The sequence below is a fragment of the Indicator indicator genome, chromosome 3 (genome assembly GCF_027791375.1).
Source record: "Indicator indicator isolate 239-I01 chromosome 3, UM_Iind_1.1, whole genome shotgun sequence".
NCBI lineage: Eukaryota > Metazoa > Chordata > Aves > Piciformes > Indicatoridae > Indicator > Indicator indicator.
Window position 1 is genome coordinate 4313965 of NC_072012.1, and position 61455 is coordinate 4375419.

The 61455-nt window shown below is 47.2% G+C and overlaps 1 protein-coding gene across 1 annotated transcript; it reads left to right on the top strand.

Annotated features, from left to right (window-relative positions):
- Positions 1-44901: 44901 nt before the first annotated feature.
- Positions 44902-50571, top strand: KRR1 (KRR1 small subunit processome component homolog). Its single transcript, XM_054399663.1, has 10 exons — positions 44902-44980; positions 45542-45717; positions 46752-46886; positions 47070-47195; positions 47286-47369; positions 47899-47955; positions 48437-48607; positions 48775-48852; positions 49472-49565; positions 49974-50571. Exons 1-10 carry the CDS (start codon positions 44902-44904, stop codon positions 50114-50116), a joined length of 1143 nt encoding a protein of 380 aa, XP_054255638.1. The 3' UTR covers positions 50117-50571.
- Positions 50572-61455: the final 10884 nt, after the last annotated feature.

Sequence of the window (61455 nt, forward strand, 5' to 3'; positions counted from 1 at the left end):
CATGCACACATGCAGAATTGCTTGTGGGGGTCCCCACGAGGCCATGTCTCTGTTTGCTCAGTGCTGTGGTCAGTGAGCAGGAGATGGGTATTCCACTCCTGGGCTGAGAAGGACCCTTGGAAGCCAGCTGGGAAAGAAAAAACTCATCCAAGCTACTTTATCCTGCCCTCATTTTAGCTTTGTGGTTGATGTGGGTGAGGCTGGCTTTCTGGAGCCTGGCAGTAGCATTGTAGGGGTTGTGACAAACACTTCTGGTAAATGACCAGTAGCTCCTTTTCTCTTTGAATGCCTTGTTAGACAGATCCTGGTCTAAAACCAGCCCTCCACAATGCTCTCAGAGGGCCAGGGACCTGGGAGGGCTGGGACAGGACCTAGGGGTCACAGCCCACCCACCTGCCACAAGCATGGCTGCAATCCAGAGCTAGGAGGTAGTATTTGTGCTTATGGCTGAGCCAGCTCCACTTGGCTAACCAGGCTACAAGCATCAGGGCAGTGTCAAGTCCCTTTGTGTTTTGCAGAAAAGGGAGAGTTGTGGGGTTTAGCCCTTCCTAGCCAGGGAGAAAAAAAATGAAGAGGCAAGAGGAGCCTGAGAAATGAGCTCTTTAGCTGTACCAGAGAGACTGAAAGCTTTTACATCCTCCTGATCCAAAGGATCTGTGAAACTGGAGACTCCCAGGCATGGAAACCAAGCAGCAATGGCCCAGTATAGCTGCTTGACTCCTAGGGAATCTGTATTTCTTGTCAGGGGACTGAAAGGTAGGAGAGTTCAACTGCTTTCTAGCTTCAGTTTATGTTCGTCCTATGTGTCATGGTGGGCTCTCTCCTCTGCATCAAGTTAAGGAGAGCCAAGATCCCAACTAAACCAGCCAGAACAGAGCACCTGCCTGCAAAACAGTGTGTCTCAGGTTTCTTCCACCTCACTTTCCCTCATCTCCTGCATTCCAGCACCATACTTTCAAGGCCCCATCCAGTGAGGGTCATCAGCATGGGCACACTGAGGGTCAACATGGTTCCATCCAAGAGTGAGCTCACCTAGATTTCCTCAGGAGCAAAGGTGGTCCTCAAAGACCTTTTGCCAACCTATTTTCTTTCCATTATAGATCGCCTGAGCTGCTAGTATAGGCCCTGGTTATTTCCATCCCATTTGAGATTCTCTTCCTCTGGCTTGTGGGGTCTGTGGCACCATCTCGCAGTATCACAGTCTCACAGTATATCAGAGGCTGGAAGAGAGCTCAAGAGATCATCCAGTCCAACCCCCCTGCCAGAGCAGGATCACTAAGAGGAGTCTGCACAGGAATGCATCCAGGTGGGGTTTGGAAAGTCTCCAGAGAAGGAGACTCCACAACCTCTCTGGGCAGCCTCTTCCAGGGCTTCCTCACCCTCACTGTAAAGAAGTTTCTCCTCATGTTGAGTTGAAATCTTCTATGCTCAAATTTGAACCTGCTGTTCCTTGGCTTATCACTGTGAACCACAAAAAGAGCCTGGCCCCCTCCACTTGACACCCACCCCTCAGCTACTGATAAACATTGATCAGATCCTCTCTCAGCCTTCTCTTCTCCAGAGTAAACAGCCCCAGGGCTCTCAGGCTCTCTTCACAGGGGAGATGCTCAAGTCCCCTAAGCATCCTCCTGGCTCTCTGTTGCACTCTCTCCAGCAGGTCTCTGTCTCTCTTGCCCTGGGGAGCCCCAAACTGGACACAGGATTGCAGCTGTGGTCTGAGCAGGGCAGAGTAGAGAGGTAGAAGAACTTCCCTAGCCCTGCTGGACACACCTTTCTTGATGCACTCCAGGATCCCATTGGCTCTCTTGGCCACAAGGGCACATTGCTGTCCCATGCAGAACTTGCTGTCCACCAGCACTCCAAGGTCCTTCTCTGTGGAGCTGTTTTTGCCGCAGGGCAGCTCCTAACCTGCACTGGTGCCTGTGTATCACTGCTGTTGTGCCCTGACCAGAACTTCTGCAATTGTGCAGTTATGAGCAGAGTGTGTTCTGCTCATGTAAACACTTAATTAGCTTGGTCTCTGCACTGGGACCTCCAAAGATATTCCAGATGTGAGGGAAAGTGGGCAAGAGGCAGGAGGTGAAGTCAGGTTTGGGAAGAAGGGATGAGGGCACAGCCGTGGGAGTTTGGCAGTGCCAGGGAAGGGTGGAGAGGAGTTAAGGAGTGCAGGATAACGAGGCTTTCCCTCTGCTTTGGTGTCTGAACCAAGCATGCTACAGTTTATGCTGGTGGGGTAATGTCAGTTCATTAACAAGGTCTGATGATTGGACCATTCTGCCTGCAGGTAGACTTACAGATGCCTTCTGGGGTGTTCTTCCCACATAGCTGAAGAGACAGAAAAGCCCTAACAATAAAGGAGTATTTACACAGTCAGATGTGCCTGCTGATGGTTCCCTAATCAGGTTCTGGCACTCTGAACATTGGTGTGATAGTGATATTTCTGGACAGGAATCAGTTTCATTTTGGGGAAAGAGTGCTGCCAGAGGAGGAAGAATAGCTACAAAAAGGGAAAATATGACAGAGGGGCGGGGAAAAGAGAAGGAAAATGTGAAGTGTATTACCACAGTAGCTAACGGCTTTATCACATATGCTGGTAAAAAGAGTTTAAAAAGCAAAGCAGTCCCACTACTGGTGTGATCCAGTCCCACTACTGGTGTGATCCAGTCCCCTGGTTAAGCTAGGATGAGGCTGAAGACTGAAAACAGCACGAAGCTGTTTTGTCCCAGACCTCTGTTTTGTCTTTGCACCCCATGTCAGGTCACACCACATAACCCAGCAGAAGCATCATGCCCATGCCATGTCCTTCCTCTCTGACTGTCCCTTCTTACTCTTTCATTTGCATTACCTTCTCCAATCACAGAATGTTAGGGGTTGAAAGGGACCTCCAGAGATCATCAGGTCCAACCCCCCTGCCAAACCTGGATCACTTAGGGCAGGTCACACAGGAACACATCCAGGATGGCTTTGAAAGTCTCCAGAGAAGGAGACTCCACAACCTCCCTGGGCAGCCTGTTCCAGTGCTCTCTCACCCTCACTGGAAAGAAGTTTTTCCTCATGTTGAGGTGGAATTTCTTGTGTTCTAGCTTATAGCCATTATTCCTTGTCCTATTGCTGGATGCCACTGAAAAGAGTCTGTCCCCTTCCTCTTGACACCCACCCCTGAGATATTGATAGGCATTGATCAGATCCCCTCTCAGCCTTCTCTTCTCCAGACTAAACAGCCCCAGGGCTCTCAGGCTTTCTTCATAGGAGAGATGTTCACACCCCTTAATCATCCTCGTAGCTCTTGGTCTTCTCAACCCCCAAGAACCCTTTTCATCCCAACTCAGGAATAGAAACCTACATTCATAAACAAAGACACAATGTACTTAAATAAATAATATTGGTACATTTTAAAAGAAAATTCCAGATGTTGGTCTTGCTCCTCCTGTCCATATGTTACCTAAACCCTGTGTGAATCACATGCAGCACAAAAGGAACCCCTGTCTGGTTTTCCTTCATAATAGAAGATTTATGAGAGGGAAAAACATAAGCCTAAAAATCCTTCTAGATAATGTCATGTAAGTATTTAGCTCAGAAAACCAGCAAAGGTACCTTTCCAAGCAAATGCAAATGGGCTTGGGGGAGAAATCCTGCAGGAGGCTGGCACGTTGGCTCAGGCCAATGAAATGCAAAGTATTGCCATAATACCTGCCTTATAAAAATGCATGCACTTCCTCAGCTGTGTGTATTTAAACCTTTTAGCAGTTCTAAATGAGCTTTCAGAAGGGAGCTGCTGGAGCAATCAGCTTCTGTGCGGCAGGCAACATTTAAATATTAAAAAACGTAAATTAGCTAAGCTGCTTAATTACGATTCTCCAAATATTGCAAAAGTGCAAGGAGGGCTATTAGCTGCTTTGAAATTCAGATATCAGTGCCTCCCACTCAGAGAACATCTAGTTCAATAGCAGAGATGAAGTTACAGAACAGTCTCCTGAGCCAGCCAAAACAATATCTGCTTACCAGAATTAAAAGCCCTAAATTTCAGATGCCATTCAGATGTGTTAAAACTACACAAAAGGCTTTCAGAAAGCCTTCTTTGGGGGGGGGGATTTGTTTTTTTTTTTCCCCCAGATCAGAGCATACCACTTAGTGGAAATAAAGATGTTTTCCAGGAAACATAATTTCTGTTGAAACACAGGCAGATTTCTACCAGGAAAATAATCTACGTGGTTTCTTCTTAGCTCCCTATGCCCATGTCTAAGGATGGTCTGATGTGGGGAGCTGTGGTTGGCCATGCCAGGAGCTGGGCATGCTGGATCCTACCTCCACAACCTCCTGTGCCCATGAAGAACTTCACTGAGCACACAGACAAGTAGTTGTATCAGGTTTATCCACAGCTAAAAACATGCAGCAGGGAGCATAGGAGTTGCTTCTGCAGTTGCTTCTGTCCCAGCTTCTTCATAAAACATCTCATAACATCCTCATAGAAAAGCTCAGGAGATGTGGCACAGCTGGCTGGTCAGTGAGGGGGATTGCAAACTGGCTCCACAACAGAGTTCAGAGGGTTGTCATCAGTGGCACAGAGTCAACTTGGAGGCCTGTGGCCAGTGGTGTCCCCCAGGGATCAGTACTGGGTCCAGTTTTGTTCAATATCTTTATCAATGACCTGGCTGAGGGCATTGAGAGGACCCTCAGCAAGTTCTGATGATACAAAACTGGGGGGTGGCTGACACCTGTCAGGCTGTGCTGCCATCCAGTGTGACCTGGACAGGCTGAGAGCTGGCTGCAGGCAAACCTCAGGAAGGTCAAGAAGGACAAGGGCAGGGTCCTGCATCTGGGGAGGAATAACAACAGGCACCAGGACAGGTTAGAGGCTGCCCTGCTGGAAAGCAGCTCCACAGAGAAAGACCTTGGAGTGCTGGTGGACAGCAAGTTCTGCATGGGACAGCAATGTGCCCTTGTGGCCAAGAGAGCCAATGGGATCCTGGGGTGCATCAGGAAAGGTGTCCAGCAGGGCTAGGGAAGTTCTTCTGCCTCTCTACTCTGCCCTGCTCAGACCACAGCTGCAATCCTGTGTCCAGTTTGGGGCTCCCCAGGTCAAGAGAGACAGAGACCTGCTGGAGAGAGTGCAACAGAGAGCCAGGAGGATGCTTAGGGGACTTGAGCATCTCCCCTGTGAAGAGAGCCTGAGAGCCCTGGGGCTGTTTAGTCTGGAGAAGAGAAGGCTGAGAGGGGATCTGATCAATGTCTCTCAAGAGCTGAGGGGTGGGTGTCAAGGGGAGGGGGCCAGGCTCTTTTGGGTGGTGCACAGTGATAAGACAAGGAACAATGGAGACAAACTTGAACAGAGAAGATTTCAACTCAACATGAGGAGAAACTTCTTTCCAGTGAGGGTGACAGAGCCCTGGAACAGGCTGCCCAGGGGGGTTGTGGAGTCTCCTTCTCTGGAGACTTTCCAAACCCACCTGGATGCATTCCTGTGCAGACTCCCCTGGGTGATCCTGCTCTGGCAGGGGGTTGGACCTGATCTCTTGAGCTCTCTTCCAGTCTCTGATATACTGCGAGACTGTGATATCCAGGGGGGACCTTAGAGCTGCCTTCCAATAGCTGAAGGGATCCTACAGGAAGGCTGCAGAGGAACTATTCTTAAGGGTGTTTAGTGATAGGACAAGAGGAAAGGTTTTAAGCAGAAGGAGAGTAGGTTTAGACTGGATCTTAGGAAGTTCTTCAGTATGAGGGTGGTGAGACTCTGGAACAGGCTGCCCAGGGAGGCTATGGATGCTTTCTCCCTAGAGATGTTCAAGGTCAGGCTGGATGAGGCCTTGAGCAGCTGAGTCTAGCTGAGAGGTGTCCCTGCCCATGGCAGGGAGGTTGGAGGCGATGATCTCTAAGATCCCTTCCAACCTGAGCCATTCTACAATCCTCTGACATTGTGTATTAGAAGCCCTCAAGGCTTCATGGTATCTTTTAACTTGTAAAGCCCTTGTTGGTTTAATCTGGAATGAACTGAGGGCAAACATCTCTCAAAAGTAAGTGAGAAAAGGAAAAGGTTTGCTCTGCTGGCTTTCAACTGCTTAGTAAGAACTGAACTCTATAAGACTTGTGTCACTCAAGCACACCAGGACAATGCTACCGTTAACATCTGAAAAGCCATGTAATACTTCAGAACAGCCAATGGAACAGCAGCTTTATTCAAGCCTGAGTAACCTTTCAGCTGAATTAATAACAAGCTAGTCACTCCAATTATCTCTTATTTATACTAGCTTGGTGGGGTGGGTTCCCAGTCTTGGAAGAACCCCTGGTCCTTGACATTGCACATAGTGGTGGAGTCACCATCCCTGGAAGTGTTAAAATAAGCCTGGATGAGGCACTTAGTGCCATGGTTTAGTTGATTAGATGGTGTTGGGTGATAGCTTGGACTTGATGATCTCAAAGGTGTTTTCCATCCTGGTTAATTCTGTGAAATACACTACTGTGAAATATTTATATAACTGAATTGGACTTTTCTCTTCTCTTGACAATCTCCACATCTTAACATCAGTTAAATAACTTCTGCTTTTCATCCCTCCATTCAGACTTCTACCTATTCCCCAGTTACATTTTCGTTTTCTGTCAGCCCTTCCCCATTTCAAGCACATGTGTCTATAGCCCGTCTGTGAAGGAACACAAAAGTTGTAAACTCTTTTGGACTGGGAGAAGCAAAGGAATCAGTATTGTCCCCTTTTCACAGACAGGGAAAGGGCAGTTATGGTATGAGACCGTTTTAATCAGAAAGTCTGTACCAGACCTAGAGGCAGATCAGTTTGCTTGAATCTTACTGTCTTAAACATCCCTCACCTCCACCTGTCTCCTAGACTGTACCTTGCTAATACATGGAAACAATGAACATACCTGAAAAATTCCATAGCAGTTTTGGTTTGCCTTAACAATGCTTTTCTCATGATATGTTTTTTATTGCTGTTCTAGGGCACTATAGAAAATGTTGGTTGCAAAATATCAGTTCTGAGACACTGATTTTCCTTCTTCTTTTTTTTTGTTTTTTTTTGTTTTTCAGATGCACCAGCTTTAATTTCACAGCATTTAGAATCAGGTTACTTAGTCACTAGAAGTGAGTTTAGTGCCTTTCAGATGCGTAGAAGTCATTTTAAAAGGCAAGGTATCATAGAATTGTTAGGGTTGGAAGGGACCTCAAAGATCATCCAGTTCCAACCCCCCTGCCATGGGCAGGGACACCTCATACTGGATCAGGTTGCCCGGAGCCACATCCAGATGGCCTTCAAAACCTCCAGGGGTGAGGCTTCCACCACCTCCCTGGGCAACCTCTTCCAGTGTCTCACCACCCTCATGGGGAAGAATTTCTTCCTAACATCCAATCTGAATCTACCCATTTCTAGTTTTGCTCCATTCCCCCTAGTCCTATCACTCCCTCACACCCTAAAAAGTCCCTCCCCAGCTTTCCTGTAGCTCCCTTCAGATGCTGCAAGGCCACAGTAAGGTCTCCTGGGAGCCTTCTCCTCTCCAGACTGAACAACCCCAACTCTCTCAGTCTGCCCTCATAGGAGAGGAGCTCCAGCTCTCTGCTCATCCTCATGGCCCTTCTCTGGACACCTTCCAGCGCTGCAGTAAAGTTCTAAAGGAATAGATTTAAAACGAAAGTAATCAGGCTCCATAAAAGCAAGGGCTGCAACAATCATGTCGATTTCTTTGCAGAAGAGATTTTATCCAGTCTTCTCCATCAGTTCCTTTTAAAGGATAAAGATGTTCTCTGCACTGACAGTTCTTCAGTGCCAAACTGCAGCAAGGAGGAGATACCAACAAGTTCTCGATATGCAGGAGCAGAATTAGTATGAAAGCATCCTCCACCCAGTGTCCAGTGAAGTCCTTAAGAAAAACTCATCACTTTATTTCTCCTCAAATGTGAGCATCCTAATGGTGCTCTTTGTGCCTTAAGATTCATCAGCAGGCATAAAAACTACAGACCCTTAACTGAGCCCATCAGTGGGAGGGAGAAATGCAGAGCTGGACACTCGATAGCTCTTTGAAGCAATCTGTGAGCACACAATCCTGCCAAACAGTGCTGGTTAACATTCTTATGGTTCTTCTTCCTTTCTCTCAACCAGTTTCTTTCACTGACTTGATTATCATTTATTTTTCTAGGACAGACAACTGAGCAGCTCCACAACTACTTGCCATATAATTCAAGTTTGTGATTCTTGGACAAGGATCTACTGGAGAGAGTCCAATGGAGAGCTACCACAATGATAAGGGACTGGAGCACTGCCCTATGAGGAGAGGCTGAGAGCCCTGGGGCTTTCTAGTCTGCAGAAGACTAAGAGGGGATTTAATAAATATTTATAAATATCTGAGGCCTGGGTGTCAAGAGGGAGGGTACAGGCTCTGCTCACTTGCACCCTGGGATAGGACAAGGGGCAATGGATATAAACTCCAGCACAGGAGGTTCCACCTCAACATGAGGAGGAACTTCTTCTTTGTGAGGGTCACAGAGCACTGGAACAGGCTGCCCAGAGAGGTTGTGGAGTCTTCTTCTCTGGAGATTTCCAAGACCCATCTGGATGTGTTCCTGTGCAACCTCTGCTAGATTCTATGATCCTGCTCTGGCAGGGGAGTTGGACTTGATGATCTTTGAAGGTCCCTTCCAACCCCTGACATCTTATGATCCTATGACCCCTGCAAGCTGGCTGCCTTATCTTGTTTGAGAGGAAGCCTGGAGGTTCCTATATTGAAACAAGAATGGAGCGGGAGTGCTGGGGGACTTCATCCTCACCAGCACTCTAGGGACTGAGGATCCCATGCCAGGCAGTGTAGCTGTGCAGTGCAGGTGAGCCAAAGTTTGCAGGTCTGGCATCATGGTGCAGACATGGATCAGCCCTACAGTGTGCAGAAGCTCTCTTCTCTCTCTGTTGGGACCTCATTGTCGTAAAAAATGGCCTCAATAAGGGATTAACTACTTCCAAATCATGTCAGCCCACTGCATGGACTGTGCAATAGGAGGGCTGGGCAGGGCCATAGAATCATAGAATCAGTCAGGGTTGGAAGGAACCACAAGGATCATCTAGTTCCAACCCCCCCTGCCATGGGCAGGGACACCTCACACTAGATCAGGCTGGCCAGAGTCAGGCTGCCATGTCAGGCAGTATGTCAGGTGTAGGCTGATATCAGGCTGACTGGGGGATCTCCAGTGGGATTTGGCAGGTTACTGTAGTTTAATGCCAGCGTGGAGATGCTTTGCAGGTTTGCAGCGAGGAGTCATACCTAAGAGCAATTACAGCACCTAGAGGCAATTTACAAGTTTTAAACTGCTCCTTGCAGTTTGGGAAGCCACAATTACAAAGCTCCTACGAGAGCTTTGTAATTCTTCTCCTTCTTCTCCAGAAGGAGAAGAAATCACCAGAAGGAAGTAATTTTTAATGAGCGTATGTTTTCAGTCCCATTTGCTGGGGGCACTGTTGAACAATGCTTTCTCATGAAATGTCAATAAGTGGTCAACATCCCTTGAGGAGCCAAGCCATGCAGTGTTATTGTGCTTTAACTTCCCAGCAGTGATTGCTAGACACTTCTTTGTGATGAAGCATTCTCCTTACCTATGAGCAGAAACTTCTTTCCAGTGATGGTGACGGAGCCCTGGAGCAGGCTGCCCAGAGAGGTTGTGGAGTCTCCTTCTCCAGAGACTTTCAAAACCCACCTGGATGCATTCCTGTGCAGACTCCCCTGGGTGATCCTGCTCTGGCAAGAAAGATCCCCTCAGTTCAAGAAAGACCTCTGGGAACTGCTTGAGAGAGTCCAGTTTCCTTGTGAGGCCAGGCTGAGGGAGCTGGGGCTCTGCAGCTTGGAGCAGAGCAGCCTGAGGGGTGCCCTCATTCCTGGGGATAAAGATGTGCAGGGCAGTGTGGGGAGGATGGAGCCAGGCTCTGCTCAGGGATGTCCAAGGACAGGACAAGGGGCAATGGGGGCAAGCTGGAGCAGAGGAGGTGCCACAGGAACAGAAGGGAAAAGTTTTTCCCTGTGAGTGTGCCAGAACCCTGGAGCAGGCTGCCCAGAGAGGTTGTGGAGTCTCCTCCTCTGGAGACATTCCCAACCCTCCTGGATGTGTTCCTGTGTGACCTGCTCTAGGTGATCCTGCTCTGGCAGGGGGTTTTGACTGGATGATCTCTGGAGGTCCCTTCCAATCTCTAACATTGCATGATTCTATGAATATATCCAAAGCTTCCTGGGAGCACTCCATAACAAAGGCAGCAATTATGAAAATAAATTACTAGATTATTAATCTGCTGCTGTGTCCTGAGGGAATTTCAGCCAGAATTCCACCCTTTTAAAAAAGAACAGCCAGGGCTTGTAGCAAGGCCTTGCAAAGTGAAGACTGAAAAAACAAGTGGTTGACTGTTACACATCACCTATAACCATATTTTATTGTACTTCACAGAATCATTGGATGGTTTAGGTTGGAAGGGATCTTAGAGATCATTTAGTCCAACTTCCCTGCCATGGGCAGGGATAGCTCTCAACTAGATTTGGTTGCTCAAGACTTCATCCAACCTGGCATTGATCACCTCCAGAGAGGAGGCAGATCACAACCTCCCTGGGCAACGTATTCCAGAGTCTTACCATCCTCGTACTGAAGAACTTCTTCCTAAGATCCAGTCTAACCCTGCTCCCCTTCAGCTTCAAACCATTCCCCCTTGTCCTACTACTAGATACCCTTATGAAAAGCCCCTCTCCAGCCTTCAGGTATTGGAAGGCAGTTCTAAGGTCCCCCAGAGTCTTCTCTTCTCCAGGCTGAAGAAGAGCTCCTGCAGCCTATCCTCATAACAGAGGTATTCCATCCCTTAGACCTTTATGGTCCTCCTCTGGACTCACTCCAACAGCTCTGTGTCTTTCTCTAGGATGGGGACCCCAGAACTGGATGCAGTACTTGGTTGTTGCAAATGCTCATTCAAGAGTAAAAAATAAAGTTTTCATTGACAGTTTGTGTGAGATTTAAATTTTTCAAAGCCTTTCACTTGTTTCTTCCACATAGTTGTGGTGCTGGGAGGTCAACAGAGCTTCCAGAAACCAGCAGGATCCAGACTGGTACATGGTACTGGGATGAGCTGAAAGAAGGGTGACATTAGGAAAGAGAGGAGCTGAAAAGAACACAAGGGGATGATGACAGCAACAGCAGTGCTGGATACTGCTTTGCCCACTGGAGCACCAGTCCTGAGGGCACTGCAATGGGAGTGCTGTGCTGGCCCTGACAGCTGTGGAAGAGCTGCAGGCACGCAGCAGCTCGCAGAGGTTCACAGCACCCTACAGCAGAAGTACCTCACGATAAAGCTCTGCTTGTTCACATGGCAACAGGGCCTGGTAGCATTTTTTTTTTTTTTTGACCTTATGTGACACCTTGTTTAAATGTAGTGCTTGCTGAAAAGTACCTCTCTACCTGGGCTTTGCCTGGCTTTGCATGCTGTAAAGCCCACGTCAGGTGGATGTGAAAAGCTACTAGCTACACCACCAGTAGTCTACACTTTCTGAAGGAGGAAGAGCAGGCTGAGTACCTGACCTCATTCATCCTCCTGCTTGCCAGACCTTGCCTGTGCCTTGTGTCCAAGCAAATCAAAATTTCCTTTTCTGAGGGATTTCTGGGTTAGAACGTTTGTTGATTTCAGTATCTCATTGGCATTGTTGTATTACAGTGATGTTTTAATAATCATTGTTGATATTACCCAAAGAGTTTACAAGGCCTTTGGACACAATAATATGCAGCATTTGTATCACCATTCATTGATTAATTGACCACATGCATACACTAAAGAAATAATAAAAAAGCAGCTGTGTTTAAGGAGGTAATTTGCCAAATGCTGCATGTAAAATGCGAGGAAACAAATTTTTTGTTAGGGTTAGTTCAAGGCTGTTGGTTGGTTTAAGCTATCTGCTTGAATCCTGTATGCAGCTCACTTTTCTGTTCTGATGCACAACAGTCAGAAGCTCCTCTAGCTTCCATTTTTAAATAGTCTGGTATGGGCAGACACAGACTGATACCCCAGATCAGGCTGATGAACTCGAATGAACACATTTTCTCCATGAATGGGGATGGGGCAGGCACATTTGTTTCACCATGATGGGATTAAAAGGAGGTAGTGGCTTTACAAAGGAAGAATTGTCTAAGAGGGAGTTGTAATAGAAAGGGAGGAACCAGACAGTTCACCTTGCTAGTAAACTTTTTCTAACCACTTAAACATTTCTGAATTTTTGAGGCTAAAATACTGCTAAGCTTTGGACGAGCAAAGGTACCCCACATAATTAGCAAGGGTAAGGTAAACAGCTGCCTGCATTCATTCTGTAATTTATCAGCTTTTAAATCCCAAGCTCAGCATTGGGAAGCTGTTCACATTTCTGAATATGAAACTTAGGGAGGTGTAATTTCATTCTCAGCCTGCTTTCCAGCTGGCCTCCCTACTTCTGGGGCTGGGCAGTCAAGCAGCCCTTTCAGTGTCCCTGTTATTGCTGGTGGCTTTATGCCAACCACTTTTATAATCTTCATAATGCCATGATAAGACCTGCTTCAAGTTTGACTGTCTATGAGTCATTAGTCAAAAGCAAACATGCATTTGGCCCCTTGTGTTCAGAGGAAGAAGGAAATGCCAGGACAGTTGTTTTCTTTTTTTTTTTTCTTTTTTTTTTTTTTGTATGCTCCAACCACTGAAATGTGGAAGCAGGAAAAAATACCATGAACAAAGGAAAAAATCCATCCCAAGAAATTCCATCCTGAGAAACCCTTACAGAGTATTAAGGAATGCATTTTTCAGCTGGGACTTTGCCTTGCACAAGTGCAATGATTAAAGTTGCTCTCCAAGTTCTTCCCATTGGAGATGCTGTGAGGGTACCCACAGGAAACGTTTCATCCCCTTATATTTTCCTAAGACTTGTTAATATTTAATTTGGTGTTAGATGCATACATGGCAAAGCAGGGATTATTTCATCAGGACTGTCACTCACTAAAAGGTCCTCTGTAAATCATGGGAAGTCCATTTAATGCACCTTGGTGCTTCACAAATCAGTACAGCAGTGTGTGAGCCTAAAACAAGTTGTGGTTGAGCACCTGTGTCTGCTAAGACATGGCTAAGCTGTTACTAAAAACACAGAATTCAGAAACATGGCTTTGTCTCATGTTTGCATTCATGTTGAAGGAGGCTGAGGTAGTTCACAAGGAGGCTTTTATCTATCCAGTAATGGCTGAAGACAAAAAAAAAAAAAAACCACCACCAAAAAAATCTTTTAATTACATCCCAGTTACAGAAAACTATGAAAGCACCATTCATGATGCCCTGGAGACCACATATCTTCATGGTAGTTGTTCTGTCCAAACAAAATCATATAAAGGAAACTATTTACACTTTGTCTAAATATGCTCCCCTGAGGACTAACATTTACAGAGGATTTGGGAAAACTGGTTTCATATCAACACAGATTATTTAAATGAGAAACTGGACATTAGAGTACGGGGAAAAGGATCCCAGAAAAAAATAAGTCCAGTGGCTCTGTTTGCTAGGAGAGAGAAATACAGAATCAGGGATTCAGCCTGGAAACCTGACACTCAAAGCTGTGTTGCAACCACTGCTGGCCCTGGTGAAGATGCAGATGTGGCATAAACAAAGCTGGCTGGACCTGGGCAGAAAAAGGTGCATGGCTACCCTCTGAAGGTGGACAACTCTGGGCTTTTTGCAGTTTCTACTTTGATGGAATTTCCTCATTCCTTTGTCCAGAAGAAACAAAGACATTTTGAAGGGATATACCTGAAATGCCACTGCTCAGTATTACTTGACTGGCTGGCAGGAAGCTGCAGCAGCCTGCAGAGATGGGCATTTCTTTCATCACAGACAGTTTTAGTAACACACAAAGCTGTTTTTCAGAAGAGAGGGGGGAAAACTGATCGGTGTTACCTTTTATATTCTGTATTAGGTTTTTGCCTCCTGCCCTCTGGAGGGTTTTGTACCTTTTTTTTTTCAGTGGGAGGAGCTGCTGCAGGCAGGGCTCTGCTCTATAGGGGGGGAGCTTTTCCCATCATTTTCCATATTTAAAATATGTAGCTTTGCTGATGTGATTTTTTTGCTAAAGCTGGGGGAGGAGGGGGAGAGAGACAACCTCAACCTTTCAAGGAAAGAAGGCCAAGGGGAATTTTCTGGTGTGCTCCCAAGTCACTAATTAATGTCAGTTGATGGATCAGAAAAACGTGGCTGTCTGCTGACTCGTAAAGTGCCTTTGTAATAAAGCAGGCTCCTGTAGCTACAATTCACCATTACTAATGCATTACCAAGCCCTCTGTCAGTCCCACATCCAAATATAGGGCTGCCTTCTGCTTCCCCTTTGCTTGTCTGATCTCTTGGTCCCCCTGCTGACCTCTGTGGGCAGCCTTATGAAAACTGTTTCTACAAGATTCTGCTGCATCCTGTATGTAAATATCTACACATTCAAAGTGAATCATTAAGGACACTAGATTGCACTACATTCAGTCTATTTAACAAAATACTAGTCTCCATTTTTAAGATTGTATTATCCTGAGCATTGAAAACTGCAGGGGTTTTGCAAAGCAGTTTCAGGTCATGCTCGTGGCAAAGCACTCAGAGGCAGATGCTGAAGGCAGCCCTTGCCCCCTGCATGACTTCTTTCTGCCCAGAGAAGAAAGCAGTGGCACCGGTGGGGATATGCTGCTGCAAGGATCTGGCTGTGCCTGCTGTGAGACAATCTGCTCCTTAGGGTTATCTGTGAGGGAGCAGAACTAGAGAAAGGCAAAGCCAGATGGTAAATGGGTTGATGCTGTGCTGAGAGGGAGGCTGGGATACAGTGACCACCTGCTGAGGTCCCTTCCTTACCTGAATTAACCTATCATCCTCTAAGCCACACCAGGACCACTCAGGATCAGAAGCTCACACACCCACTTGGTTGAGTTGAGTATTTGGCTTTCTGGCTGTTTTCCAGCCTTGGCTTTTGGCCATACATTTACATCCATATAATCGTTTTGTGAGAGAAAATCTGCCCCCCTCTGCTGCAGCCACTCTTCTGAGGGCAGCTGCTGGATCCACACAGAGGCCAGGATTCCTTAGCTGAACAATTCCTTATCAGGCTGCCTAGAGCAAAAGAATAACATTCCATGGGTGCTAAGAACAACAGCCTCACATTGGCACCCTTGGATTGGAACATACACAGAATCACACACGCAGAATCAGCCAGGTTGGAAGAAACCTCTGAGATCATCAGACCCAACCCTATCTAATCAACCAGACCTTGGCACTAAGTGCCTCATTCAAACTTTTCTTAAACACCTCCAGGGACGTCGACCCCCCCACCTCCCTGGGCAGCACATTCCAATGGCCAATCTCTCTTTCTGGGAAGAACTTCTTTCTAAGATCAAGCCCAAACTTCCCCCTGCACAGCTTGAGACTGTGTCCTCTTGTTCTGTTGCTGGTTGCCAGGGTGAAGAGACCAACCTCTCCCTGGCTACAACCACCTCCTTGACACACTGGCATCTCTTACTGGGAAAAGATTTTAGCTTATCTGTGTGATTGGGTTCTACTGGTTAAGGGACTGATAACAGAGAGTATAAAAACAGCCACTCTGAGCAATGGTTACTTGGGTTAGGGACTTAGGTTAGGAACAGCTTGGGGGGTTAGGAACAGCTTGGGGGGTTGGGAACAGCTTGGGGGGTTGGGAACATCTTGGGGGGTCAGGGTTGCTAGGAACTTCTGCTTCTGTTAGTGAGCTACTTCTGGATAGGGCTTCAGTGTAGCGATGCTGCTAGGGATATGCTCAAGACTGCTGTTAGCTGTTTTGTCTGATAAGGGCTTCCAGGACTTCAGCTGTAAGTGGGATTCTGAGACTGTAATGCTGGGAATTCTACAACACCACAATAAAGGACTGCTGGGAGGACTTCTGATATTCTCTGCTCCCTGCATTTGTGGAATCTTGTTGCTATATGGCAATGGGGTTTGTGCCTTCCTTCATCACCCAATGGCTCCTCGTTATAAGGGGTCTACAGCTATATTCAGCTCCCCTGGACCAGGGGGGTGACACCCCTCCTCTATATCTTCTGGATGGGCACAAAAAAAGAAAAGGACACAGAATTTTACATTAGGGAAATTATCCAAGCCAGTGTTTTGTGGTGGATTTCTATACCTTGAGATCCAGACTTGCTATGTGCTACCAAAGCCAAGAGATAGGATTGTCCTAAGAAACTTTAAGAACCAGGGACAGAGACATTCAGGGAGCCTGAGCTGGAAGCCACTGGGATATTTGTCCTCTATGCTGCTGTGTGGCACACTTTGCTGCCTAAGACACAAACCATTGTGGCTATCCTCTCCTGACCAGGATGATAAGGTATATAGGTCCTCAGGATCACAGCAGAGCTCCTGGGCAGGCTGCAGTCTGGTAGAATTGCACACTTCCCTCTGCAGTGGCTGGGAAGCTGCACTGCCTGTTTTGGTAAGATCTTTCTGATCCAAGCCCTTGCTGCCTGTCCTGCATGGTTGTTTCACTTGTCTTCATTCTTCCCTATGTGTGTTGCAGTTGGAGTGGCTGGAGAGCAGCCAGGCAGAAAGGGACCTGGGGGTGCTGGTTGACAGCAGCTGAACAGGAGCCAGCAGTGTGCCCAGGTGGCCAAGAAGGCCAATGGCATCCTGGCCTGCATCAGGAATAGTGTGGCCAGCAGGAGCAGGGAAGTCATTCTGCCCTGTGCTCAGTATTGGACAGACCACACCTTGAGGACTGTGTCCAGTTCTGGGCCCCTCAGTTTAAGAAGGACATTGAGATACTTGAACATGTCCAGAGAAGGGCAACAAAGCTGGGGAGGGGTCTGGAGCACAGCCCTGTGAGGAGAGGCTGAGGGAGCTGGGGGTGTTTAGCCTGGAGAAGAGGAGGCTCAGGGCAGACCTTATTGATCTCTACAACTCCCTGAAGGGAGGTTGTAGCCAGGTGGGGGTTGGGCTCTTCTCCCAGGCAACCAGCAAAGGAACAAGAGATGCTGTGCAGGGGAAATCTAGGCTCAAGGTAAGGAGAAAGTTCTTCGCAGAAAGAGTAATTTGCCATTGGAATGTGCTGCCCAGGGAGGTGGTGGAGTCCCCATCCGTAGAGCTTGGCTGTGGCACTTGGAGCCATGGGTTAGTTGTCAGGAGGTGTTAGGTATGAGATAATAGGTTGGACTTGATGATCTCTGAGATCTTTTCCAACCTGGTTGATTCTGTGATTCTGTGAAAGCAGCACATCAAATAAGGAAGGCAAAACCAGAGAAGATCACACATGCAAGATGTTGAAGGATCTCAGAACTGACAAGAAGGAAAGCAAAGGAGAGGTCAGCCTCTTCCCTCTCATGGGCTGGAATCAGGGGGGCACCTAGCAGGACACCCACTTCAGATCAAATGCAAATTTACCACTCATTCAAGTAAACCAAGCCAATGGTCACACCTTTGGTACTGGTCAGAGCTGTCAGAGTTCAAAAGCACACCAACCTTTGTTTGGTTTTTGTTTCTAGTGAATGGGACTGAAGGGGCTTGGGAAGGTGCATACAGACACACAGCTTTGTTGCAGCTGCTGGTTCACCTTCTGTGCTCCTCCCCCAGAAGAACTAGGGTAGATCTCATTGCACAGATGGGCTAGGGCACCACGTGAGCCGTTCCCCCAACCCCAAAGTTTTCTAGAGGCTGATGCATCTCAGAGGCTGAGAGCCCTGACTGCCCATTTCCAGACCGATGTAGTTATTCCTTCTCCCGAGATCTCGTGAGATTTCAATGTAGAAGTCAGTTCTAATTAATCAAATCTTCTGAGAGGTTCATCTGTATGCTTGTTCCTTCTGCCCTTGGCTGCAGGCTCTGTACTGATCACCGGCTGCTGTGAGAAGGGGAATCACCACCTGCCACCACCACCCATGCCAGGATGCCTCTGAGCTGTGCCTTCCATAGTCCTCCTGACTCAGACACATCCCCCCCAGTGACATGGGCTGCAGGCAGCTCCCTGCCCATTACCCCATGCATGCTCACTGTGCTTCCTCCCACCCATCAGCCTGCAGCCACCCAGTGTGCTTGTGTCAGGGGAAGAGGGTTTCAGCCACCTGCTCATTCCTCTTCACCCAACCTGAATCATCTCTTTGTGGAACCTGTGCTACGAAAGAAAATTACTTTGGCCACAGTTTGACCGGGAGAAAGGGAAAAAAAAAAAAAAAAAAAGCATTTCTCAATGTTTACATCCATTGTATGACCAGTAGGCTACAATATCTGTAGCTTACACTGGGATTCTGAACTGCACTGTCCCCAGCCAGACAAGGTAGTGTAAATCCATTCACCCCTTCATATAGATAGCAGCTGTACAGGTGAATTATCTAAATTAGTTAATAGCTCTGATCAAACACATTTATCTGCTCATATAGTTAAATAATCACTGGGCCACAGCACCATATAAGTGATTGCTTAGTAAAGGTAGCTGCTTTCTAGGCACCTGCCAGTCATTGCTAACAGTGTTTTGAGACCTAATTGAATTTGTTTTATAATGGGAACTGCTTATGGTTTTTTAGCTTGTCTGCTTAGTCTGCTTTTTATTCCTGGTGAAGTTCTTGCTAGATGAAAAACAGTTAAGGTAAAGGCTTCTCAGAATACGTATAGCATCATGGTGTCCGCACTGTTTCCCATAAATATGAAGTAAACTATGGGAGAGGGTAGAAGGGACACAAATGTTTTGGCACAAAGAGACAGAAAAAGAATTATTTTTTTTCCTAGTAGTTCAAAATAGACATCTTGTGAGGTTTCAAAGTAAAAATCAATTCTAAGCAATTCAGTCTATTGAGAGGTTCATCTGAATGCTTGTCCTTGCTTGTTGGGCTGGTGGTTTGCTGTCCATGATTAAGCACAGATGGTCACTCCTGCAGGTCCCCAGTGAATTGATGGTACAGTCAGCAGATCCTCACGTGTTCATGGCAGACAGCTTCAAGCCACCATGCACCTTGGAGGGGAAGGGCATTCAAGACGACTCGCTAAAACAATGAGAGAAATCAGCATCTCCCCCAAGGGTGAGATTTTCAGAGATAAGTCCAGAGATAAGTGTTGCACCCAGGCTTTCAGCCTGAAAATACATTATCTGGATGCAAAGAAAATTGAATAATGAGATATTATGGAGATTTATCCTCCTCTCTGCATCGATTCAGGGTAGGAGAAAAAAAAACGTGCCTGCAGACACAAGTAGTACTCTGCAGTAAAAATAACAGGGGAGCCTTTGAGCAGACTGCTTTCCTATGTGTGTGTCTCCTCTTTATGTTTCTGCTGTTAGCCTCCGTGGATTTCTCTGCACAGCAAAGAACAATGGTCTGCTCTCTTTTGGATAGCCTCCCTGTTTAAGACCTCAGCTGCCAGTATCATGGGTATAAAAGATCCCAAATGCACCATACCTGAGCCTGCAGAAGCAATGCAGATTCCCCTAAGGTGAGCAAGTCAGCATCAGGGTGATGTGGGGAGCTGTTTGCTCCTATGGTCAGGGTGCTCACTGGCAGGCAGCTCTCATCCCCTGTGAGAAGGAATGAAAGTGAGGTGCCTACGAAGGAGTGGCATCAACACAGGAGAACCCTACACAGCCAGCTTCCCAAGTGCCCCAGAAAACATGTCCCACGCACGTGGAGATAGATCAGTGTTTGCAGGGAGGTTGGGGAGAAGGGAAGCAGCTCCCTTGCCCATAAGAGTCTCCTTAATGAGCCTCAAACACAGGGCAAGCTGAGCTGCCACCACCATAAAGGTGGTGGCTTTATGTGTACAAAGATACATAGAGAGCTTCCTAGCGTGCTGGGCATTGGATCTTTCCAGTCAGAGGAAAGTCCAGATGCCACCAAGGCCCTGATCTGTGCAGGTGCTGTGGGGCTGTCAAGCATCAACCAACCACAGTGCTGGAAAGCTCATGGAGGCTTTCCACCACAAGGGTGACCTGCAACGGTCCCAGCACACCTAAGCAACCCTCCCCAGGGTGAGAGCACCTGTGCCAGCATGCCTACTGCCCTCATCAACAGCACCATGTGCCAGCATGCCTACTGCCCTCATCAACAGCACCATGTGCCAGCTCTGCCTACTGCCCTCATCAACAGCACCATGTGCCAGCATGCCTACTGCCCTCATGGACAGCACCATGTGCCAGCATGCCTACTGCCCTCATGGACAGCACCATGTGCCAGCATGCCTACTGCCCTCGTCAACAGCACCATGTGCCAGCTCTGCCTACTGCTCTCATCAACAGCACCATGTGCCAGCATGCCTACTGCCCTCATCAACAGCACCATGTGCCAGCTCTGCCTACTGCCCTCATCAACAGCACCATGTGCCAGCATGCCTACTGCCCTCATGGACAGCACCATGTGCCAGCATGCCTACTGCCCTCATGGACAGCACCATGTGCCAGCATGCCTACTGCCCTCGTCAACAGCACCATGTGCCAGCTCTGCCTACTGCTCTCATCAACAGCACCATGTGCCAGCATGCCTACTGCCCTCATCAACAGCACCATGTGCCAGCTCTGCCTACTGCCCTCATCAACAGCACCATGTGCCAGCTCTGCCTACTGCCCTCATGGACAGCACCATGTGCCAGCTCTGCCTATTACCCACATCAACAGCACCATGTGCCAGCTCTGCCTACTGCCCTCGTCAACAGCACCATGTGCCAGCTCTGCCTACTGCCCTCATCAACAGCACCATGTGCCAGCTCTGCCTACTACCCTCATCAACAGCACCATGTGCCAGCATGCCTACTGCCCACATCAACAGCACCATGTGCCAACTCTGCCTATTACCCACATCAACAGCACCATGTGCCAGCATGCCTACTGCCCTCATCAACAGCACCATGTGCCAGCTCTGCCTACTACCCTCATCAACAGCACCATGTGCCAGCTCTGCCTATTACCCACATCAACATCACCATGTGCCAGCTCTGCCTACTGCCCTCATCAACAGCACCATGTGCCAGCTCTGCCTACTGCCCACATCAACAGCACCATGTGCCAGCATGCCTACTGCCCTCATCAACAGCACCATGTGCCAGCTCTGCCTACTGCCCTCATCAACAGCACCATGTGCCAGCATGCCTACTGCCCTCATCAACAGCACCATGTGCCAGCTCTGCCTACTGCCCTCATCAACAGCACCATGTGCCAGCTCTGCCTATTACCCACATCAACAGCACCATGTGCCAGCATGCCTACTGCCCACATCAACAGCACCATGTGCCAGCTCTGCCTACTGCCCTCATCAACAGCACCATGTGCCAGCATGCCTACTGCCCACATCAACAGCACCATGTGCCAGCTCTGCCTATTACCCACATCAACAGCACCATGTGCCAGCTCTGCCTACTGCCCTCATCAACAGCACCATGTGCCAGCTCTGCCTACTGCCCTCATCGACAGCACCATGTGCCAGCATGCCTACTGCCCTCATCAACAGCACCATGTGCCAGCTCTGCCTACTGCCCTCATCGACAGCACCATGTGCCAGCATGCCTACTGCCCTCATCAACAGCACCATGTGCCAGCTCTGCCTACTGCCCTCATCAACAGCACCATGTGCCAGCTCTGCCTGCTGCCCTCATCAACAGCACCATGTGCCAGCTCTGCCTACTGCCCTCATGGACAGCACCATGTGCCAGCATGCCTACTGCCCTCATCAACAGCACCATGTGCCAACTCTGCCTACTGCCCTCATGGACAGCACCATGTGCCAGCTCTGCCTACTGCCCTCATCAACAGCACCATGTGCCAGCTCTGCCTACTGCCCTCATGGACAGCACCATGTGCCAGCATGCCTACTGCCCTCATCAACAGCACCATGTGCCAGCTCTGCCTACTGCCCTCATCAACAGCACCATGTGCCAGCTCTGCCTACTACCCTCATCAACAGCACCATGTGCCAGCATGCCTACTGCCCTCATCAACAGCACCATGTGCCAGCTCTGCCTACTGCCCTCATCAACAGCACCATGTGCCAGCTCTGCCTATTACCCACATCAACAGCACCATGTGCCAGCTCTGCCTACTGCCCTCATCAACAGCACCATGTGCCAGCTCTGCCTATTACCCACATCAACAGCACCATGTGCCAGCTCTGCCTACTGCCCTCATCAACAGCACCATGTGCCAGCTCTGCCTATTACCCACATCAACAGCACCATGTGCCAGCATGCCTACTGCCCTCATCAACAGCACCATGTGCCATCATGCCTACTGCCCTCATCAACAGCACCATGTGCCAGCTCTGCCTACTGCCCTCATCAACAGCACCATGTGCCAGCTCTGCCTATTACCCACATCAACAGCACCATGTGCCAACTCTGCTTATTACCCACATCAACAGCACCATGTGCCAGCATGCCTACTGCCCACATCAACAGCACCATGTGCCAGCTCTGCCTATTACCCACATCGCAGCACCATGTGCCAGCTCTGCCTACTGCCCACATCAACAGCACCATGTGCCAGCTCTGCCTACTGCCCTCATCAACAGCACCATGTGCCAGCTCTGCCTACTGCCCACACCAACAGCACCATGTGCCAGCTCTGCCTACTGCCCTCGTCAACAGCACCATGTGCCAGCTCTGCCTATTACCCACATCAACATCACCATGTGCCAGCATGCCTACTGCCCTCATCAACAGCACCATGTGCCAGCTCTGCCTACTGCCCACATCAACAGCACCATGTGCCAGCATGCCTACTGCCCACATCAACAGCACCATGTGCCAGCTCTGCCTACTGCCCTCATCAACAGCACCATGTGCCAGCTCTGCCTATTACCCACATCAACAGCACCATGTGCCAGCTCTGCCTACTGCCCTCATCAACAGCACCATGTGCCAGCATGCCTACTGCCCACATCAACAGCACCATGTGCCAGCTCTGCCTACTGCCCTCATCAACAGCACCATGTGCCATCATGCCTACTGCCCTCATCAACAGCACCATGTGCCAGCATGCCTACTGCCCACATCAACAGCACCATGTGCCAGCTCTGCCTACTGCCCTCATCAACAGCACCATGTGCCATCATGCCTACTGCCCTCATCAACAGCACCATGTGCCAGCTCTGCCTACTGCCCTCATCAACAGCACCACGTGCCAGCATGCCTACTGCCCTTATCAACAGCACCATGTGCCAACTCTGCCTATTACCCACATCAACAGCACCATGTGCCAACTCTGCTTATTACCCACATCAACAGCACCATGTGCCAGCATGCCTACTGCCCTCATCAACAGCACCATGTGCCAGCTCTGCCTACTGCCCACATCAACAGCACCATGTGCCAGCATGCCTACTGCCCACATCAACAGCACCATGTGCCAGCTCTGCCTACTGCCCTCATGGACAGGAAGGAGCTGCCCAAGCACTGGAGCAGAGCTGATTTTCACTGATGTGTTTACATGCTGCAGGAGCTCAGCTATAACAGATGGCAGCATTTATTGCCTTGCAATGGAGTTCCCTGCCAGCTTTGCATTGATCTGAGCCCAGCAGCACAGGACATTCCCTCCCATTCATAAAACCCTGGGATTTTGGTTGTTTCCTTTGATGGCTGGTTTTTGAATGATGCTGATTTATGCTCATGAAGATCTTACTGATCTTGTGAAAAATATCATGGGGCACAGGCTCAGGGGCAGGGAGGCAAAAACCATTTTTCTTTCTTCTCCAGTTCTCTCCCAGGCTGGATGTGAACTATGTTCTCCACTTAATGATGAAGTGCCAAGGCTGCTGGGACATTCTGCTTACCTAATGAAAGGAACAGAGGACATCCTTTAGCCAAAAAAAAAAAAAGGCAATATTTTTATATCTGAAAGACTGATGGTGCCTGCAAAGCACTGAGACTTTGCAGCTGGTGCTTGGGGGAAGGTTAAGTGCATGCAGCAGTAAAGCTAACTGATAGCTGTGGAAGTAAAGGGCAGCTAAAAATCCTCCTCAACTAGAAGAGTGATGCATCTAAACTGAAAATGGGGCTTTCATCTCTTCATGTGCTATTATTTGACTCATATTTGGATTTGAGGCTTGCAAGGAAGCAAATTACTTCTGTTGCCATTGTTTTTTAAGCAGAAATAAAAGATTCTGTTAATCTGTAATGTGTACAAAGTGCAAAGGCTCAATTCATGTGCTTCCTCAGAAACTGGTTGAAAGAAAAAATATCCTCTTCCACAGTGTGTAGGTCTGACTCCTGCTTGTGGCTGTGGTTACAGCTCAAAGCTAATGACTGTCAGAATAAACTGCTGTTATGGCATGGTGCTTTACATGATTCCTTACACAGCTACAGCACAGTGATAACCTAATGTCCTGGAGGAGGGAGGCTGCAAATGTCAAGTCCAAAAGGATAACAAGACAATATCATATGGTTCCTCAGTACTAAAGCTGTGAGGCTGCCTTGGGTTTCATAAACATAGGAATTGGTATCTGGCATGACAATTCAGGCTTCTCAGTGGGTAGTAGTAGCCTTGGATGTGACTAGAAATTCCTGAAGTGCCCCAGCAGCTTGCAGGAATGGGAGCTAACTGCCCTGAAGCACCTCACTCGCCTTCCAGAAGTGCCCAGCTCCAGAGGTGGGACAGTTGGGAAAGCTGCTACCTCCCACAACATGCTAAATACCTGAGCCCTCCTCATTTAGCATCCTGCATGTGGTCCCTGACATTACTGTGAGTGCCAAGCCCTGTCCTCCTCTGTTCCCCAAGCATGCTGGGTCTTGAACATCACGAGGTTCAATGAGAGCAAGTGCAGGGTTCTGCACCTGGGCAGGAATGATCCTCACTGTCAATACAGACTGGGGGAGGAGGTGGTAGAAAGCAGCCCTGAGGGAAAGGGCTTGGGGGGGGGCTGGTGAACAAGAAGTTGGGCATAAGTAGACAGTGTGAGCTTGCAGCCCAGAAGGCAAATTGCATCCTGGGATGCATCAAAAGAAACATGGCTAGCAGATCCAGAGAGGTGATTCTGATACTTTGCTCTGCTCTGCTGAGACCTCACCTGGAGTAATCCATCCAGGTCTGGAGCCCTCAACACAGAAAGGACATAGACCTGATGAAGCAGGTCCAGAGGAGGGCCATGAGAATGATCAGGGGTTTGGAGCACCTCTGCTACAAGGACAGGCTGAGGGAGCTGGGGGTGTTCAGCCTGCAGAAGAGGAGGCTCCAGGGAGACCTAATAGCAGCCTGCCAGTACCTGAAGGAGGCTACATGAAGGATGGAGAGAGACTGTTTGCAAAGGCCTGCAGGGACAGGACACAGCCAATGGCTTCAAACTAGAGCAGAGCAGATTTAGATTGGATGTTAGGAACAAGTTCTTTACCATGAGGGTGGTGGAACACTGCAACAGATTGCCCAGGGAGGTGGTTGTGGCCCCATCCCTCGAGATATTCAAGGTGAGTCTTGACAGGGCTCTGGGCAACCTGATCTAGTTGAGGATGTCCGTGCTGACTGAAGAGGAGGCTGGACTGGATGAGCTTTGGAGGTCCCTTCCAACCCAGACCATTCTATGAATCTATGAATTTCATTGCATGACCTCCATCCGAGATGCACTGAAGGCACACAGCACTATAATGCCTTCCAGGGAGAGATAGTAAGTAAAATTAAATATGATTTAGTATTTAAATAAATAAGATATATGAATGGTGAAGTATCATTAAATATCATTTTCAATTAACATATTGATAGACTCACGTTACCTTTTTTTTTTTTCTTACAGTAAGCATAGATTTGAAATTTTATTCACAGTCATTAAAGCCAACATTATGCTGGGCTGCATCAAAAGAAGTGTGACCAGTACATCAAGAGAGGTGATTCTCCATCTCCACCTGCTGAAGATGAGGTCATCTGACCCGTGAGATTGGCAATGTCCTTTGGCCCCAGTGAGCTTGCTGAGCGCCCACAGCCCTAATAATCCTAATGCATACTGTTGCTGTTGGTACCTCTTGTCTTTCCTGCTGACTCCCTTTGTTTTCACTCTCCTGAAAATGGTCTCAAATCCCAAATAAGAAATGATGCTTCAACCTGGTGATTTGTAACAATATTTTCTACTCATTGTGTAATTCCACCACTACTTAAGAAGCTACTGAAAAATCATTCCCTTCTCAGCCAGCTCTTTTTGGATACTTGGGATACACAAGGTGAATGCTCATGTCACAGAGCCCAGCATCCTGAGTCTTCCAAGAGTAGAGAAAAGCACTTTATTGACTGTTTCTGCCCCTTTTTGTCTCATTTGAAATATTCTTCTATCTCAGCTACCAGAAGTCCTCGCTCATTTTGAGTTCTTGTTTTGAATATATTCACGTATGATGGTTTGAAACTGTCTTTTTAATTTTTCCTTGCAAAGTTCAGAACAGAGAAAGTGAAAGAATGTAAATAAGTCACTATTGGGTGTAAGAAAGCAAAATAACGATTGTTCTAAACACTTCCATTGGATAGATAGAAATGTTTAAGAACTATTACCCAAAACAAAGTAGGCACTCTGCACATTCTGCGTTCTGCAGTGGGGGCAGTTGCTGGGCTGTCTGGCTGCTGTTTCTTCTTCTCTTCTGGCTGAAGATAACACACTGACCTTGGCAGCTAAATTAACAACTTTCTGCTTAACTAACTCTGCTTCTCTGTCCAGGGGGGTCTGGGGGGGAAGCTCCTGGGAGAGGGAGGCCCCTTTGGGAGGATCCCCTTGGGGGGAAGCAAAGGGAGATCGGTTGTGCTTTTCTGTTGATTGTGTATATTTGTGAATGTTGTGAATTTTGTATATTTGTACATATTCATTGCATTTCATTGTAGATTTTAGACTCTGCTTGTAAATACAGCTTTTCATTTGCTTCCAGACTGAGCTAGCCTGGTTATTGTTGGTGGGGGGGGGAATTTCAGCTCACACCTACACAACATGCAGTAATTTTCCTTGAACAAATGATAGATTCCCACACCAAGAAGAGGCATCTACCCAGCAGTGGCCACGAGATGTACTAGAGTTACCAGGACAGGCTGTCCCTCCCTAAGTATCTGGAAAATCCCAGCATACCACTTATGCATCTATGAAGTGATAGAACTAAGATACTGCTTTTGGGTGGGTACAGCTGTGGTGCTCTGTATGGGAAGCTGTGTGAGGTGCTCCCTTTCCCTCTAACCTAGTGATTCTGCTAAAGGAAGGCTGAAGCCTTGCACCCACTGCCTTCTTGCTTGCTCTGCTTCTCCCTTTTCGTTGGAAGCTGCAACAGCAACTTTGTATTTTACAAGTGTGAGTTCATTTGAGAGATTTCCAAAGCACCCCACAGCTTTTTAAACCTTCTCAGACTTGGAGTCTCCTCGTATGACAGCCTTTTTGAAACGGCCACAAATATGTTTTCTTGCTATCCACTCATGTATTAAATACTCATCTCAATGATGAAATGCTTGCCTGGGTCACTCTTAATGAGCAAGTGTCAGATGTCTAGCACCACTAGACTATACTGCCCAAAAGCACAGGCTTCTTGGAGCTGCTCTCAGTCACTTCCAGCTCTGTCTGACTGAAAGTAATGAGGGAAAGGAAGAGGCTGTTCCTGACAATGGGATTCCAGCTGGTTTGTGTATGAAATCTTTCCCGAACACCCAAAATGCTTCATTCACCAGTTGGACATCCCGTTCTAAATAAACCCAATTATTTGGTTGACATCTACAACCCTGCAGAGGTATGTGATAATAGTGCCCCTTGTCTGCTAAGACAAACACACACATTCTCCCCAGAGTGAGCAGCCAAGCAGCCCTTGCCAGCCTTGGTGGTGGAAGAATGCAGCCCTACTCCCCGCCGCTTCCTTGCTCTGCCTGCCTGGCCTGGCGAGCCAAGACCATGAGAATACCCTGGCACAATTTCCTGGCAAGAATCATCTTTTTTTTTTCTTTTTTTTTTTTTTATGTTGCTTTTGAGTAATCTTCAATGACTCATCTTGCATTCGTGCTCATTTGTGGTTGGTTTTTTTTGGTTTTTTTTTTCTTTTTTTCCCCCCCTTCTTCTTCTCCCAGTGTTCTGATCTGCCAAGCTGCGAGCGGTTTGCTTAACAATGTGCAACACTTGGGGAACAGATGGGCTCTTTTCTTCCTCCTGGTGGCATGCAAAACTGAAATTCTACCAATCACATTTCAGTCTGTGACAGGTTATTTGAAATGGTGGTTGTAACAGCTCCTTTGCCACCCACCAGCTTCACTGTACTTCCTTCCACCTCGGATACAACTTTACAATAAACTTCGCGTGCAGCAGTCTGTGTTTTAGCTGTACCTTGCACTACACAGAACCATAGGATGCAGGAGGTTGGAAGGGACCTCCAGAGGTCACCTAGTCTAAAACCCTGCAGTAAGCAGGGACATCCCCAACTAGGTCAGGTTTCTCAGAGCCCCATCAAGCCTGACCTTGAATGTCTCCAGCGATGGGGCCCCTACCAACCTCCTCAGGCATCCTGTTGCTGTGTTCCACCATTCTCATAGTAGAGAATATCTTCCTAATGTCCAGTCTAAATCTGATCTTCTCTATTTTAAAACCATTGCCCCTTGTCCAATTGCTGTTTGTAAACAGTGCCTCCCCAGCTTTCTTGTAGGTCCCCTTCAGATACTGGAAGGCTGCTATAAGGTCTCCACAGAACCTCCTCTTCTTCAGGGTGAGCAACTTCAACTCTCTCAGCCTGTCTTCACAGGAGAAGTGCTCCAGCCCTCTGATTATTTTTGTGGCTCTCTTCTCAACCTGCTCTATCAGGTCCATATCCTTCTTGTGTTGAGAGCCCCGGAGCTGGACACAGTACTACAGGTAAGATCTCACCCAAAGAGAGTGGCAGAATCACAGAATGAGAAGGGTTGGAAGAGACCTCTGGAGAGCATCTAGTCCAACCACCTTGCCAGAGCAGGCTGACCTAGAGCAGGTTGCATGGGATGGCATCCAGGAGGCTTTTGAATGACTCCAGAGACGGAGACTCCACCACCTCTCTGGGCAACCTGCTACAGGGCTCTACCACCCTCAGAGTAAAGAATTTCCTCAGGTTTATATGAAAATTCCTATGTTCAAGTTTGGGTCCATTACCTCTTGTCCTGTCACTGGGCACCACTGAAAAAACACTGGACCCAGCCTCCTGACCACCACCCTGTTTTTGTAAGCATTGATGAATGTGCCCTCCGTCTTCTCTTCTCTAGGCTAAAAAGCTCCAAGTCCCTCAGCATTTCGTCATAAGACAGATGTTCTAGTCCCCTAATCATCTCTGTAACTCTTTGCTGTACCTTCTTAAGCAGTTCCATGTTCTTCTTAAACCAGGGAGCCCAGAACTGGACCCAATACTCCAGATGAAGCCTCACCAGGTCAGAGCAGAGGTGGAGGACAACCTGCCTCAACCTGCTGGCCACACTCTTCTTGATGCACCCCAGGATGCCATTGGCCTTTTTGGACACAGGGGCACATTGCTGGCTCATGGTCATCCTGTTGCCCACCAGCCCTTTTCCCACACGGCTGCTTTCCACCAGGTCAGCCCCTAACTTGTAGTGATACCTGGGGTTAATTCCTCCCCAGATGAAGTACCCTACACTTGCCCTTGCTGAATTTCATTAGGTCACTCTCTGCCCAACTCTCCAGCCTGTCCAGGTCACACTGGATGGCAGCACAGCATTCTGGTGTGTCAGCCACCCTCCCAGTTTTGTCATCAGCAAACTTGCTGAGGGTACAGTCTATCCCTTCATCCAGGCTGTTGATGAATATACTGAACAGGACTGGACCCAGTACTGACCTCTGAGGAACACCACTTGTTACAGACCTCCAAATAGTTGTTGTGCTGCTGACCACAACCCTCCCGAGCTCCAGCTTTCTGATAGTTTTCAATCCATCTCACTGTCCATTCATCTAGCCTAGCTTGCCTATGAGGATGCTGTGGGAGATGCTGTTGAAAGCCTCCTTGCTGAAGTTAAAGTAGGCAATGTCCACTGCCCTCCTCTCATTCATCCATCCAGTCATGCCCTCACAGAAGGCTATCAGATTTGCCAGACATAGAATCATAGAATTGATAGGGTTGGAAGGGACCTCAAGGATCATCTAGTTCCAGCCCCCCTGCCATGGGCAGGGACACCTCACACTACAGCAGGTTGCTCACAGCCACATCCAGCCTGGCTGCAAAAACCTCCAGGGATGAGGCTTCCAGCACCTCCCTGGGCAACCTGTTCCAGTGTCTCACCACCCTCCTGGGGAAGAACTTCTTCCCTACATGAATCCATGTTCACTACTTCTGATAATCTTCATTTCCTCCACATGTTTTGAGATGACAGCCAGCACAAGCTGTTTCATCATCTTTCCAGAGATGGAGGTGAGGCTGACTGGCCTGTAGTTTCCTGCATCTTCCTCCTTTCCCTTTTTGAAGATTGGAGTGACATTGTCTTTCCTCCAGTTCTCAGGCACTTCTCTTGATCTATTGGCCACGCTTCCTTTGATGCAGTCCAGGATGTGATTGACTTTCTAGGCTGCAAGTGAGCACCATTGGCTCATGTCCCACTTTTTGTCCACCGCTACCCCCAAGTGGTTTCCCACAGGGCTGCTCTCTATCACAAACTGTATTGATCATGGGGGTTATCCCAGCCCAGGTGTTGCATTTGGCTGTGATGAACCTCATGAGAGTCACCTGGGCCCACTTCTCCACTTTGTCCAGACCTTTCTGGATAACATCCTGTCTCTCTGGCATATTGACCACACCACACAGCTTGGTGCCATCAGCAAACTTGCTGAAGGTGCACTCGATCCTACTGTCTGTATCAATGATGAAGATATTAAACAGCACTTGTCCCAGGATGGACTCCTGAGAGACACTACTTGTCACCTATCTCAATCTGGACATTGAGCCATTGACCACTACCATCCAGCCTTATTCACCAAACAGCTCACCCATCTATGGCAGTTTTAGGCTGTACCTTTAAAAATTTTTCACAGATCTTGAACAGAAAGTGACAAAATGTAAATAAATCACTATTGGGGGTAAAAAGGAAAATAATTATAGGTTCTAAACAATCCATTGGACAAATAACAAACATAAGCTAGTACTGAAAGCAGTTTCTCTCTCTTTTCACTTCTTCAGCTCTGGTTGATGCTCCTTCTTGGCTTTACTGACCTTGACTGCATTGCTTTTGTTGTGACTGGTATTAACAACAACTTCTCTGCTTTTTCTCTTGTCCCTTTTGTGTCCAAGGAGGGTAAGAAGGGGAGGAGTGGGGAGGTGAAGCTGTTGCAGCTCCCCTGGTCTTTGGCCAGGGGGGTTCTTGTGCTGTTTATTAATTGCAAATACCTGTAAATACTGTAAATATTGTATATTTTGTTCATATTCATTGCATTTCACTGTAGACTGGAGTTTTGCTTGTAAATACAGCTTCATTTGCTTCCAAGTAGGCTGGTCTGGCAAATTTAATGTTGGGGGTGTAATTTCCAACCCACCACACTCTCAAATGCACAATTTAGAAAGATGTGGTAGGGGACTGTTTCAAATGCCTTGCAGGAATCACAGGCTCACAGGATGATAGGGGTTGGAAGGGACCTCTGGAGGTCATCGAGTCCAACCCCCCTGCCAGAGCAGGACATAGAATCCAATGCAGGTTGCACAGGAACACATCCAGACAGGTCTTGGCCACAAGGGCACATTGCTGACCCATGCAGAACTTGCTGTCCACCAGCACTCCCAGGTCCTTTTCCACAGGGCTGCTCTCCAGCAGATCATCTCCCAGCCTGTAATGGTGTAGTTTATTCTTCCTTCCCAGATGCTGGACTAGGCACTTATCCTTGTTGAACCTCATTAGGTTTCTCTCTGCCCTGCTCTCCAGTCTCTGAATGGCCACACAGCCTTCAAGTCTATCAGATAAGCCTCCCAGTTTGGTATCATCAGCAAAATTGCTGAGCAGACACTCTGTCCCCACATCAATGTCATTGATGGATGACACTGCCCTTGTCCACTGATGTAGTTTCTCCATTGTAGAAAGTCACTGGGTTAGTCAGGCAGGACTGCCAGGTAGTGGTTGGAAGGAAACTCTGGGCTCCAACCACCCTTCTAAAGTAGGCTCACCTAGATCAGGTTGCACAAGAACACATCAAGGTGGGTTTTGAAAGTTTCCAGAGAAGGATATTCTGCAGCCTCTCTGGGCAGCCTGTTCCAGTGTTCCAACACCCTCAAAGTAATTTTTTCCTTAGGTTCAAGTGAAAACTCCCCTGTATCAGTTTGTGCCCATTACCCCTTGTCCTGTCTCTGGGCACTACTGAAAAGAGGCTGCTGCCATCCTCTTGACAGCTGCAAAAGATCAAACCATCGTCTCAAATTGCACAAGAACATCTCAAGTAGCTCTCCTGTGCAAACACATACTTAGGAAAATCCTGCCCTTGAAAATTTACAGTTTAGGCAAGGAAAGTGTTTGGTCAAGCTTGGTAATGCTTCTGGTGTTGGATACCCATGTTCTTGAGCTCAGTGTAGAGTTGGTGATGATGTCTGACTCCCCTTTGTAAAGGCTGGCACAAGCTCCCTATTATGCAACCTACAAAATCTACTTAAACCCAGACAAAACACTTGGGAGAAATAATGGCTTGGTTTTCTGTATGCCACATCATGGATAGCTGAGAAAAAAGAGAAGAAATGCTTCATGCTCTGCTTCTCCATTTGGTCAGAGAAGGCCTTTCTAGAGGGTTGCCAGGCATCCTTCTTTTCACTGAAACTTCTTCCTAGCACTAGAAGACAAATAGCACATAACTCAGATGTGCACTGCTCACCTCCATGAAATACTGAAGGTAACAGCCAAAACAAAGCTGGCTTAGGGCATCGTGACTACTCAGAAAGTTTGATCTGTGACTGATGTAATAGCTTGGACATTCCTACATGGAGCTGTTGGAGCTCAGCATCTTGAAGCTGTTGGTGACTGGCACAGTGCTTGCCTACAGCACAATGAGCACATGCACACGCTAGGGCTTTTGCAAGCTTTAAAGATGGATTAAAGCAAAATATTCACAAAGGCTGAATAAGAGACAGCAGCTGCTCCTCACAGGTCAGGCTGCAGGCAGTGGAAGGAGGCAAGCTCCTGCTGGAGTGACTCAAAGCCACCTCTCTGTATTAAACTCTTGTTCTGAATCACCACCTGGGACAGGCTGTGCTCCACTCATGGATGCCCCACTCCACCATTTCACATGGTTTGTCTTTGCAGCTGAGTCCCCTTGGGCTCCTTTGCCACAGGAGATCTGGGCTAGGGGATTTTGCTGCAAAATCTGTTGCAGGTTAGAAGGATAAGCATGTTGTAAACTTCACAGATTCAAACAGGGTTTGATCTTCACAATTGCAAAATATGGTTTGCTAAATTCAGGGGTTTTGAAACTCACTGCTAATATTTTAAAGTGATAAACAATAGCCATATGGGATTCAGCAAGTCACAAGCCAGGTTATGATGAGCTGCCTGGTTTGCAGTTCCCAGCTGCTACTGTGATAAATCAAAGAGGGATTTTCTTGCTGGCTGTGCTGCTGCTCTGAGATGCATGAATGTGAACCAGGGACAAAATGCCACTTCTGAATCCTTGTGTTTATGAGGATAGAGCTTCCTGTGGGCACAAAACTGGTAAAGACACTGTTCCAGCTCAGGGTTTCAGACAGGTAAGAAAGCTACAACTTAGGAAAGCTAATGGCATCCTGACTTGTATCAAAAAGCTGTGTCCAGTAGGAGCAGGGAGGTGATTGTCCCCTTGTACTCTGCTCTGGTAAGGCCACACCTCAAGTATATTGTCCAGTTTTGGACATCTCAATCCAAGAGAGATGTGGAGGTGCTGCAGCCAGTGCAGAAGAGGGCAAGGAAGCTGGGGAAGGGCCTGGAAAATAAATCTTATGAAGAACAACTGAAGGAGCTGGGGATGGTTAGTTTGGAAAACTAATGGTTAGTTTGCTCTCTACAACTACCTGAAAGGAGGTTGTGGAAAGGCTGGTACTGGTCTCTTCTCACAGGTAATTAGTGATAGAATAAGATGGAATGGCCTCAAGCTATGACTGGGTAGGTTTAGACTGGACATGAGGAAAAACTTTTTCCCAGCAAGAGTGGTCAGGGATTGGAATGTGCTGCCCAGGGAGGTGGTGGAGTCCCCAACCCTGGATGTGTTTAAAGGTGCTTTGGATGTGGTGCTTGGGGCTATGGTTTAGGGGTGACCCTTGTAGAGTAGGGTTATTGGTTGGACTTGGCGACAGAATTATAGAATTACAGAACTACAGAATTATAGAATAATAGAATTATAGAATAGTTTGGGTTGGAAGGGACCTTAAAGATCATCTAGCTCCAACCCCTGCCATGGGCAGGGACACCTCCCACCAGCCCAGGTTGCTCAAGACCTCATCCATCCTGACCTTGAACACTTCCAGGGAGGGGGCATCCACAACCTCCCTGGGCAACCTGTTCCAGTGTCTCACCACCCTCACTGTAAAGAATTTCTAATAGCCCATGTAAATCTACCTTCTTCCAGCTTCAATCCATTCCCTCTCATCCTATCACTACAAGCCCTTGTAAAAAGTCCCTTCCCAGTTTTCTTTAGGCCCAAGGGTCTTTTCCAACCTGAATGTTTCTATGATTCTGTGATTCTGTGAAAAGGATATAGATGGGAACAGGGCATCTCTATGCCACATCCTCTGCCTGCTGGTTTCCTCTGAGCATGGGTTACAGCTGCAGCCCAAGGTGCTGCAGACCTTTCCACTCCTAGGGCCAGCCGGCCATCACCTCCGGCTGCACGAAAGCACATTTACTGATACATAGCATCATAGAATCAGTCAGGGTTGGAAGGGACCACAAGGATCAGCCAGTTCCAACCCCCCTGCCATGGGCAGGGACACCTCACACTACAGCAGGCTGGTCAGAGCCTCATCCAGCCTGGCCTTAAACACCTCCGGGGATGGGGCCTCAACCACCTCCCTGGGCAACCCATTCCAGGCTCTCACCACTCTCATGGGGAAGAACTTCCTCCTCACATCCAGCCTGAATCTCCCCACTTCCAGCTTTATTCCATTCCCTCCAGTCCTGTCACTACCTGAGATCCTAAAAAGTCCCTCCCCAGCTTTCTTGTAGGCCCCCTTCAGATACTGCAAGGCCACAAGAAGGTCACCTCGGAGCCTTCTCTTCTCCAGACTGAACAGCCCCAACTCTTTCAGTCTTTCCTCATAGGAGAGGTGCTCCAGCCCTCTGCTCATCCTGGTGGCCCTTCTCTGGACATGTTCCAACATGTCCATATCCCTCTTGTAACAGGGGCTCCAGAACTGGATGCAGTACTCCTGGTGGGGTCTCACCAGAGCTGAGTAGAGGAGGAGAATCACCTCCCTTGACCTGCTGGCCACACTTCTCTTGCTGCAGCCCAGGATCTGGTTGGCTTTCTGGGCTGCAAGTGCATCTGACTAGGACCAGAACGGAGGTCTTACATGCTCTCTGGCACAGGAAGCGTGTGAATGTTTCAAGGTGAGCCAGCTGATTGCTGTCGTGCCCTTTGCCCAAGAAAGCCTTATCAGACTTTGCCCCACGGAGCGCCTGGTGCCATGGGCAGCCACACGCACGCCCGCCCGCACAGCCCAGCTAGACTCAGCACAGGGAACAGTTGCATGGTCGGCTATATAAAGCTCTGTATCTCAAAACTAATTTGCCTGTGGTTTTGCTGACACCTTCTGATTATGCTGCTCTACCAGTAAAAAATAAAGAGCATGCTGAAATCAATTTCCACATCCCCCACCCCCCTTTTCCACTGCAGATAGAAGACAAAAGATACATCACGAATTTAAAATGTTCTTATCTGCTGGGAAGCAGTTTGTAGGATTTATTTGAATAAAACTGATGATGCAGCCTACTCAGATCACTGGAAAATGACCTTGCTATTATGAAGTCCCAGAATAACATAGCAAAGCAATCTTGATTTCCTAAAATCTGTCAAAGGAAGAACTTCTCAGCTAGTTACAGCATATAATATGGATATTCCTGAAATGTCCTCTGCTTAATGAACAGCTGATATTGGCTAACCTCATGGGAAAAAAAAATAGAGAATTAGTACCAGCTGCAAAATGCATTCACTGGGTAGGGAAACTGGCAGTTGGTATTATGCTTGCTATAAATATTTTTAATTAAAAATTGTTTTCTGTCCCTTCAATTGGTATAATAGCGATGATGCTTACTGAGGGTTACTGAAGATGTAATAGGATTCCCCTTCATGCATAGCAGAGCTATTTATTCTGCTGTAACATTGCTGTAGTGGAAATCTGCATAATAACATCCAGATTCTAGTACAAGAGAAGAATAGACCAAAGGAGTGTTTTACGTGTGTGTTTCAGAGTAATACACATGAGCATTGTTGTGAATTTCTTAACGAAAGCTGTGTTCAAACTCTGGCTTCTCAGGTATGATTTTAAAATAATTTTAACATCTTTTAAAAAATTTGAAAGAAAATAAAATCAAAAGCCTGGTAATGCTGCATGACTTTGAGAAATGGTCTGCCCTTTGCATATATACAAGAAGCAGCACAGCAGATCCCATTCTGCTGCTCTGGCAGAGCCCTGGCATGGGACTATATCAGAATCTGCTCCATGGGACTGTATCTGCCCTTTTTCCCACAGCTCCACAGGCACCCACTGCAGAGGGGTTGGGAGAGGCTCTAGCAGAGAGGACCCTGCATTGCTGCTACAGACCTGAGCTTCCAGGCACGCACTTCCCATGGGGTGTTCTCCTGCCACAGCTATATATGAGTGACAAGGGATACCTCCTCCTTTGGGGAGCTGAGAGGCATTAGATCAGCTCTGCTGTGGCAGCCACAGCCTGCGTTAGGCATTACCTAAATAGGATGGATCCTGAGACAGATGGAGAAATCTGTTAGCTGTCCCTGCTGGGCCTTTGGGAACATGTGATTGCTCTCCACACTGTGTGGGGGACTGTCTAAGGCAGACAGGAGTGATCGCTTTCTAATCCCTGCTCAGCCCTCTTCCCCTCTGAGGCTTTGGACCAATATTCTGATTTAGGCGTTTCCCCCCACCACCTTCCTTAGCCTCCTGCCTTCCTTCTCCCTGGCTTCAGATGCACCTACCCCTGACCAGCACTTGCCATCCCCCTCCCGTTTTTCATTCTCCTGTGTATATCTCAGAGGTCCTGGCACAGCGTGCCGTGGTGTTTGTTTTCTGACAACTCCCAGAGGCTCAAGTCAAGACAAAAGCTTCATTCTGTCAGTTGCTGTATGAATACATGATTAGGCACATCCCTTGCTCCAAAGACCTTTTGATCTAAACCTGCTCCTTTGATTTCATAACGATACTAAATTCCTTTCACAGTTGGCTCTCGTCCCTTTCTTATCCCCAAATGAACAGCAATTTTAGTGCAAGGAAGTCTTTCCTTAGACAAAGCTCTTGGGTTCTTTAACTTTTGGTTCTTCCTTCTTACCCTGGGTTCTTTCTTCTGCCACAAAATATCTTTGCTTTGCTTTTTCAGCCATCCCTTTCATATGTTTTTATGGTTTGCAGTCTTATCATTTTCCTGCTCCTTGTTCCTCTTAGGGTTCAGCATGTGCTCTTCTCTTTGTTCTCTTTCAAAGGGAAACCTTTGCTTCTCCCAAACTTAGCTACCCCTTAGCTGAGCTGAACTTCTGACAGCAACTGATCTCTCTTCATTTTCATGTATAACTTCACAAGTGGCCTCATGGTAGCTACATCTGAAAGTTTTATTATTGGCCCAGTGATATTCCTCTCTATTTCTTGCAAAATCCTCCTCCTATCTTTCCAGTCTTGAAATATGAATAGATGACTGCGTGCTTTGCTTTTTTTTCCCTAGGGGTTAACCCCACTAACAATGAAGGGGAGTTGTTATTCATCCATCATGTCCTTGTGCTAAGATGCATATTTTATTATCTGGCAAAAAGATATCTTGAAAGTATGGGAATTACCATATAATCCTGTGATGACAGAGCAAGTCTCTGTCTTTTTTGGGTTTTTCTAATTCATGTTTTCAATTCCTGCTCACCTCTTCTCACCTATGATGAACTCTGCCTGCTTGGGCATTTCCCAAGCTCTCCATGGAAAAGGCAGCAAGCACTACTGTTGTGTGGTTCTTGCCTAACTGAGTTTGTGACAGGCACTTCAGCAGATCACTGGATTCAACAGCACAGATGAGAACAAAACAAAACCAGAGAAATCACTTACACCACTGCCCGGAGAGAAAGGGGGAGGAAGGCAGAGAGGGGCAAGAGAAATGAAGGACACAACCCCATCTGCCTGAGGGCACAGAGGTCATGTTAGCCAGATGGGGAATGAATCACAAGGGACTTTTCTGGAGGTGGTTGGGCAGGGAAGCTTCTGTTTGGCTATTTTAATTCTGCCTTTGGTGGGGCACTCCAAGACACAGTTTTGTTCCAATGATAAAAGAACTCTGTATTAATAGAAAAAGGAAAACACATTTGTGGGGTTTTTTCTCCATCAAGTTAAATAAATAGGTTTTGGTGGCCAGTTTGAACTACATTTTATTCACTTGAAGGGTTTTTTTATGAAATAGATGATAATTGAAGAGCCAGCCACACCAGGAGAAGCTCTGCCTTGCTCATGTGGCTGTTTGCTGCCTTGTAAAATAAAATAATTAAGAACACCATAAGCCAAGATAAATTTGAAATACAATTCTCCAGTTATTCGAATCAAAAGGCAGCATTGATTATTTAATTACATAGAAATGATCCAGATGCTGAGCATTTTTACTACAGGTTAATTACTGCCCCAAAGCAGTTAGTGGCCCTTCTTACCATCAACACAAGCTGCTTATTAATCCCTGGAAAATGGCTTGCATAACAATCATAACCTGCTGTTAAAAGTTTATAAATAGATAAAAGTGTCACATGGATTTACGAGTGCTGAGGCTGAATGAGATCTGTGTGGCATTTCCAGTGAGTGAATGCCATGTGCATGAGCTCATCTGATTGCTTGAATTATCACAAAATCCCAAGTTGCTCTTTTGGATTGGAAAATGGCATGCAAGAAAGTGCCAAGTGGCTGGAGTCCTATCTACTGACTGGGAAATAACTACTCCCCAGTTCCAGAAAGACAGAGAATTGCTGGAGAGAATCCAATGGAGAGCCATGAGGATGATTAGGGGACTTGAGCATCTCCCTTATGAAGAGAGACTGAGAGCCCTGGGGAAGAGTCTGGAGAAGTCTGAGAGGGGATCTCTCCAATGTGTATAAATATCCGAGGGGTGAGTGTCAAGTGGAGGGGGCCAGGCTCTTTTTGGTGGTTTACAGTGATAAGACAGAGAACAATGGGGACAAACTTGAACATAGAAGGTTTCACCTCAACATAAGGAGAAACTTCTCTACAGTGAGGATGACAGAGCACTGGAACAGGCTGTCCAGGAGGTTGTGGAGTCTCCTTCTCTGGAGAATTTCCAAACCCACCTGGATGCATTCCTGTGCAGACTACCCTAAGTGATCCTGCTCTGGCAGGGGGTTGGAGCTGATGATCTCTGGAGGTCCCTTCCAACCTCTGATATACTGTGACACTGTGATACTTTGCTGCATAGTAAAGAGGCACCTTCATTCCAACAGCAGTGCTCTGCCCTTTATATCATAGACCCTGGAGCACATGTAAGGGAGGCTGTGTGGCTTGTGCTGTTTCATTCATTTGCTTTGTTTTTAACAGGAAAAAAAGCTTGCACATACACACATGCACAGGGCTCACCCAGGTCCCCCCAAAGCCCAGCAATGGGTTCAGCAGCTGTAGGGCTCTTGCTAGGCTAGGGTTGGTGTTATTCAAAGGCCTTCAAAGGAGCCCTTTGCACCTGGATCTTTTGTCCCATACTGGGGAGAAGGCAATACGTGCTGCCAGTGAAATCTGCTTTCAGCAAACACATTGCCCTTTCAGTGCTGGCAGAGCTGGCAGGGCATACAGACCCCAAGGACTGGCAGGAATTGCAGCAGTGCTGTGTCCCACCAGCCAGGCGGTATCTGTGTGCTATCACTGTGATGGTACTCATGCTGCCCCTCCTGCTGAGAAGCTCAACTGCCAAGCAGCATATGGGGAACCCTGCTCCTGTGGGGCCACAGCTTCCCCAGCACAGCACAGCTGAAGTCACCCAGGCATGAGCCTTCAGTCCCCCATTCCCTCAGCTGCCACTGTACCCTCAGCCAGCTGCCCTTACCCTCCTAACCCTGACAGATGGGTGGTGACTAATAAAAAGGATATAAACTTACTGTTGTCTGGAGCCTGAGAAGGCTTCTTGGAGGAGCAGAGTGTGTCTGTGGGAGCATCCTGTCCCTCAAAGGAAATAGGGAAGACCACACATTCCGTGGTAAGAGGAAAGATGAGAAACCACTGTTTCCAAAGAATCAAGACAGGAAGGGATGTGAGGGACTTTCCTGAATCACATTTTCCAAGACTATTATTTTTAGTGGATGTCTTTCTGCTGGGCAAAGGTACACTTCAGTGTGGCACCACACTGGAGAGGGCTACTATTCTTTGAATCAAAGTAGTTGGGTGTCACAAGGTGTCAAGTCCCTTGCCTCCTTACTCTGGGCACTTCTCACTTTCTCCAATGCAGAGGCCTGAAGGGTTTGGTGATCCTCATGCAGGAGCTGAGGTGCAGGAGAGGAGTGGCACATGAGTGATGTGTCACTGCCACTGTAGAGGCATGAGATGTACACCCAGGGCGGGCCTGAGAAGTCTGCACACTCACCAAATCATAGAATAGTAGAGTTTGGAAGGAACCTCTGGAGATCACCTAGTCCAATCCCTTGGTTAAAGCAGATTCACCCAGATCAGGTTGCACAGGACCACATCCAGATGGGTTTTGAACATCTCCAGAAAAGGAGTCTCCACAACCTCCCTAGGCAGCCTGTTCCAGTGCTTTGTCACCCTCAACATAAAGAAGCTCTCCATGATGTTCAGAAGGAACTTTCTGTGTTTCAATTTGTGACTGTTACCCCTTGTCGTATCTCTGAGCACCACTGAAAAGAGTTTCACCCCATTGCTTTGACACTTGTCCTTTATATAGTTATAAGTGTTTATAAGATCCCCCTCATTCTTTTCTTCTCCAGAATAAAGAGCCCTGAATCTTTCCTCATAAGAGAGAGATGCTCCAGTCCCCTAAATGATCTTTGTTGTCCTAAGTTGGGAAATAAGGAAGGAAATAAAGAGACCTTTCCTGTAACCTTCAAAATCATTCGTAGGCAGAGAGCACACTGCTGCAAAGATCCTCTGCCTCACCACTACCTTGGCCACACTGTCTTCCCCTGCACCTTTCCCTTGGGCTCTCTCTTCTCACTTGCTGCAGCCTGTAATTTGTGTTTGTGCTCTGCAGGCTCTATGGCCTCCAGACTCTCTACCTCTCCCCTCTCATCCTAGTAGGGGAAGCTGACTACCACTGCCAAGTGCTGCCAGCACATCCCCTCCACAGCCTACTCCAGTCTGGGGCTCCCCAGTTCGACAGAGAATTGCTGGAGAGAATCCAACAGAGAGCCACAGGGATGCTTAGGGGACTTGAGCATCTCCCCCATGAAGAGAGACTGAGAGCCCTGGGGCTGTTTAGTCTGGAGAAGAGAAGACTGAGAGGGGATCTGATCAATGTTTATCAGTATCTGAGGGGTGGGTGTCAAGTGGAGGGGGCCAGGCTCTTTTGGTGGTGCACACTAATAAGACAAGAAACAACAGGTTCAAACTTGAACACTGAAGATTTCACCTCAACATGAGGAGAAACTTCTTTACAGTGAAGGTGACAGAGCCCTGGAACAGGCTGCCCAGAGAGGGGTTGTGCAGTCTGCTTCTCTGGAGACTTTCTAAACCCACCTGGATGCATTCCTGTGCAGACTCCCCTGGGTGATCCTGCTCTGGCAGGGGGCTGACTCGATGATCTTTTGAGGTCCCTTCCAACCTCTAATATACGGTGATACAGTGTGATACTCCTGTGATTTTTTGGTGGGTTGCACAATACTCATAGGAAGAGTGAGGCTACAAACAAGTGCTGAACTAAACTATAATCACTTAGTCTCTCACTCTTCCCGAATCGTCTTGGCTGTGTTTCCACTACTCCTGTCCAGTTTTCAGGTGAGAAGTGCACTGTGCACTTCACGCACTACCTCTCCGAGGAGAAACTCCTCGCTGGACCCCCCTAGCCCTGCCTTCGCATCGACCAGGAGCCTACAGGCGGACAGCAGGCCCGTCCTGTGCTCTCTCAGGCTGCGCAGTGCTGAGCGACGCCAGCGCAATAAGCAACTCCAGGACACTTCGTATTCAACCGAGGAGAGGAGCAAAATTGCCTCCCTGTGTTCGCCCAGTGACACTGCACCTTCCTGTCAGCTGCGTACAGCCTCCAGAGCCCGCTTCTAGGCGAGGCAGGGGCAGGACCCCAGCCTCTAGACACGAGGCTAGGTTGCATGGGCAGAAGGGAGCACGCTCCCCATCGCTTCTCCATTTCTCTCCACCTTCTCCCTGTCTTCTCCGTCTGGAGGTAATCACAGGGCAGGCAGCGGCTCCGGCTGGGATGCTCCAGTCAGCGCAGCAGTCTCTGCCATCTAGTGGAGTCGGTGACGGATAACCAAGCACCCCTACCGGCCTGTGGGACGCGCCGGCACCCCTGTGCTGCGCGGTCTCACGCATTCCCCTTCCCGCTTTTTCTCCCCCGCTTTTGTCCTCATAGCAGAAGGTCAATACTCGATGTGCCATTTCAGGGCGGAGATGACGCAACTCCTCTCAGCCCCCCGCCCCGTGCTTTACACACTTGAAAGTGCTCCCAAAGCAGCCTCCCTGTTTGGAGGATGTGGACAGATAGAAATTCAAATAAATAGCTAAAAGCATGCATCAACTCGACAGATGACTTTCATGTGGAAGGGATTCTGGTATCCTGATCGTTGTGGGAGATGGAGCACACTATGAAAGACAGCAGTCAGGTTCAAAGAAAAGTTGGGGGCGGGGGGGGGGATGGAGCTGTTGTGAAAATAGCTTTTTTTAATTTAATGTTTTATTGAGGTGTACATCAGATGATATGAATAGCTTTCTCATCATGATGGCAATTAAGCCCCCTAGAGTTCAGCCTTTCATGAACAGGCCTGGTGAACATCTGCCAAGGACAACACTGTCCTAATTCAGAGATTCAGGTGTTCATGCTCTTAAAGGTTTCTTCCAGTTCTTCACGCTATTGCCTTTTCATGGTAGCCATAAAAGAGAGTGAAGAAAGCACATTCTTGCATTTTTACTGAAGAAAATGCTCAGTTACAGGTACAGGAAGAAGGAGGCTGTAGAACACCCTCCAGGGAATCTTAGATTATGTCATTTGAATGAATAATTTGGTCTCATCAGGATCTTTAGTTACAAGCCCTGAAGTACTTCAAGTACTTATCAATGTACTTCAGTGTACATTTTGATGACGCTGGTTCCTTTTTCCTTATGTTGTGTAATAGCAACAGAAAATTCAAAGCTTAAGAGAATCTAACGGAGAGCCACGAGGATGATTAGGGGACTTGAGCACCTCCCCTGTGAAGACAGACTGAGATCTCTGGGGCTGTTTAGTCTTGGAAGACTGAGAGGGGATCTGATCAATGTGTACAAATATCTGAGGGGTGGGTGTCAAGTGGAAGGGGGCAAGCTCTTTTGGGTGGTGCACACTAATAAGACAAGGAACAACAGATTAAAACTAGAACATAGAAGATTTCACCTCAACATGAGGAGAAACTTCTTTACAGTGAGCATGAGAGAGCATTGGAGCAGGCTGCCCAGAGAGGTTGTGGAGTCTCCTTCTCTGGAGATTTTCAAAACCCACCTGCAGTATTACATTTCTTAAGAGTCGGTGCCTGTAATCAGAGCAGAGGCACAGAATGCATCAGGGGCTAGATCCACCCCGGGGGGAAGTGAAGTTTCCTGCAGTGTAACGACCCACCAAACCCTGTCAGCTTCAGTCTGACCATGTCGAGTTCCTGAGAGTAACCAGTGCCCACCAGCAGACATGTCTTGAGACAAAGTAACCAACACGAGCCATCAGTGTGCACTTGCAGCCTGGAAAACCAATCACATCCTGGGCTGCATCAAGAGAAGCATAAGGAGCAGGTTAAAGGAGGTGATTCTCCCTCTCTACTCCACTCTGGTGCAACTCTGCCTGGAGTACGGCACCCAGTTCTGGAGCCCCTATTACAGGAAGGATCTGGAGGTAGTAGAAGGTGTCCAGAGAAGGGCCATGACGATGAGCAGAGGGCTGGAGCTCCTCTCCTATGAGGACAGACTGAGAGAGTTGGGGCTGTTCAGTCTGGAGAAAAGAAGGCTCTGAGGAGACCTTCTTGTGTCCTTGCAGTATCTGAAGGGGACTACAAGAAAGCTGGGGAGGGACTTTTTAGGGTGTCAGGGAGTGATAGGACTAGGGGGAATGGAACAAAACTAGAAATGGGGAGATTCAGATTGGATGTTAGGAAGAAATTTTACACCATGAGGCTGGTGAGACACTGGAAGAGGTTGCTGAGGGAGGTGGTGGAAGCCCCATCCCTGGAGGTTTTTGCAGCCAGGCTGGATGTGGCTGTGAGCAACCTGCTCTAATGTGAGGTGTCCCTGCCCATGGCAGGGGGGTTGAAACTGAATGATCCTTGAGGTCCCTTCCAACCCTAACAATTCTCTGATGCTATGATGGAGCACGGTAGGAAATTTCTGCGTTCACAAGCAGCAGTCAGACACTTCAGTCTGACATCACTGCCCCTGGCCGCACGGCAGAGCAACCACCCCCCGCTGCTCGCAGCGGCTTCTTTGTCACTTCTTTGCTCCCAGGGAAGGCGCAAGGCGTCAGGAAAACGCCTATTCTGAATACCAATGGTACAGCCGCTCTCTGCCGGCGCCCCGCCCGCTCCCTCGGGCACCCCCCCGCCGGTACGGCCTCTCCCGGCGTTCCCCGGCCCTCCCCGGCCGCTTCCGGCGCCGGGTCAGGGGTGGCGGCGCGGGGGCAGGCATGGCGGATCTTCCCGAGGGGGCCGAGGCCGGGACGAAGGCGAAAGAAAAACAGAAAAACAAAAAGAAAGCGGCGACAGGTGGGGGCGGGATGAACGGTCCGTGCAGGGTTGGCAGCTGGCTCGCCGGAAGCCCTTGGGCTGAGAGTCCCACCCGTGGACTTGGATGTGCTGCCCCGTCCCGGCCGCGCGGCTTTCTCCCGTTTGTGGAAAAACAACGGGGGGCTAAGGGTCTTTGCCGCGATTGCATGTAAGCGGCGTGGGGAAGGCGGGCTGCAGCCCGGTCTGTGGCGCTGGTTGGGATAGAGGCGGCTGTGCGGTGTGAGGGACAGGCAGTGTTGGTGCCTCCTTGCCCGGAGTCCGTCCTAGCAGCACACTGGTTGCTCGCCTCAGCCGGTGCCTGGTTCTTGTATAATCTCCTTTCCACGCCGTCCAGCTCACTTGTGGATTGATTGATTGATTGATTGATTTATAAATAAAGCGGTAACAAAGGTCAAAAGAGATGTGAAACTCACAGCTATTACACAAGACTTTCAATTATTGTATCTTCTGTAGTTAGATGGAGGGGAGATGTAGTAGTCACTGATGAAAGAAGGAAAATACATACTTTTTTTTCTTCTTTTTTTTTTAAACCTATAGCAGTTGATGAATCTGAACTTCTCACTGTGCCAGATGGATGGAAAGAGCCACCCTTTACAAGAGAAGATAATCCAAAAGGGCTGCTGGAAGAAAGCAGTTTTGCAACTTTATTTCCAAAGTATAGAGAAGCGTACTTGAAAGACTGCTGGCCACTTGTCCAGAAAGCCTTGAGTGAGCATGTATGGATACTTACTAATTGTGGTACTATGTTTGATCTTCTAGAAGATAGAGGTGTTAAGCTTATAAAAGTAGTGCAAGTTGCTTTTCTGATACTGCATTTGTGTATGTTTCTACTATACTTGCACTGGTATTGGCCATGTCATTTTTTTATTGGCATCAAAGTCACTGAAGGTCTCTGTAGCCAGACTGGCAGTTCTTTAAAGATGTTATTAGCAAAGCTCCCTGCAGGAGCAAGTGTCCTGTCATCCAGACACTGACAACTGTGTTGTGCCTGAATTCAGAAAGATGAGGGAGGTAGTGTTTTGGGCTTTGTGACACCTACATTCAGTCTTGTTCAAGTGTGTCTATATATGTGAATTTCCTCAAGCTGAAAGTCATTGGGGAATTTTGGAACGTGGTTCTGCATTCAGTATGTATGTTCACCTGGAATATTGCATCCAGTTTTGGGCTCCCCAGTTCAAGAGGGATAAGGATCTGCTGGAAAGAGTCCAATGGAGAGCAACCAGGATGATTAAGGGACTGGAGCATTAGGAGCATTAAGGGACTGCCCTATGAGGAGAGGCTGAGAGCCCTGGGGCTTTTTACTCTGCAGAAGAAAAGACTTGAGAGGGTATTTTATAAATATCTGAGGGCTGGGTGTCAAGAGGGAAGGGACAGGCTCTGCTCACTTGTACCCTGTGATAGGACAAGGGGCAATGGATAGAAACTCCAGCACAGGAGGTTCCACCTCAACATGAGGAGGAACTTCTTCAGTAGGAGGGTGACAGAGCACTGGAACAGGCTGCCCAGAGGGGTTGTGGAGTCTCCTTCTCTGGAGACTTTCAAGCCCCATCTGGATGTGTTCCTGTGCGACCTGTGCTGGATTCTATGGTCCTGCTTTGGCAGCAGGGGTTGGACTTGATGATCTTTGAAGGTCACTTCCAACCCTTAACATCCTGTGAGCCTATGTAGTACACTCTTTGTTAACTTCTTACTGCTAAAGATGAATTCTCTCTTTGGAGACTGACTCACTATTTCTTTTCAAATAATGCAGTATGTGAAGGCAACGCTGGATCTAATTGAAGGAAGCATGACTGTCGCTACAACCAAGAAGACTTTCGATCCCTACGCAATCATCAGGGCTAGAGATTTGATAAAACTTCTGGCAAGAAGCGTTCCATTTGAACAGGTCTGTATTGAATCTGTCATAATGCTTAGGAAGTGATTCATTTTCAAAGTGTTAGATTTTCGAGTCAGGTAAAATAAAATATGTATTGAAAGCAAATGTATCTGAAAGCCAGACTGAAGTATTGTCTTCTGAATAATATGTTCGTGGTCAGATGATAATTGCCTGTTCCTCGTCTCTCTTTAGGCAGTTCGTATCCTTCAAGATGATGTTGCATGTGACATCATTAAAATAGGCTCTCTGGTGAGGAAGAGAGACACTTTCATAAAAAGGAGAGGACGACTTCTTGGGCCAAAAGGATCTACTCTGAAGGTATTTCCAATAGGTGTAGTAACCAGACGATTTAGACCCAAATTGTGTCTGGCCTCTACACTTAATTTTTTTTTTTTTCCCCTGGTGCAGGCCCTGGAACTGTTAACAAACTGTTACATTATGGTGCAAGGCAACACTGTTTCAGCTCTTGGTCCCTTTAGTGGGCTAAAAGAGGTAAGGGAAGGCAGGTGAGCTGCCGTTTGTGTAGCATACTTCTGTGGCCAGCTCGAGGGCAGGTGAGAGGAAAACTGGCAACCTCAAGCGTATCTCACTGATTTTTCAGCTATGTGTTAATGAGCCACATTAACACAGTCTTAGCATCTTAACTGCTAAATTTTGCTTATACTTTGAGATCTTTTTGTCTTGGAAGCATAGAGTTAACGATACATAACCTTTAAAAACATCCAGTGTGTTTTTAGGAGAAGAGTGCTTGTCAAAAGCAAGTTTCTCATGACACCACAAAATCCGTGGTAACTCAGAAGTAAAGTTTGTAGGATGTGCTGGAGCATATTAGACACATGCCAATACTATTGCTATTTCTGAAGTGATTTGCCTTCCAGTTAACCACGTATGTTAGCTTGTTAAATCTACCTACTTTTGGGAGCAGGGGCAGGGAGAGGAAGCAAGATAGTATACCTGGTATTTTAATCAATTAGAATATGAACTGCTTGCTAAGGCTTCTGTTCTTTTTCATTAAACATAGGTTAGAAAAGTTGTTCTGGACACAATGAAGAACATACATCCCATATATAACATTAAGGTTAGTGTGGTCCACTGTGCAACTTTGTTTACAAGGAAATATTATTTTTTACCTCGTAGAATTATGTTAAACATTTACATGTTTGTTTATCTTTGAGAGTTTCTGTAGTATGCCTTTAAAAAAAAAAAGACTGACTTTGCTATCCTCAATTTTACCAGGACATATTGCCATAATATCATTAATGGTACTGAGAAAACAATAAAAGAAAAAGTGTATATAAACTTTCCTCCTTTTGGTTGTTTGCTTGATACCTGCTCATTTGAACTGAGGCACCTATTCCAGTGCATTCTGTCCTCATTTTGAGATGTATCTTTCTGGTTCTGCTGTTGCTAATTATATCACTTACTGAGTTGAGAGATGGAAGGTTGAGATATAGTAGTTTGGATATGGTAGTTCGGAGCTCTTGGCTATTACTGTAATACTATGTTTTGTTTTGTTTTTTTTTTTAACCTTTATGACATTCTAAAACTACTTCTTGAAGACTTTAATGATCAAAAGGGAATTATCGAAAGATCCTGAACTGAGGTCACAAAGTTGGGAAAGGTTTTTGCCAAAGTTCAAGAGGAAGAACTTGAAAAAACGCAAGGAGCCAAAGAAGAAGAATACTAAGAAGGAGTACACACCATTCCCACCTCCACAGCCAGAAAGCCAGGTCAGCTGAAACTTGACTTCATTACACAGAAATGTAGCATGACTTGAAATCGTGTTCTTGCTAATGAGGTTGTGAGGCTTTCTCTGTCAAGTTCTAATTTCCTGGTGCTATACATCTGGCTTATAATACATAGTTATCTAAATCTTCTTGGTGCTTGTCTTGCACAGGTTGATAAAGAATTGGCAAGTGGTGAGTACTTCTTGAAAGAAAGACAGAAGAAACGAAAGCGCATGGAAGAGATAAAGGTAAAGTGACCTTCTTGTGGCCTTCCAGTATCTGAAGCGGGCCTATAAGAAAGCTGGGGAGGGACTTTTTAGGCTATCAGGTAGTGACAGGACTAGGGGGAATGGAAAAAAGCTGGAAGTGGGTAGGTTCAGGCTGGACGTGAGGAAGAAGTTCTTCCCTATGAGAGTGGTGAGAGCCTGGAATGGGTTGCCCAGGGAGGTGGTTGAGTTCCTACTCCTGGAGATTTTTAAGGCCAGGCTGGATGAGGCTCTGGCCAGCCTGCTGTAGTGTGAGGTGTCCCTGCCCATGGCAGGGGGGTTGGAACTAGATGATCCTTGTGGTCCCTTCCAGCCCTGACTGATTCTATGATTCTATGACACTGGAACAGGTTGCCCAGGGAGGTGGTAGAAGCACCATCCCTGGAGGTTTTTGCAGTCAGGCTGGATGTGGCACAAGGCAACGTGATCTAGTGGGAGGTATCCCTGCCCATGGCAGGGGGGTTGGAACTAGATGATCCTTGAGGTCCCTTGCAATCCTAACAGTTCTATGATTCTGTGACTGCTGACTTGGAATTCATTCATTTCTTTGTCCCATTTGTTCTGCTCTGCTGATACTTGACCTTTATATTGGTAACTTAAGGCAAAGCAAGCAGATGCAGTCAAGAAAAGACAAGAAGAAAGAGAGAAAGCTTTTATCCCACCAAAGGAAAAGCCAGTTGTGAAAACAAAGAAAGGTAAACATTATCTTTTTTTTACTGATCTAAAAATCTTTTGTCCCAGTGAGTGTGTATATGTTAATTTTGGAGGAGTACACCTGTGGTCTGAGGAGTGAGTGAGAATAGTTTATATGTGTGCAGTGTGTGGCATCTGTGTTCACCTACAGTTGTATGGGATTTTTTTATATGAGTGTTCTTTGAATTCTGCTGAAAGAGGTTTGTGCATGACATTAGCTTCAGCAAAAATATTACTGGAATAGTTTATAAAATATTAGTGAACATAAAATGAGTCCATATCAGTGCCATAGGATGCAGTGTACTGTGTTTTTTTATAAAGTCATCTTGTATACTTAAAATTCAGAAGCAGTGAAATTCATGTCTCTTATCTTTGGGTTTGGTGCTTTTTTTTTTTTTTTTACAATGTAGCCTCCACTGAGAAAAAAATTGATATTGAATCCATCAAGGAAAAGGTAAAAAATGCAAAAAAGAAGAAATTGGGAGCACTTCCTGTGGAAGAAGTCAAGTTAAAAATGGCAGTAGATGAAAAGAAGAAGAAGAAAAAGAAGTAATTCAGATCCTGTGATGCTCACTTTTCTCCAACATTAATGAACGTTTTCCCACTTGGAAGAATTGAGACTTCTTGCTGTCAGGTTAATCTGGACAAGAAAAGACTAGGTAGGAAGATCATTCTCTTTTCATAAGTGCAGTTTAATTAGTGGTCCTAAAGCAGCTGAGTAGAATTTCCAGGGTTGGTGAAGAAAATGCATTGTTTGTGTTGTTTGAGTAAGTGAGCATGTGTATTTGGATAATATTCATCCACCTAAAGAAAAGGTTTCTTAATAGAAGCATTTAGGAGTTTGACACAGGATATTAACACATTAGGGTCAGAGAACTCCATGGGTGTTTAAGGTAATTCTTCTGTGAAAGACTACCAGACTACACACATGCTCAGTTCACAGTGATAACTTATGCAGAATGGGCAAGATGTATTGCTATATTGTGCTTTTGTTTTTCTAAAACCTGATTATTTTGAGTGTTTTGTCTTGGTGTTAATAAAATATTTTAATACATTGGTTTAAAATTCATTAATTCATAGAATCATAGAATGGTTTAGGTTGGAAGGGACCTCCAAAGGTCATCTAGTTCAACATCCTCTGCAGTCAGTAGGGAAATCCTCAACTAGATCAGGTTGCCCAGAGCCCTGTCCAGCCTCACCTTGAGTTATCTCCAGGGATGAGGCCCAAACCACCTCCCTGGGCATCCTGTTGCAGTGTTCCTCTACCCTCATAGTAAAGAACTTGTTCCAAACAGCCAATCTAAATCTGCTCTTCTCTGGTTTGAAGCCATTGCCCCTTCTCCTGTCGCTGTAGGCCTTTTTAAACAATCTCCATCCTTCTTGAAGCACCCTTCAGATACTGGAAGGTTGTTATTAGGTCTCCCCAGGGCTTTCCTTTCTCCAGGCTGAGCTCCCTCAGCTCCCTCAGCCTTTCCTTGTAGCAGAGGTGCTTCAACCCCATGGTCATTTTCGTGGCCTTCCTCTGGACCTGCTCCATCAGGTCTATGTCCTTCCTGTGTTGAGGACACAGTACTCCAGGTGAGGTCTTACCAGAGTAGAGTAGAATATCAGAATCACCTCTCTGGATCTGCTGGCCATGCTTCTTTTGATGCAGCCCAGGATGCAACTGGCTGCCTAATTGGTCATCTGCTACACAACCTAGGTATTGTTTTACAGAAAACAAGCTCACAGTTTCATGTCAGGATTAGACAAAAGATAATCTTAATTGAATGCCATTAAGAAGGTGTCATTTTTTAGCAGTATCCTGGAGGATGTTGGGCAGACTGCTACAAAGCAAGTGTCTTTCCACAACGCATGGGCTGCAGGGAAAGCATAAAGACTTGTTACCTTCCTTTAAATATAGTCTTAATTTATTTCTAGCTCACAAGAAAGTCTAAGAAACTCTACTCCTCTTCCTTTTTTTCTTTTTTTTTTTTTTGAGGCCCTTTTCCTTTTTTAAAGGAAATATAGAGGTTTTTAGTTTCCTGAAAATGCAAACTGTGGTGAAATAAAGACAACCATAAGAACAGATGTTGCTTACTTCATATATACAAGATAAAAAAAAACAAAGATTAAGAGGTGGTGGAGCCACAACAATTCCAAGATTATGCTGAAATGCTTTTGTTTTGGAATTTTGGTCACCTGCACATGTGGTAAAAACAATCATGCTAGAAGATAGCTGCTCACTACTTTCGGGTTAGTGACCTTTTATTTGACACTAGTAAGTGAAAGTAGCCATTGCTTTAATTTCACATATATAAAAAGTAAGGATTTTGAATATATGTGGTTAAATAGTCAGTTTATGTATGTGTTGAGGAATAGGTAAGGTGCGTGCCCTCTTGGGTAGGGGACAACTTTAGCCTTACTGTGCCTTTCATTTACATGATCATTTCTTGGCACTTAAATTGTTAAGGAAAAAATGCTGTCAATCCTTTTAGGGACTTCATAAACAGAAGTTTCATTATTTGCAGAATCAATCAGGAAAATGCTTTAACAGATAGAGTTACTCGCTGAGAATATGGTCAATAACTCAACAACACCATGCAGCACTACAGGCTGGGGACAGAATGGCTGGAGAGCAACCAGGCTGAAAGGAACCTGGGGGTGCTGGGTGACAGCAGCTGAACAGGAGCCAGCAGGGTGCCCAGGTAGCCAAGAAGGCCAATGGCATCCTGGCCTGGATTAGGAATGGTGTGGCCAGCAGGAAGACATTCTTCCCCTATACTCAACACTGGTTAGACCACACCTTGAGTACTATGTCCAGTTCTGGCCCCCTCAGTTTAAGGACATTGAGATACTTGAACATATCCAGAGAAGGGCAACAAGGCTGGGGAGAGGTCTCAATCGCAAGTCCTATGAGGAGAGGTGAGGGAGCTGGGGGTGTTTAGCCTGGAGAAGAGGAGGCTCAGGGGTGACCTCATTGCTCTCTACAACTTCCTGAAAGGAGGTTGTAGCCAGGTGGGGGTTGGTCTCTTCTCCCAGGCAACCAGCAGCAGAACAAGAGGACACAGTCTCAAGCTGTGCCACGGGAGGTTTAGGCTCAAGGTGAGGAGAAAGTTCTTCCCAGAAAGAGTAATTGTCCCTTGGAGTATGCTGTCCAGGGAGGTGGTGGAGTCAGCGTCCCGGGTGGTGTTGAAATAAAAGCTTGGCTGTGGCACTTGGAGCCAGGGTTTAGTTGTCAGGAGGTGTTAGGTATGAGGTAATAGTTTGGACTTGATGATCTCTGAGGTCTTTTCCAACCTAGTTGATTCTGTGATTCTGTAATTCACAAACACCTTTCTCAGGAACTGTAGGGAGCTGATGGGTTTAGTCATACCAGCACTGCAAAAACCTTTTCACAATAGCAGTTGACAGTGTGAAGGGGAGACCATGATACAGTACCAGCCAGGTAGTTCAGACCTCTCATGTAGTGCAAGGACTAATTTCAACAGGAGGCACTGCAATACTTCATTTCAAAAGTCTGTTCCCACAGTGTGTCCCATGACTGAATGCTTCAGCAGAAGAGTCTATAGAGTGAAAAGCTAGTAAGGAGGAGTCTGACTGCAGCCAGGAAGGGAGAGTGAGTGTATGAGGGGATGGAGAGTCTTTGGCTCTAAACTCTACTAGTTGAGATCCGTTTCACTGCAGAGGCCTGGCACAGGTGTTCCCCTGTATGCTGCTAAAAAAGTATGATGGTGCTTGCCCTACCCTGGTCTTAGAGACTGGCATTAAAAATCAGGAACAAGATCTACCTGAAAGCGGAGCCCATTCCCAGCTGAATAGCGACAAAGTGGAGCATTTGATGTTGTAAGACAATGGAAAGAGCCTAGCCCTAAAATCCTTTATCCTGTGAGTGAGATTCAAGGAGACTGAAAGAAAGGAACTTAGAATTCAGGGCTAGCACTTTCCTGGCAGGAGCTGGAACCATTCATAAGCAGTCTTAAAGCAGAGCCTTTTCTCAGACAATCAGCATTTGAGGTTATAAGATAAAGGAAAGAGCCTAGCCCCAAATTCCTTTTTCCTAGGAGCGTGTTTCCAGGAGAGAGTCAGAATGATGCTTAGAATTCAGGGCTAGCACTTTCCTGGCAGGAGCTGGAACCATTCATAAGCAGGGGTCCACAGGCATCTGCAGGTATTTGCAGGGTTCTGCAGAGGTCTGTAGGAGTTCTGCAGGGGACTTAGAGGTCTTTAGGATTTCTACAGAGGTCTGGAGGGGTCTGCAGAAGTCTGGAGGGGTTTTGCAGAGGTCAGCAGGTATCAATAGGGATCCACAGTGGTCTGCAGGGGTCAGCAGGTGTCTGCAGGGGTCTGTAGGATTTCTACAGGGGTCTGAAGGGCTGTTCCAATGCTAGACATTTTTCCTGATATCCGATCTAAACCTCCCCAGGCACAACTTGAAGCCATTTTGTCTTGCCCTATCACTAATTACTCGGGAAAAGAGACCAACCCCCACCTAACTGCAACCTCCTTTCAGGTAGTTGTAGAGATCAAGAAGATCTCCTTTTCTCCAGGCTAAACAACCCCAGTTCTCTCAGCCATTCCTCCCCAGTCCTGTTCTCCAGACCTTTCACCAGCTTTTTTGCTCTTCTCTGGACCTGCTCCAGCACCTCGATGTCCTTTTGTAGTGAGGGCCACAAAACTGAACCCAGTATTTGAAGTGTAGCCTCTCCAGTGCAGAGAATGCCCCCAAGCCTGGGAGGCAGTAGCTGAGCAGCTGCAGGAGGAGAAGACAGGGCACTGTCATTGCTGTGGCATGAAGCGATGTAGAGAACTGGAACACGGCTGTTGGAGTGCAACCTGACAGAGGCTGACAGCTCAGGAGTTCTGCTGCAACAGGGCTCCAGGAGACCGAACCCTGCTCCCCGGTGTTGTGGATAGGAAAGGTGCTGTAGGAGCGGCAGCGGATGTACCTGATGCCACAAGAAACAAGCGCTCCGAGACTGGTCACCCGCTGGACTCGCGGTCACCTGCTGGACTCACGTACCTCGGCAGCTCCTCCTCCCTACTGCGGGAGCACGGCAGGCAGACGCTGCCAACCGCCAGCTCCCCGCGGCCAGCTCCTGTCCCACCTCCGGCCCCGCTCCCGGCCCTTTCTGCTGCGGGGTTTGGAGGAGAGGAGACAGCAGAGCGCGGTGGAGCTGCTGTGGGGGATCAAGGCGTCGCTGAAGGACTGTAAGGTAAGGAGGGGTCGGAGGTGGAGCGGGACGGTGAGCGCCCTGCGTGGCCCCTGCCTGTGTCTCTGGCCGGGCAGCCCTTAGCCCTCAGTGTGCGCCCTTAGCGTGGGCGGGTGAGCAGTACCCTCCCAGGGGAGTTCTCGGGAGGCCCTGGGCCCACCCGAGAGCCAGGCTGCTGGCAGGCACTGGGTTTGCGAGAGGAGGGGAGCTGGGTTCTATGTGGCTGAGGGGAGGGCTCAGAGAGGCAGCCCTGGTGTGGTGAGGCCTCCATTGGAGCTTATCTCCCTCCACACCGCAGTGACCTTCCCCTCAGGGTGAGCTTCAGGTGGGGTGAGGCTGCTGCTGAGATCTGAAAATGGAGAGGAGTCGCTGCACACTTCCCTGGGGAATCAAACCCACATCTGAACATCTCTGGGTCTTGTTCGTAGTGCAGAGTGGTCCCACAGGCACTCACCTGCCTTTTCTGTGGGCCTGGAAGTGGATCAGGCTTTCATTTACCACTAAGCCAGCTTGAGGTCCAAGGGTTCATGTGCAGGAACTAGTTACTGATTAGTCGTTTGCTTGCTTTCTTCCCAAAGAACTTCATCTCCCTGTCACTCCTTTTCTAGTTAATTAGGCAGGAGGAGGTGAAAGAAAGAAGTCTTGAAGATCTTCTGAGAATGTAATTGGTTTGTGAGTGCCAGAGCTCTGGAGAGCTGCCTCTCAAAACAAGGATGTGCTAACAGCAGATTTCACGGAGCAAGCAGGGACTCTTTAACAGGGAAAAAATACAAATAAACAGTCAACAGATCTTGTGACTAAACTCTCATCTTGGAGCAGGAGAAAGAGCAGAGCTTCAGTCCTGCCAAGAAGCACTGAGAAGAGCCAAGGCTATGGCACTCTACTCCCAGATGTGTCACAGAGAAGAGCCTGTTCTGGAGCTAGAAAGGAACTGATTGTGGGAAATCAGTGTGGCAGAGCTGAAAGGAAGCCTGTGTGGGAGGGGCAGGTGATAGTTGTTTGACAGACTCTTCAGGCTGATTTTGCCTGCTGAAAATCTGCTGGCATAGTCTGGAAAATGAGGGTCTAAAATGAGTGGGGTTTTATTTGTTGTGCAGGCCTGACAGAATGCTGGACTTGCCCTGTCCACCGCTAGCAATGGAGCCTGTAAGCTATTTGATGCTGTGCTGATGCAAGTATGCCTGAGAAGTGTAAGAAAATGTGATTTGAAGGGACTCATTCATGAACCAGTCTTTGCTCTAGTTAATGTTTACATTTCTTATCAGCTGAGAGAGCCTCGTGATCAGGAACCCAGCCATTAACAGGCAGCATAAAACCCTGGTATCAGAGGGCTATGCCAGATGCTGCAGCTGTGGAGAATACCTCAACCAGTATGCTTATTCTACATGACACTGGAGAATCAACCAATTGGCATAAACCACGTAGAAATGTAGGGTTATAGGTTCTGCTGGTGGCCAAACTATCTTAAACGTTTATTGCTGTTTTTCTACTATGCTAAGCCTATTGGAATGCAGTGTTTGTCTTTTAGTCATTTACCTTGCTTGTGAACTTTAAATGCCTGTGAGAGCAAAAAGAAACCAAGTATCACTGGGGATTCCCCAGCCCTCCCTCACTGTCTTTCTTACAGCATGCAACCTGATGAGAGCCTTGGAGCTACTGAGGGATGTCTCTCCAAGTTAAAAGCAGGAAATCCAAACTTTAGTGAGTATAACCTTTAATTCCTAGCACAGACAATGCTGGATAATACCTGGTGTCTTGGTGTTACTTTGTTTACACAAAGGGAAGGTGGTGGCATATAGAATTATGGAAAACCTCTTCAGAATGTAGAGTAGGCTGGGATGGTTTTGTATGTTTTTTTTTTTTTCCTCATAGAATCTTAGAATGGCTTAGGCTGGAAAGGACCTGAGAGATCATCTCCTCCAACCTCCCCACCATGGCCAGGGACACCTCTCAACTAGACTCAGCTGCTCAAGGCCTCATCCAACCTGGCCTTCAACACCCCCAGGCAGGAGGCAGCCACAGCCTCCCTGGGCAGCCTGTTCCAGAGTCTCACCACCCTCAGACTGAAGAACTTCTTCCTCAGCTCCAGTCTAACCCTGCTCTCTCTCAGCTTCAAACCATTCCCCCTTGTCCTGTCTCTAGACACCCTCAGAAAAAGTCCCTCTGCAGCCTTTCTGTAGGATCCCTGCAGGTATTGGAAGGCAGCTCTAAGGTCTCCCTGGAGTCTTCTCCAGGCTGAACACCCCCAGCTCCCTCAGCCTGTCCTCCTAGCAGAGCTGCTCCAGCCCCTACAACATCCTTGTTGCCTCCTCTGGACTCACTCCATCAGCTCTGTGTCCTTCTTCTGCTGGGGACACCAGAACTGGAGGCAGGATTGGAGGTGGGGTCTCAGCAGAGCAGAGTCAAGGGGCAGAATCCCCTCTCTTGCCCTGCTGCCCACACCTCTGGCTGCAGCCCAGCACACAGCTGCCTTCTGGGCTGCATGAGGGCACTACTGGCTCATGGGGAGCTTCTCATCAATCAATACACCCATGTATCTTTCTTCAGAGCTGCTCTCTGCCCAATTTTTAATTACTGTTGTGAAAAACCTCTATGAACTTTAGGTTTATGAGACTTTCTGGACACCTGTGCCTACATGTCAGTCTTGTTGGAAATAAACAGCTACCCCTCATGTTCGAGCAGAGATGAGTGTAATGCCTTGCAGCTCAACTTTTAATGTGATGTGTTCCTTAGCAATGGGACGTGTTGCCAATGGTTGGGAGCTGATTGGCACTGGGAGTTCAGTGTGACTCAGCAAGGAGCTGGACAGTGCCATGAGAACAATGCTGATGCTTTCAGAGTCACAGCCCCTGACTGAGTGAGAGAAGCTTCATGTGTCAGCGTTGGACATGTTTGACAGGGGGTAAGTCTGTTGTCATCCCATTTAGAGGACTGTGGGACTGTGAGGACTTAGCTACCAGAGATGGAAGTGGTAGTTGGTAGTAGTGTTGTCTGACATTAGCAGCCATCTAGCAGAGGATCAGGGAGGGTCATAGGATGTTAGGGGTTGGAAGTGACCTTCAAAGATCATCAAGTCCAACCCCCCCTGCCAGAGCAGGACCATAGAATCCAGCACAGATTGCACAGGAACACATCCAGATGGGGCTTGAAAGTCTCCAAAGAAGGAGACTCCACTATACTTTGTATAGTACAAAGAATTTCTGACTGAGACAGAGACAGACTGGCACTGAAATATGCATATGTAATTGAGTTAACCACTTTCTTGTCCTACAGAGCACCTTGTGAAGACCAAGAGCTCTCCCTGGCTCCTAGTCTGGGCTTGCCACTCTGCCAGGCTTTTGTGGAGTTTGAAAATGGAAATTGTGACAAAGCTGTAGACCTGCTGTACCCAATCCATTACCAGCTAATCCAACTAGGAGGCAGCAATGCTCAGGTAAAGGAGATCAGGACAAGATGTTCTGTTGCAACTTAATCATCTTTCAGTAGCCTCTGACATTAGGCACTTAGATTATTAACACTTTATTTTTGGAAAGGGAGAAGCTAAGCTTGGCTTGTGAATGAATCCTGTTTGCAAACACTTACTAGCAGTGCTAGCTGTTTAATTTTTGTTGTTGAGATGTTTCCCTCCTCAGTGGTTTTACTGATTTGGTAAAGAGAACATTGGAACCAGCAATACTTTTAAGTTACTGATTTCTTCATATTTTTCCTGATGTGTTTCAGAGAGATGCGTTCAGCCAGTTACTGATTCATGCTGCTTTCAATTCTAAGTCACAAGCCAAACAAAATCTTGCAAAGTGAGTATTTTCCCTGGTAAATATTTATGGCAGTAGTACTGTTACTAAAAGTAAGAAGTAGTGAGTATCCTCTAACCAATAAATTAAGGTTAAAATTGTATGTAAGTGCTTATTTTAAATATAGCAACATTTAACTAAGATGAAAAGTAGAATAGGTTTGTAAGACTACTCTCTTGTGAGCTGGATGAATCACAGAATCACAGAATGTTAGGGGTTGGAAGGGACCTCAAAAAGATGATCCAGTCCAACCCCCCTGCCAGAGCAGGATCACCCTGAGCAGATCACACAGGAACTCATCCAGGTGGGTTTGGAATGGCTCCAGAGGAGGAGACTCCACAACCTCTCTGGGCAGTCTGTTCCAGGGCTCTGACACCCTCACAGGCAAAAAGTTTTTCCTTCTGTTCCTGTAGCATCTCCTCTGCTCCAGCTTGCCCCCATTGCTCCTTGTCCTGTCATGGGACATCCCTGAACAGAGCCTGGCTCCATCCTCCCCACACTGCCCTGCACAGCTTTACATTATGAATGATAATCCATTGGAATGATTATAATGAGAATTCATCCTGATGATCAGTATTTGTTCCAAGGGCAGTTGATTTTCAAATAGTTCTCTTAAAATGTGGCCTCCTACCTGTTGATCAATGTACTTAAGGGACTGCTAAACTTCTGTGAGCTGCTGAAAAGAAAATCTCTCCTCATTATGACATCTGCTTTATAGGCAGAGGAGATTTGCAGAGCCTGATCTGTCAGGTTGTCCTAATACAAATCACAAGAGCCTTGTTTGGTAGAAATCTGTGATTCTGTGATCTGAGATCTCTGGTTCCGTAATTCTGTGAGCTGAGAAATCAAAGCTGTTGCTTGTTCACCCACATTGAGTTCTGTTGGAATGTGTTGTCTGGGTCTGCCTGTACACTTGAAAGAATGGATCCTCAGGATAAAATGAAGCCTTACCCATTCCCCTCCTGACATCTCTTTGAAATATAAAAATTAGACACAGTATCAAAATGATTCTTCTGTGCACTTCTGATCTCTGGGTGCTTGTTTTCAGTCTCTGTCAGGGCTGAAAACAATGCAGCTCTGCCTCAACTTACTGCCAAGGCCAAATATTTCCAGTATGGGAAATCTGCACCTCAAGACCAGGTTTTTATATACTCTTTTCCTCCTCTTACAAGGATACTGCTGGTGATCTTACAGAAAAAACTGATGTGCTCATGACCTTCCTGTTTCTCTCCTATCTCTTCTCCTCTCTCAGGTGCCTCCTGAGAGAATGTGATGTGGTGAGACCGCATTCACCCATGACAGAGCGACTTAACAGGAAGGCAGCAGCTGTTCATTCCATGGCATAAGGCTTTCCTCTCTGCTTCAGCTGAAACAGCAGTAAGTTACCAGTCAAAGTCTGGGTTCAGGGAGTGGAGGGGTAAGGTGAGAGTACCCTCTTGAGTCAGTGATCTGACAGTTGCCTTTAAAAAAAATACAGCTGGTAAGTTTCAGGAGGTTGTATCTTAGATGATTACACAAGCAAAGATGATAACCTGCTGATAATGGACAGTTTTCTGAAGCATCCTGGGACATTACTTTTCTGCTGTTTTTTCCTAAAGTTTCCTTCTGAACCTCTTACAGGGTCAGAATTTCTGTCACTCATTGGCCCAGTTACTTACTTTGTCAATATATTAAATAATCAGTGAAGTGCTCAGGTAATTCAAATGGACCTTTGAAACACAGCTAACAGGCAAGTTTGTGGTCAAAGCCAATACAGGCATAAACTCAATTCCCTCTCAAATATGAGTCACAGACTCTTGCAATGCAGATGGTCTTCATTCAGGATCTCTTTCCAGGTACATATATTTAACCCCCCTCTCCTAAAATGTTAAACTTTTTCCTTTCAGTGTAGCACCTCCTTTTTGAAATTGCTATGTGAGTGAAACTAGGCAAGAGGGGTAATAGCTGACTCTGGCTATTCTAACATGGGTACTCCCTTAGCACTTTGAAGTCTTTCAGCAAGCAAGGAAAAGCCTGGATTTCAGCTCCCACAGTACCATCTCTGGTACGTTGGACTGGTGCCTTTGTGCTTGAGCTTGGGGAATGTCAGGCTTTGCTGCCATCATAATGTCCCTGCATGTTAGCAAAGCAGAGTTTAAAACCAATGTTAAACCGTACACTTTATAAAGGTAACTCAGAGCAGGCAAAAACTTAACCAGGCTTTCTGAACTGCTTAGTCACCCTGTACACCATCAGCTCAGTTACCTATCCAGCTTCTTCAGCATTAGCTCAGTGCAAGGCACATGGCTGCCTCAAAGGCACATTGCTGCCCCAAGGGCACATTGCTGTCCCAATGCCTTCCCTTGTGTGCACAGCTACTGACCAAGGCCTTCAGAGAAGATATTGTACCTACCTCTGTGGAGCCCCCAGTCAGTCTCAGAGGCCATGACCACCCCTGGCTGTGGTGAACTAACTTGTTCCAAGGCATCATTTTCCTGAAAAAATGGCTTTGCATTTCTCCCACAGACTCCCACTCACATCTGCCTTGTCTTTGACATGGAAGAACCTAAACATCAGCTGTGTCAGGGGGCTGCACATTCACAGCTTTCACTTCTTCAGAGCTGTTGCCAGTGTAGCATGTTTGGAGTTTTGGTTTTTTAATTTTCAAATGTGCCAGGAAGCAAAACAGAGCCCTGGAGCTCTGGGTTAACACAGAACTACATCCTGGTTTAGAAATAGAGCTGAAAGGAAGACACTGAGCACCACTAAGTCTGGTTCTAAGTGGAACTAAGTGTTTACTAAGTCTGGTTAGCTGTGCTGTGAGTTTATGTTTGGAGACAAACCGCACACTAGGAAGCAAAAAGTGAGTGAAAACATTTTATTTGCAGCTGTGGCAAAACTCAACCATTCTTAAAAAATGATAAAATGTT

What these genes read in the sequence shown, in the direction of transcription:
- KRR1 (XM_054399663.1), top strand. Translation starts at nt 44,902, where the DNA reads ATGGCGGATCTTCCCGAGGGGGCCGAGGCCGGGACGAAGGCGAAAGAA. An exon ending in CCTTTAGTGGGCTAAAAGAG is followed by an intron (nt 47,370 to 47,898) that starts GTAAGGGAAGGC and finishes CATTAAACATAG; the next exon opens with GTTAGAAAAGTTGTTCTGGA. An exon ending in ATCCCATATATAACATTAAG is followed by an intron (nt 47,956 to 48,436) that starts GTTAGTGTGGTC and finishes TACTTCTTGAAG; the next exon opens with ACTTTAATGATCAAAAGGGA.